This window comes from Cnephaeus nilssonii (assembly GCF_951640355.1).
Source record: "Cnephaeus nilssonii genome assembly, chromosome: 3".
In the NCBI taxonomy this organism is placed as follows: domain Eukaryota; kingdom Metazoa; phylum Chordata; class Mammalia; order Chiroptera; family Vespertilionidae; genus Cnephaeus; species Cnephaeus nilssonii.
Window position 1 is genome coordinate 77,003,632 of NC_137074.1, and position 63,308 is coordinate 77,066,939.

General features: G+C 39.3%; 2 protein-coding genes and 1 pseudogene across 3 annotated transcripts; 2 read left to right on the forward strand and 1 right to left on the reverse strand.

Moving 5' to 3' along the window:
* Window positions 1-17,866: 17,866 nt before the first annotated feature.
* On the forward strand, window positions 17,867-18,793 carry OR5K4 (olfactory receptor family 5 subfamily K member 4; the record flags this gene model as incomplete). The annotated part of the gene is made up of 1 exon (XM_079767391.1): window positions 17,867-18,793. One exon carries the CDS (start codon window positions 17,867-17,869, stop codon window positions 18,791-18,793), a length of 927 nt encoding a protein of 308 aa, XP_079623517.1.
* Window positions 18,794-25,504: 6,711 nt separating this feature from the next.
* Window positions 25,505-26,179, reverse strand: LOC307097370 (triosephosphate isomerase-like; the record flags this gene model as incomplete). Its single annotated transcript, XM_079767393.1, has 1 exon — window positions 25,505-26,179. The coding sequence occupies one exon, from the start codon at window positions 26,177-26,179 to the stop codon at window positions 25,505-25,507; it is 675 nt and encodes a 224-aa protein (XP_079623519.1).
* A 20,585-nt stretch (window positions 26,180-46,764) lies between these two features.
* On the forward strand, window positions 46,765-47,732 carry LOC307096738 (olfactory receptor 5K1-like; annotated as a pseudogene). Its single transcript has one exon. The product of its transcript is annotated as an olfactory receptor 5K1-like (transcript).
* Window positions 47,733-63,308: the final 15,576 nt, after the last annotated feature.

Genomic DNA, 63,308 nt, shown 5'->3' on the forward strand with positions numbered 1-63,308 from the left:
GAGAGATGATCAGGAGGCCAGCTCTGAGACAGTCTGACCTCTCCAACCCTGAACAGATGTTTTTCTCCTGAAGACCAGACCCGTCCTAGCAACGCAGCCACACCCAGCCTTGAGCTCCGCAGGGAAACAAAGATTCTAAATATCTCCAGGGAGCCCTGGGGACTGGGTAGAGGGGCCTTTTTGTACTGAAAACTAATACAGAAACACTTCCACCTAGAGGCTATGTCAGAAATAGATGCTTGTGGAAATACCACTGAAAGCAGGCAGAAGAACAAAGTGGGCAGGTTGATCCCGCCTGCCTGAAGCCAAGGGTATGGCATCTGACACAGAGGAGCAGTGGATAGTTGGGAACTTCAACACAGTGCTGACTCCCTAACTGAAAACTGAGATGTGGCAGGCAGAACAGTAGAGAGGGGTCTGAAACCAGCCCCCATGGGATGTTAAAACCAAGCTGAAGTAACAAACTTCACTTTTTTATTTTTTACTTAAGAAACTAATTTTTTCTCTTTTCCTTATTTTATTATTATTAATTTATTATTATTTTTATTTATTTTTTAAAATTTATTTTTTTAAATTTCTTTATTGATTAAGGTATTACATATTTGTCCTCATCACCCCATTACCTTCACAAATCTGCCCCCCCCACACTCATGCTCCCACCCCACTGTTGTCTGTGACCACTGGTTAGGCTTATATGCACGCATACAAGTCCTTTGGTTGATCTCTCCCCCTTACACCTCCCCTCCCCTCCCCTACCTTCCCTCTGAGGTTTGACAGTCTGATCGATGCTTCCCTGTCTGTGGATCTGTTTTTGTTCATCAGTTTATTTTGTTCATTATTTCCCATAGATGAGTGAGATCATGTGATATTTATCTTTCTCTGACTGACATATTTCACTTAGTATAATGCTCTCCAGTTCCATCCATGTTGTTGCAAATGGTAGGAATTCCTTCTTTTTTAGCACAGCATAGTATTCCATTGTGTAGATGTACCACAGTTTTTTAATCCACTCATCTGCTGATGGGCACCTAGGCTGTTTTCAGATCTTAGCTATGGTAAATTGTGCTGCTATGAACATAGGGGTGCATATATCCTTTCTGATTGATGTTTCAAGCTTCTTGGGATATATTCCTAGAAGTGGGACCACTGGGTCAAATGGGAGTTCCATTTTTAGTTTTTTGAGGAAACTCCATACTGTTCTCCACAGTGGCTGTACCAATCTGCATTCCCACCAGCAGTGCATGAGGGTTCCTCTTTCTCCTCATCCTCACCAGCACTTGCCGTTTGTTGATTTGTTGATGATAGCCATTCTGACAGGTGTGAAATGGTACTGCATTGTCGTTTTTTGATTTGCATCTCTTGGATGATTAATGACTGAACATGTTTTCATATGTTTCTTGGCCTTCCTTCTGTCTTCTTTGGAAAAGTTTCTATTTAGGTCCGTTGCCCATTTTTTGATTGGGTTGTTTCTCTTCCTTTTGTTAAGCTGTATGAGTTCCCTGTAAATGCTGGAGATTAAACCCTTATCGGTGATAACATTGGCAAATATGTTCTCCCATGCAGTGGCTTTCTTGTTGTTTTGTTGATGTTTACTTTTGCTGTGAAAAAGCTTTTTATTTTGATGTAGTTCCATTTGTTTATTTTCTCTTTAGTTTCCATTGCCTTAGGAGCAGTATCAGTGAAGAATTCCTTCAGCATATGTCTGAGATTTTGCTGTCTGTGGATTCCTCTAGTATTTGTATGGTTTCCCATCTTATATTTAAGTCCTTTATCCATTTTGAGTTTATTTTTGTGTATGGTGTAAGTTGGTGGTCTAGTTTCATTTTTTGGCATGTGTCTGTCCAATTTTCCCAACACCATTTATTGAAGAGACTGTCTTGACTCCATTGTATGTTTATGCCTCCTTTGTCGAATATTAATTGGGCATAGTGGTTTGGGTCGATTTCTGGGTTCTCTATTCTATTCCATTGATCTATATGTCTGTTCTTGTGCCAGTACCAGGCAGTTTTGAGAACAGTGGCTTTGTAATACAGCTTGATATCTGGTATTGAGATCCCACCTACTTTGTTCTTCTTTCTCAGGATTGCTGCAGCTATTCGGGGTCTTTTTTTTATTCCAGATGAATTTTTGGAGAGTTCGTTCTAGGTCTGTGAAATATGCTGTTGGTATTTTAATGGGGAGTGCATTGAACCTATAGATTGCTTTGGATAGTATGGACATTATGATGATGTTGATTCTACCAATCCATGAACATAGTATGTTCTTCCATCTGTTTATGTCTTCCTCTATCTCTTCTTTCAGTGTCCTGTAGTTTTTTGCATATAGGTCTTTTACCTCCTTAGTTAATTTTATTCCTAGGTATCTTAATTTTTTTGGTGCGATGGTAAATGCGATTGCTTTTTTAGTCTCTCTTTCTGTAAGTTCACTATTGGTGTATAGAAATGCCATAGATTTCTTGGCATTAATTTTGTATCCTGCTACCTTACCGAATTCATTTATTAAGTCTAATAATTTTTTGATGGAGTCTTTAGGGCTTTCTATGTACAGTATCATGTCATCTGCTAATAAGGACAATTTTATTTCTTCTTTTCCGATTTGGATGCCTTTTATTTCTTCTTCTTGTCTGATAGCAATGGCTAGTATTTCCAGCACTATGTTGAACAGGAGTCATGAGAGTGGGTATCCCTGTCTTGTTCCTGTTCTTAGGGGAAATGGTTTTAGTTTTTGCCCATTGAGTGTGATGTTGGCTGTGGGTTTGTCATATAATGGCTTTTATGATGTTGAGGTATGTTCATTCTATTCCCACCTTGCTGAGAGTTTTTATCAAGAAAGGGTGTTGGATTTTGTCAAATGCTTTTTCTGCATCAATTGATATGAGTATGTGATTTTTCTCCCTCAATTTGTTTATGTGATGTATCACGTTTATTGATTTGCAGATATTGTAACATCCTTGCATCCCTGGGATAAATCCTGCTTGGTCATGGTGTATGATCTTTCTGATGGACTGCTGGATCCGATTTGCTAGTATTTTGTTGAAGATTTTTGGATCTATGTTCATGAGGGATATTGGCCTGTAATTCTCTTTCATTGTGTTGTCTTTATCTGGTTTTTTTTTTTTTATTAGGGTGATGCTGGCTTCATAGAAGGAGCTTGGAAGTGTTCCTTCCTCTTGAATTTTTTGGAATAGTCTGAGGAGGATAGGTTTTAGTTCTTCCTTGAATGTTTGGTATAACTCTCCTGTGAAGCCGTCTGGCCCCAGGCTTTTGTTTGCTGGAAGCTTTTTGATGACTGCTTCAATTTCTTCCATAATTATTGGCCTATTGAGATTTTTAGAGTCTTCCTGATTGAGTTTTGGAAGGGTGTATTTTTCTAGGAATATGTCCATTTCCTCCAGGTTGTCTAGTTAGTTGGAATAGAGTTGTTCATAGTATTTTTTAACAATCCTTGGTATTTCTGTGGGGTCTGTTGTTATTTCGCCTCTATCATCTCTGATTTTATTTATTTGGGTCCTCTCTCTTTGCTTCTTGGTGAGCCTAGCTAGAGGTTCATCAATCTTGTTTATCCTTTCAAAGAACCAGCTCTTGGTTTCATTGATCTTTTGTATTGTTGTTGTTGTTGTTGTTTTGTCTCTATGTCATTTATTTCTGCTCTAATCTTTATTATCTCCTTCCTTCTGCTCACTCTGGGCTTTTCTTGTTACTCTCTTTCTAATTCTTTGAGTTGTAGAGTTAGATGATTTACTACCATTTTTTTTTCTTGTTTTTTTTTGAGGTAAGCCTGTAGAGCTATAAACTTCCCTCTCAGGACTATTTTCATTATGTCCCATAGGTTTTGGATTGTTGTGCTTTTATTGTCATGAGTTTTCAGGATGTTTTTAATTTCTTCTTTGATCTCACTGGTAACCCGATCAATATTTAATAACATGCTATTCAGCTTACAAGTGTTTGAGTGTTTTGGATTGTTTTTATTGTAGTTTATTTCTAATATTATGCTGTTGTGGTCTGAGAAGATGCTTGGTATGATTTCAATCTTCTTGAATTTGGGGAGACTTTGCTTGTGACCCAATATGTGGTCTATTTTTGAAAATGTCCCATGTGCACTTGAGAAGTACATATATTCCACGGCTTTGGGGTGAAATGTTCTGAAGATGTCAATTAAGTCCATCTGATCTAGTGAGTCATTTAGGATTGCTGTTTCTTTGCTGATTTTTTGTGTAGAGGATTTATCCAGTGAAGTTAGTGGTGTATTAAAGTCTCTTACTACGATTGTATTGTTGTCGTTCTCTCCCTTGATATCTTCCAGGAGTTTTTTTTATGTATTTGGGTGCTCCTGCATTGGGTGCATATATGTTTACCAGGGTTATGTCCTCTTATTGTATCGATCCCTTTAGTATTATGAAGTGGCCTTCCTTATCTCTTGTTATGCCCTTCACTTTGAGGTCTATTTTGTCTGATATAAGTATTGCTACCCCAGCTTTTTTCATTTCCATTTGCCTGGAAGATATTTTTCCATCCCTTTACTTTCAGTCTGTGTGAGTCCCTTGTTTTGAGGTGGGTCTCTTGTAGACTGCATATGTACGGGTCATGTTTTTTTATCCATTCAGCCACTTGATGTCTTTTGATTGGAGCATTTATTTAGTCCATTTACATTTAAAGTTATTATTGAAAGGTACTTGTTTGTAGCCATTTTTATTTTTTTGAGCCTGTGTTCCTTCTTACCTTTTTATTTCTTCTTTTTACAGCATTCCCTTTAGCATTTCTTGCATTGCTGGCTTGGTAGTGATAAACTTCCTTAGCCTTTTTTTTATCTTTGAATCTCCTGATTTCCCCTTCAATTTTGATTGATAGTCTTGCTGGATAGAGTAGTCTTGGATTCAGACCCTTGCTTTGCATCACTTTGTATATCTCATTCCATTCCCTTCTAGCTTGATGTATTTCTGTTGAGAAATCATTTGATAATCTGATGGGGGATCCTTTGTAGGTAACTCTCTGTCTCTCTCTTGCAGCCTTTAAGATTCTCTCTTTGTCGTGAACATTTGCCGTTGTAATTATGGTGTGTCTTGGTGTGGGTCTTTTGGGGTTCATCTTGCTTGGGACTCTCTGCACTTGTGTAACTTTTTTCTTCCCCATATAAGGGAAGTTTTCTGTCATTATTTCTTCAAATAAATTTTCTAATCCTTGCTGCTCATTTTGTCCTTCTGGCAGCCCTATTATATGTATGTTATTTCGTTTTGCATTGTTCCAAAGCTCCCTTAGGCTCTCCTCCTGCTTTTTAATTTTTTTCTCTAGTTGCTGTTCAGATTGGGCTTGTTTTTGTACTATGTCTTATAATTCAGTAATTCGGTCTTCTGCTTCTTCCAGTCTACTGTTGAAGCCTTCCATGGTGTTTTTTATTGTAGCTATATCATTTTTCATTTCTTCTTGATTTTTGTATAGGTTGTTGATTTTCTCATTCATCTGGTGTATGAACTGTATGACCATTACTCTGAATTCTTTTTCTGTATGTTGCATGCTTCTGTTTCATTTATTTCCTTTCTTGGCGATTCCTCCTTTTCTTTCCTCTGGGGATTATTTCGTTGTCTCCCCATTCTGACTATCACCAGAGGGTTCAAATGTCGAGTTGTGGGGGCCTGGGCCATGTGCAGTGGGAGTTTTGCACCCACCAAGTGTCACTGAGGAGCTCTGACACCACAACATGCGGCTTCTATGGGATGGTGGGAGCCACGCTCAACCCGGGTCAGAGTCACAGGTGCTTAGTGTGGCCTCGTGTGTGTACCTAGAATCTGGGGCCCTGTCTGCGTCACATTGAAACAGAGAACCTTCTGGGGTGTGCCAAAAATCAAAGTCCCCTAGTGAGTATCAGGAGTCAGATACTCCCTGTGTCTGCGCCAAGAATCGAGTATCAGAGACTGTTGCTTGGTGCTACCTTGCACCGAGAATCAGGGTCCCTGTGTGCATATGCAACAAGAATTGGAGTCACTGGCTCTTAGTGTGAATGTACTGGGAATCAGGGATCCCAGGTGCATGCAATGAGAAACAGAGTCTAGTCACTGGTGCTCATTGCTGCCTCTTGTGTGGAGATTCAAGGTCCCTGATCTGCTTGGGAGACCAGGTTGCACAGTCACACTGTGTTAGCAGGAGGTCCACTCTTGCCCTGTGGAAAACAGCCTCTGTGTGCGCTTCCCTGAATCAAAGTCAGGTGGCACTGCTGCTCAGTGTGGATGTGGGGTTTGGTCCCGCAAGTGTGCACTGCGGGAAACAAACTCCCTGTGTCCATGCACCCAGGCTCATATTCAGTGCTGCCCCCTTGTGTGTGCACAGGGTCTGGTCTTGGGGAACAAACTCCCCGAGTTCTCACGTTCAGGTTCAAATTCAGCGCAGCCTCCCTGCTTGGGTGCAGGGTCTGGTCTTGGGAAACAAACTCCCCGGTTCGCGCCCCCAGGCTCAAATTCAGTGCTGTCTCCCCATGTGGGCGTGGGATTTGGTCACGGAAAACAATTTCCCCAAGGTTGCGTAACTCGGCTCAAATTCAGCACATCCTCCCTGCCTGGGCATGGAGCCTGGGTGAGGGAAACAAACGCTCTGGGTTCGCATGTCCAGGTTCAAATTCAGTGCAGCCTCTCTGCTAGGGTGCAGGGTCTGATCGTGGGAAACAAACTCCCTGGGTTTGCACCCCCAGGCTCAAATTCAGTGCTGTCTCCCTGCATGGGTGCAGGATCTGGTCACAGAAAACAAATCTCCCCAAGGTCGTGCACCTATGCTCAAATTCAGCACAGCCTTCCTGCCTGGGCACGAAGCCTAGTTGCAGGAGACAAATTCCCCTATTTTGAGCATCCAGGCTCAAATTCAGCGCTGTCTCCCTGCCCTGCATGGAGCCTGCTTGCGGGAAACAAACTTCCCGTGTCTGACACCAAGGCTTAAAGTCAGGTAGAGCTGCCACTGCTGTGTGTGTGCAGAAAGCCCTATTGTGCAGCAGGGGTCTGGCAGTTCCTATCCGCTGCCGCGGGGGTGGTAGGGGAAGGGGATTGGCTTTGTGACTCACAGAAATCTGCAGCCAGGGTGCCTGGAGTCTTGGTGTCCCTGGGTCTGCAGGTGTGGTCGCAAGTCTTCTACCAGAGCGGCTGAAGGGTCCCGGTTTGCTACTGAGACCAGACTGGGTGGTGGCGAAGCTAGGATCCTAGTCCTATTTTTATTTATTATTATTATTTTTTCTTTTTTTGGATTAGTGTTCTACATTCTACTTTTATTTTAATTTTTTATCATTATTTTACTCTATGTCATTTTTTCCTCTATGCCAAACCTTTTCTCCTCACTTCTCCCTTTTTCATCCTGTTTCTGTTCTCTTGTTCCTGCTTTAGTTTTTCTCTCTCCTTTCTTTTTACTCCTTGTTAAAAATTGATCCTCTTTATATGCTTTATTGATGCATTACTATTATAGTAGTCTCGTATATATCTCATATATACTCATATATCTAATTTCCTTTCCCCTGCTTCATATATCTAATTTCCATTCCCCTGCTTCAAGTCCATGCACCCTTCTCTTTTCTCTTTCTTTGCTAGCCAATATTTTCTCTTCTTATTGTTGTTGCTTGTTTGATTGTTAGTTTGTTTTTATTTTTGTTGTTTTATGTTATGCTTTTGTTTTTCCTCTCCTTGCTTGCTCTCTTCTTCTTCTAATAGCTTAATTAGTTTCATTCACCAAACTCAGACCTATCTGCTCTCTATTCTTTTCCAAAAAATAGATGAATATATATATATATATATATATATATATATATATATATATATATATGAAAGGGGAACATTTTTATATATATAAATTTTCTTATATATATATTTTTAAATTAATTTAATTGTTATTTATTATTATTAATTTTTTTATTGATTGAATACTTTGTTTTTTACTTTTCAACTTATACATTTATTCTCTTTCTACCTCCTCTGTACTGAATCTTGGCCATTCTCCCATTCATTCAATTTCTTCGCCTTACCTTCTGGAAATAAGCTCTGCCTCTTCAGATCAGCTCACTCCTTTTTTTCTGGGTATTTGTTGTTTGCATTTTTTGGATTAATTGTTGGTTTTGTGGAGTTTTCTCCCCATATATGTATATTTCTTCCCCCTTCTTTCTTCTTCTTTTTCTTATCTCTCTTACCTTTTTTCCTTTGCTCAATATCATTTTTGCGCTCTTTTCTCTCCCCTAATTCTCTTTTCTCTGGTGGTCACATTTATTTTGGGTTATTGGTATTGTGAATACATTCATGTTTTGTGCCCTCTGTGTTGTGTCTTATTGAGTTGTCTTTTGTGTCTTTAAGTCAATGCAGTAGAGAGTGAGCCACATGAACAGACACCCCGAGAGGAGCGAAAATGGGAAGACAAAGAAACAGCCAACATATGAATAAAAGGAGGAATCACCAAAAAAGGAAGTAATTGAAATGGAGGCAAGCAACCTATCAGAGAAAGAATTCAGAGCAATGGTCATAAGGACGCTGAAAAGGATAGAAGACAAATTCAACAACTTGTGTAAGAACCAAGAGGAAATGAAGAAGAACCAAGAAGAAATGAAGAATGACATCACTGCAATAAAAAACACAATAGAAAGCATCAACAGTAGACTAGAAGAAGCTGAGGACTGCATTAGTGTGCTAGAAGACAAGGTAGAAAAAAATACCCAAGCAGAACAGCAACTGGGGAAAAAAAAGCTTAAAAAACAGGAGGAGAGCCTAAGGGAGCTTTGGGACAACACAAAACAAAACAACATCTGTATAATAGGGGTTCCAGAAGGAGAGAAAACTGAGCAAGGAATAGAAAACATGTTTGAAGAAATAATGACAGAAAACTTCCCTGATATTGGGAAGAAAAAAACTCACAAAAGTCCAAGAAACTCACAGAGTCCCAAACAAGATGACCCCCCAAAAAATGACACCAATACACATTATAATTAAATTGGCAAACACCAATAACTAAGTAAGAATCTTAAAAGCTTCCAAAGAAAGATAGAAAGTTACCTATAAGGGATCTCCTATTAGACTATCAACTGATTTCTCAACAGAAACTCATCAGGCCAGAGGGAATGCAATGAAATATACAAAGTGATGCAAAGCAAGGGACTGAATCCAAGACTACTATACCAAGCAAGACTATCATTCAAAATTGAAGGTGAAATCAGGAGCTTCACAGACAAAAAAAGGGCTAAGGGAGTTTATTACCACCAAACCAGCAATGTAAGAAATCCTAAAGAAACTGCTGTAAAAAGAAGAAATAAGAAGGGAAAAAGAAACACAGGCAATAAAGAATAAAAATGATGACAAACAAGTACCTATCAATAATAACATGTAAATGGATTAAATGCTACAATAAAAAGACATAGGGTAGCTGAATGGATAAGAAAACATGACCCATATATCTGCTGTCTACAAGAGACCCACCTCAGGACAAAGGACTCAAATAGAATGAAAGTGGAGAGATGGGAAAAAATTTTTTCAGGCAAATATAAATGAAAATTAAAAAAAAGCTGGGGTAGCAATACTAATATCTGACATATTAGACCTCAAAGTAAAGGCCATAACAAGAGATAAGGAGTGCCACTTCTTAATACTAAAGAAAGCAATTCAACAAGAAGGTATAACTCTGGTAAACATATATGCACCCAATACTGGAGCACTCAAATACATAAAAAAACTTCTGAAAGATATCAAGGGAGAGATCGACAGCAATACAGTCATAATAGGGGAATTTAATACCCCATTAACACCACTGGATAATCCTCTAAACAAAAAATCAGCAAAGAAACACCAATCTTAAATGATTCACTAGATCAGATGGAATTGACAGCTTCAGAACATTTCACCCCAAAGCTACAAAATATACATTCTTTCAAGTGCACATGGGAAATTTTCAAACATAGACCACATATTTGGACACAGGCAAAGTCTCTTCAAATTCAAGAAGATAGAAATCATATCAAGCATCTTCTCAGATCACAATGGCATAAAATTAGAAATCAACTATAATAAAAACAATAAAAAAAATCAAACACTTGGAGGCTAAATAGCATGCTATTAAACAATGATTGGATTACCAAAGAGATCAAAGAAAAAATAAAAAGCATCCTGGTAACAAACTACAATGAAAACACAACAATTCAAACTCTATGGGACACAGCGACATCAGTCTTGAGAGGGAAGTTCATAGTTCTACAGCCTAACTCAAAAAAACAAGAAAAAATGGTAATAAATTATCTAACCCTACAACTCAAAGAATAAGAAAGAGAGCAACAAGAAAAGCCCACAGTATCCAGAAGGAAGGAAATAATAAAGATCAGAGTGGAAATAAATGACATAGAGACTAAAAAAACAACAACAACCATACAAAATATCAATAAAAACAAGAGCTGGTTCTTTGAAAGGATAAACAAGATTGATGAACCTCTAGCCAGGCTCACTAAGAAGCAAAGAGAGAGGACCCAAATAAACAAAATCAGAAATGAAAGAGGTGAAGTAACAACCGACCCCACAGAATTACAAAGGATTATGAAAAAATACTCATGAACTCTATTCCAACGAACTGGACAACTGAGACAAAATGGACATATTCTTAGAAAAATACAAGCTCCCAAAACTCAATCAGGAAGAATAAAAAACCTGAATAGGCCGATAACTACCAAATAAATTGAAGCAGTAATCAAAAATCTTCCAGCAAACAAAAGCCCTGGTCTCGATGGCTTTACAGGGGAGTTCTACCAAGCATTCAAAGAAGAACTAAAACCTATCCTCCTCAGACTATTCCAAAAAATTCAGGAGGAAGGCACACTTCCAAGATCTTTCTATGAAGCCGGTATTACCCTAATTCCAAAACCAGATAAAGACACCACAAAAAAAGAGAACTACAGGCCAATATCCTTGATGAACATAGATGCTAAAATTCTCAACAAAATTCTAGCAAATCGAATCCAGCATTACATTAGAAAGATCATACACCATGACCAAGAGGGATTTATTCCAGGGATGCAAGGATGGTACAATATCCGCAAAGCAATAAGTGATATACATCACATAAACAAATTGAGAGACAAAAATAACATAATCATATCAATTGATGTAGAAAAAATCATTTGATAAAATCTAACACCCTTTCTTGATAAAAACTCTCAACAAAGTGGGAATAGAGGGATCATACCTCAACATAATAAAAGCCTTATACGACAAACCTACAGCCAACATCACACTCAATGGGCAAAAACTAAATCTATTTCCCCTAAGAACAGGAACAAGACAAGTATGCCCACTGTCACCACTCGTGTTCGATATAGTACTGGAAGTACTAGCCATTGCGATCAGAAAAGAAGAAGAAATAAAAGGCATCCAAATAGGAAAAGAGAAGTAAAACTGTCCTTATTCGCAGATGACATGATACTGTACATAGAAAACCCCAAAGACTCCATCAAAAAACTTCTAGACTTAATAAATGAATTTGGCAATGTAGCAGGATACAAAACTAACACCCAGAAATATATGGCTTTTTATACACTAATTATGAACTCACAGTAAGAGAAACTAAAAAAAACAAATCCATTTACCATTGCACAAAAAAAAAAAAGATACTTAGAAATAAACTTAACTAAGGAAGTAAAAGACCTGTACTTGGAAAACTACAGGACATTGAAAAAAGAGATAGAGGAAGACATAAACAAATGGAAGAACATACCATGTTCATGGATTGGTAGAATCAAAATCATTAAAAAGTCCATATTACCCAAAGCAATTTATAGATTCAGTGTAATACCCATTAAAATACCAACGGCATATTTCACAGACCTAGAAAAAACTCTCAAAAAATTCATCTGGAATTAAAAAAAGACCCCGAATAGCTGCAGCAATCCTGAGAAAGAAGAACAAAGTTGGAGGGATCACAATACCAGATATCAAGCTATATTCCAAAGCCACGGTTCTCAAAACTGCCTGGTACTGGCACAAGAACAGACATATAGACAAATGGAACAGAACAGAGAATCCAGAAATAGACCCAAGCCATTATGCTCAATTAATATTTGACAAAGGAGGCAAGAGCATACAATGGAGTCAAAACAGTCTCTTCAATAAATGGTGCTGGGAAATTTGGTCAGATACATGCCAAAAAATGAAACTAGATCACCAACTTATACCATACACAAAAACAAACTCAAAATAGTTAAAAGACTTAAATGAAAGATGGGAAACCAGAAAAATCTTAGAAGAAGCCATAGGCAGCAAAATAGCAGATATATGTCGTAGCAATATCTTTACCGATACAGCTCCTAGGGCAATGGTAATTAAGGAGGAAATAAGCAAATAGGGCTACATCAAAATAAAAAGCTTCTTCACAGCAAAAGAAACCTTCAACAAAACAAGAAAGCCCATTGCATGGGAGAAGATATTTGCCAATGCTATGTCAGATAAGGGTTTAATCTCTAAAATTTACAGAGAACTCATACAACTTAACAAAAGGAAGATGAACAATCCAATAAAAAAAATGGGCAAAGGACTTAAATAGACACTTTTCAAAAGAGGACACACAGAAGGCCAAGAGATATATGAAAACATGCTCAAAGTCACTAATCATCTGAGAGACGCAAATCAAAACAACAATGAGGTATCATCTCACACCTGTCAGAATGGCTATTATCAACAAATCAAAAAATGATTAGTACTGGTTAGGATGTGGAGAAAAGGAACCCTCCTGCACTGCTGGTGGGAATGCAGACTGGTGCAGCCACTGTGGAAGACAGAATGGTGTTTCCTCAAAAAGTTAGAAATGGAATTCCCATTTGACCCAGTAATACCACTTCTAGGACTATATCCCAAGAAACCAGAAACACCTATCAGAAAGGATATATGCACCCCTATGTTCATAGCAGCACAATTTACCATAGCTAAGATTTGGTAACAGCCTAAGTGCCCATGAGCAGATGAGTGGATTAGAAAACTGTAGTGCCTTGCCTTAACCGGTTTGGCTCAGTGGATAGAGCGTCGGCCTGCGGACTGAAGGGTCCCAGGTTCGATTCTGGTCAAGGGCATGTACCTTGGTTGCAGGCACATCCCCAGTAGGGGGTGTGCAGGAGGCAGCTGATTGATGTTTCTAACTCTCTGTCCCTCTCCTTTCCTCTCTGTAAAAAATCAATAAAATATATTATAAAAAAAGAAAAAAAAAGAAAACTGTAGTACCTCTACACAATGGAATACTATGCTGCTATTAAAAAAAAGAACTTTTACCATCTGCAACAGCAGAGATGGAACTGGAGAGCCTGCTAAGTGAAAAAAGCCAGTTAGAGAAAGTTAAATATCACATGATCTCAATCATATGTGGGATATAATGATCAACATAAACTGATGAATAAAAATAGATCCAGAGACAAGGTGCAGGAGAGGGGGGAAGGTTGGGAGGTTAGAGATCAACCAAAGAACTTGTATGCATGCATATTAGCATAATCAATTGACACAGACACTGGGGCAGTGAGGGAATGCCCTCAGGGATGGGAGTGGACGGGGGGGGGGGGGGTGTCAATCGGGAAAAAGGAGACATATGTGATACTTTAAACAATAATAAATAAATAAATAAATAAATAAATAAATAAATAAATAAGAAATAATATATGTGCACCCCTATGTTCATAGCAGCATTTTTTACAATAGCTAAGATCTGGAACAGCCCAATTGCCCATCAGTAGTGAATGAATAAGAAAGCGGTGGTACATTTACATAATGGAATAGTATGCAGCTATAAAAAGAAGGATCTCTCGGCCTTTGCAACAGCATGAATGGACCTGAAAATTATTATGTAAGTTAAATAAGACAGTTAGAGAAAGACAAGTATCACATAATGTCACTGATATGTGGAATCAAATGTATAGAATAAACTGGTGAACAAAATATATCCAGAGACATGGAAGCTTAGAACATAACGCCAATCTTAGAGGGAAGATGGGGGAGGGTGGGAAGTGATCAACCAAAGAACTTGTATGCATATATGCATAACCCATGGACACAGACAATAGGTGGTGAAAGCCTGGAGTGGGGGGCAGGGGCAGGCTAGAAGGGGTCAATGGGGAAAAAAGGGGACCTCCTAGATAATAAAAGCCTAATATGCAAATCGATGCAACGGTGAAACTACCGGTCAGTGGGTGGGCGGGGCTGGTGAGTGGGTGGTGCCAGGCCAGCCAAGTTGGGTGGGGTGCCAGCAGGCAGAGGGAGGGGACAGCAATTAGGGGATGGCAGTGACCAGCTGTGGCAGACAGGTGATCGGGGTGCAGGGCCGGCTGGCGCCATCCCCCCATTGGCCTGCCAGTCGCCTCCCACAGAGGGAGGCCAGACTGTAGCTTAGGCCAGCTTCCCGCACACCTCCCCCTGCAGGGAGTGGGCCTAAGCTGTCAATCGGACATTGCCTGAGGGCTCCTGGACTGTGAGAGGGCAGCAGGCCTGGCTGAGGGGACTCCCCCTTCTCCAGTGCACGAATTTCATGCACTGAGCCTCTAGTAAATAAATAAGAATCATAGGAAATGTCATTTCTTGGCAAAGTCTTATCCTGGTCTTCTAAGTTATGTCCTTCTTTGTGTTCCTATATACCCTTTATATGGTTCTTTTTTGATATTCAACGCAGTCTGAGCTGCTGTATATATAGTTGTTTAAGTAATTTACTATCCAGATTGGTAGTTTTATGACAGCAGGATTATTTCTGTTTTTGCATGTACTGTATATGCAACTTCCTGCCCAACTCCACCTCTACTGAGGGGTTCTCTCTACTCAATGTCTGACCCAGTGACTTGTCTTTTTATAATCACTCTACAGATGTTGAATTTAATTTAAATGAAATTTCTGCATCCAATTCAATTAACATTTTTTGACAGCCTACAATGAAAGGTTTTCAAGTATGGAAAGTCAAAAAGAAAATTTAGCTGAGAATAAATAAGACTTTCATACATTAAAAAAACGAAATGAATGATTATACAAGTGAAATATGATTACGAGCTCTTTGTATGATAAAGACAGTTAATTATTTTACCGGTCAGAAAGTTGAAGGTATCTTTGTGAAGGGAATCAGACCTCATATAAAAATTAAATAGGACTTGGGTAGAGGAATAAGTTAGAGAGGTCAAGGGCCTTTTAAATGAGAAGCAGATTGTAAGAAAATATTTTGAGTTAGGGTTTAAATCTAGTGCATCAAGGAATAGAGAAGTGATGGGTATGTTTTTGGAGATAGATTCTTAAAGATTAATGGTAAAAAAAGTTGTATGTGAAATAAGCCCAGTCCATGGAGGCCTTGAAATACTAAGATAAAGGACAAAGATTTGGTTTGGAGAGTAATGAGGAGGCCAAACAGTTTCAGTCCATAAGAGCATATCTATAATAGAAGGATGGATATGGAAGACTAGTTAAAATTTTCTCTTATGATACATAAGTGAAAATACAACGTCAGAGTTGTTTCAAAGGATGAATCAATGGGATGGTCATACTCATCAAAGGGATTACAGGAGAAGAATGTAACCACATTTTGCCCCTTTTCTACAAATCCAAATCTCTCTTCACATTTTGGTTTGAATTCCACTTCCTCCACTAAGTGATTAATATGATTATTTTTCTTTCCACTATAATTTTCAAGTAAAGAAGATGAGAGAAGAGAGAGAGAGAGAGAGAGAGAGAGAGAGAGAGAGAGAGAGAGAGATCTCAAGTGTGTAAAAAAAAAAAATCAGCATGATCCTTAGCTGACTTTAGTGATGGTCATTTGATTTAACCCCAGAATCTCAATGAACATTTATTGTTAGTTGCTCTTTGGTTTACTTGTGTTTTGGAAACCACCTTTCTCAGGTTAGGAGTCTCTGATGAAATACCATGATGCTAATGCCAAGGAAATCCCTTTAGAATCAATGGAAAACTTTAACTTTGCCCTGAGACTAACATAATTATTGTCACTGACCTATTCATAGAAAGAATATCCTAGGTTGACATAATTTATTCCCAAATGTTTTAAAGACCACGATCTTTATTCTTAATTTCTCTAAAAACAAACAACATCAGGTGGTCAATTAGCTACTATAAAATGTTGGTCAGTAAACTCAAAATACGAGGACTGCTTTCTAATTTATTTTATAGCATTAAAATGCAGAAATACACATTTCCCTAAAATACTTCAGCATTTTAAATTGGTTTTATATTTTATCCACTTAAATCTTTTCTTGGCCTGTCTAAACTGAAGATACTATGGAAAGCCATAAGAAACAGTAGTACATTGGATCATTCTGTCCCATTCTGAGTTAAGAAATGCCATTGTCTTATCAGTAAATATACAGGTAAGGCTGTACTTGACTCTGTAAAATAAATGTGGGATGTAAAGTAAAATTGATTTCTAATTCAGTAGAATAATTTGTATTTTACATTGGGGGAGGGAGAATGAATTTTCACTCATTATTCTGATACCTTATCTTCTACATAAAATAGTGATTATTAAAAGCTAAACCAATATGACAATTATTATCAATTGATTTACCATTATGTGTTGCTAAAATAATAATAATAAGCTGTCTTTTCATACTTTTACTAAGTTTTTCCAAAATACGATAATTCTAAAAGGTGTTTTTAAAGTGTTATGGACCTAAAATACAAAGGGAAAACTTATTTTATTCATTTTATTATAAACCTCTAGTGATAAGAGTCCAGAAGACCATACCATACTATGTAAGCAAATAGAAAAATAATATATTAAATTCAGTGTAAACAAGGATAAGAAACAGAAAAGAAAACCTAACCAAAATATGTTTGAAAAACAGCATATTTTGATTAACCATTGTAGATTTTTCTTCAAAATTGTCTATCTAAAGAATGAGGCCAAATATGTTTAGCAATTTCAGGAAGAAAAGAAAAATGATTTTGGCATTCTTAAAAACCCATGTTTCTTGCAATATATGGTTTCTAAACTATAACAAATTTATAAGAAACTTGGGTGATCATTGAGTTCCAATGAACATATGGTGGGTTAGGAATAAATGAGTTTATAAATGTAAATAATCATAAAATAAATGCAGAACTTCCATGGAATTCACCAAAAGTGAAGACATTAGTTATTATATAAGAAGTTTGAGAGAGTACAAGATAGGAATATGAACTCTGTAATTGGAGACTTAGTTGTCAAATCTCATAACCATAGATATGCATGTACCATACTTAAAACAGAGACACAAAGTATTAGAATAAACAGATAATTATTAAAAATAATTTCTTGAGGAATGTGTTATATTAATATAGGATTCAGAATGTTGAAATGAATAGAAAATGGTATAAATAGTAACTTATATTCTTATCCTGTATTAAAGATGAGTAGGTCTTTCTTTAAAATATTCCCTGATAAAACTAGCTGTGAAGAGATACTAAGCTAGAAAACTACTTAAAAAGCCCACGGTGATTCTGTGGAATTTTTAATATTAGACATTTTAAATGTCTAAAGAACAATTTATTTTCAAACACCACATCAGTCCCATAGGAAAGTATTTTAAATTTATTTATTTATTTCCTGGAGAAAGAAACATCATAAGAAAATGTTTAGTAATTTTGTAAATGCCAAATTATATAGACTGACCAGGAATTTTCACATCAGTATTGGATAATTCATGCAGAAAAGCTATTCTGTCTTGGGAATCCATGCAGGCATTTCTAGAATATCTGTCATATTTTTCTTCTCACAGACTTGACCTACTGTGCGTGTGCTAGTTTTCAGGAGACAGCATAGGAGGAGTGAAGAGAGTTTTTCCTTTTTGCATACGGAAATATTAGAGGGGAGAATTAGACCCCTCTACTTCAGAATCTAATTTCTCTAAGATTTCTATCTCAGCCAAGAAGCCAAGAATGGCTAAGGAAAATCACTCCTTGACAACTGAGTTTATCCTTATAGGATTTACAGATCATCTAGTGCTGAAGAGTCTTCTGTTTTTAGTGTTCTTTGCCATCTATCTGATCACCATGGTGGGCAATCTTGGCCTGGTGGCATTGATATTTATGGAGCATCGTCTTCACACACCAATGTACATCTTTCTGGGCAACCTGGCTCTGATGGATTCCTGTTGTTCCTGTGCCATTACCCCCAAGATGTTAGAGAACTTCTTTTCTGAGGGCAGAATGATTTCCCTCAATGAATGCGTGGCACAATTTTATTTTCTCTGCCTTGCTGAAACTGCAGATTGCTTTCTCTTGGCGGCAATGGCTTATGATCGCTATGTGGCCATATGTAGCCCACTGCAGTACCACTCCAGGATGTCAAAGAAACTCTGCATTCAGATGACTATAGGGACCTTCATAGCTAGTAACCTGCATTCCATGATCCATGCAGGGCTTCTTTTAAGGTTAACTTTCTGCAGGTCTAATAAAATTGACCATTTTTTTTGTGATATCCTTCCACTCTATAGACTCTCCTGCACTGACCCTTACATTAACGAGTTAATGATATATATTTTTTCAATGCCAATTCAAATCTTCACCATTGCCACTGTCTTAATTTCTTATATTTGCATCCTTTTTACTGTTTTCAAAATGAAATCCAAAGAAGGGAGAGGTAAAGCATTTTCTACTTGTGCATCCCACTTTTTCTCTGTCTTGATATTCTATACTTGTCTTCTCATGTATATTCGACCATTTGAAAAAGGGGATAAAGATATACCAGTGGCAATTTTTTACACAATAGTAATTCCTTTATTAAACCCTTTTATTTATAGCCTGAGAAATAAGGAGGTGATAAATGTTCTGAAAAAAATTATGAGGAATCATATTCATAAATGAGCATCCTCAATGGAAAAAAATTTAATTTATTAAAATAGTTTTCTAGATAAGGGACATAGAAAAAGGAAAATAGGTTTTTATATAAAATAATAATCTCTAAATCATTAGATTATTTTTCCTAAAAAGATTTATGATTGGAATTTCAAAATCATCTGGCAAATCTTAATCCAAATTCCACCTTTACCAAGTAAAGCAGGAGGAAACCCAAGAAACTTTCATTATCAACCCTCATTACTCTCATGGAATTGTTTCAGACTATTGTTCCAAACCTCAATAAATCAACACAGCATCAAATTAAACGTTTAAATGTATAGAAGAATTTGCCTGGATTAACTTTGTCTAATTAATGGAAGACATTATATCTAATCCTACGTAGAGTATTTGAAACATTTAAAATTTCCTGGCAGGAGTCTGATCATTTTCATTCAGAAAAATGATCTGGCAGACACTCGTAGATTAGTTTGGGGGGAGAGAGACAAGAAGCAAACTGCTAATTGCAGTAATCTATTTTTAAAGCAATGAAGTTTAATCTAGATAAGACCCACAAATGTGGAGAAACACACACACACACACACAATCATATATACATTTTGTAGAATAATTAACAATGAATTATAACAAGTTGGCTATAGTAGATTAAGATCTACTTTAGCCTAAAGTATGATTAAGGTCCTTTACCTTTTTACAAGCATCAATCATGTTATGTATTATGGAACATAGAATAGCTACTTACATAGTAAACACTCAATAAGCATTTAAAAACATTAATAAGGTCATTGTTTATTTTTTATATTTTAAGTAATAGTGAAATTAATTTTTTAAAATATTTTTTAATTTATTTCAGAAAAGAAGGAAGAGGGAGAGAGAAATAGAAACATCAATGATGAGAGAGAATCATTGATCGGCTGCCTCCTGCACCGATCTGGGGGTTGAGCCTGCAACCCGGGCATGTGCCCTTGGCCGGAATCAAACCTGGGACCCTTCAGTTCGCTGGCTAATGCTCTATCCACTGAGCCAACTAGCCAGGGCTAAAATTAATTTTTTGTGTGTTTATTGGCCATTTTTACTTCTATGAATTATCTGTTCATTTGTTCTTTGAGTCTTCCAGTTATTTCCTGATTTATTTGTATAATTATTTATAGAAAAAATATTAAAGTGTTGAAACTATTTGTGGAAAATTATTTCTTTGTATTAATATTTGTTATTTAGAATTGATAAAAATTTGATATAGTCATATATGTTGATTTTTGTATTATATGATTTTTATGCTTTTTGTTTAAAATTTCTTAATCTAAGATCTACTATTAATCAATATTTATTTTCCTCTTTTTCTTCTCTCCTCCTCGTTTTTTTTTTTTTTAATATATATTTTAAATTTTTTGCACTTCACTTCGGATTCGGCCTGGAATTTATTAACATATGGCATGAATTGAGGATGTAACTTTATTTGGCTTGTTTCTACAAATATTATCCACAGATTAATTTAACTCAAATAAATATTCAAGCAGGACTTTTTTGAGAACCTGGCAAAATAATTCTATTTTTTCTAGAAAAATAATAACCAATAAAACAAACAGACTTGATGTATATAGTTTAAAATATATGACAAAGTTTCAACAATTAAAGCAATTCGATTTTAAGTCAAAAATCAGTAGATAGATCAATTAAAAATATCAGATTATCCACATTTTATTACCCCCATATAAAATAAGAAGAGCCTCACTAATCAATGAGGAAAGAAAAGGTTGATAAGTGAATGGTCCTAGATAAATTGGTTAGCTGTTTATCTCTTCTCTTTGAGTTAAAATTATGTTTCACCATTCAGAGATATTTGATAAACATAATTTGTATTTTTTGTTTCTCATATCTTAAAGTTTTATGCACAACACTCTTACTCAACTGGAATTCATTTTAGAATGTTCTTAAGTGAGCCCAGTTGGCATGGCTCAGTGGTTGAGCATTGACCTATGAACCAGGAGGTCACGATTTGATTCTCTGTCAGGGCATATGCCAGGGTTGCAGGCTCGATCCCCATTGTGGGGTGACAGGAGGCAGCCGATCTATGATTCTCTCTCATTATTGATGTTTCTATCTCTCCCTCACCCTTCTCTGAAATCAATAAAAATATATTTAAAAAAATAGAATGCTGTTAAGTGAGAATTAAAATTTGATTTTTTTTTTTTATGGCTCACCATTAGTTAAAAAACATTTATTAACTCTTCCTTTACTCACTGATTTCTTATGACTTCTTTTTGCTCATACATAGCCATACACTCACAGGCCTTGCATATGCAGAGAGGTCTATTTCTAGTCAATTAGTCTGCTCAACAACAACAACAACAAAAAATAGAAAAAAAAATAGAGAGTCCCAATATCTATACTTACATTTTACTAGGGAAGAGAGACATTTTAAGAAGTAATTAAACTAAGCAGCAATGACTTTTATGATTGGAAGAGTCTTCTGCCTCTCACCTTAGTCTGAATGTTAAGATTCTGTAAGTTTTAGATATAAAATTCTCTAGTCTATCCTTTTTATTCTTTCCTTTCATGTGACTCCATATATTTTTTATGGCTTTTAATATCATCAACATGAAGATGACTCATAATGTACATTTCCAGTTCTGACATGTTCTCTAATCTCCTGACTCATGTATCCAACTGCCAAGCAGGACATAGTTATTCAAATGTCTCAAAGACATCTGAAGTTTAGCATGATCAAAAAGCAATTCTTGAATTCTCCCCAAAGCCTGGTTCTTCCTGTCTTCTCTGTCTTGATGGTGGCAGCCTCTAATCAGTTGATCAAGGAAGAAATTAGGAATAATTTTCCATCTCTCTTTGCTATCACATTCAAACTTTCACAAGATCTGTCAACTCTGTCTCTAAAATCTATCTGGACTGTGTCCAGCTCTCTCCATTTACATTACCTTCACACAATTCCATGCTGCCATCCCCCCTCACCTGCATATTACCAAATGATTCAGACTAGTCTCCCTCTCTGTTGCTCCTTTTATTTTATTTTTACTTTAAAATTGTTAGTCAGAGACCAATTTTTAAAGTAGTACTAAAAGGTGCATCCTAAAATGGCTAGTCTTCTGCTTACCAAGACCTCTGCATTTTAGCTACAGCCACTTTGTAATTGTTTTAGCTATTTCTCTAAAAATTTGTCTTTATATTTCTTAGTTATGGTAAATTAATATTTATTTATTTATTAATCCCTCCCTATTTCTCTGATCCTTGATGGTATATCACAATTTTCAATAATTAAATAATCAATTTTTATTAGGGACATGCAAATATTTTCCACCAAGTTGTGCTACTTTTGAGAAATTGCATGTCCTTCTGTTACCTCTCTGGGAACCTTTAGAAATTTCTTTATATCTGGCTTTATCAAATCTCAGGATACTTATCTTTGGCATTTTTTTTTCATTCATTATTCTACATAGTGTTGGAAACTTTATTTCTTTTATCTTTGCCTTCTTGGCTCTGCTTTTTTCTTCCCTTCCCTTCCCTTCCCTTCCCTTCCCTTCCCTTCCCTTCCCTTCCCTTCCCTTCCCTTCCCTTCCCTTCCCTTTCCTTTCTTTTCTTTTTCCTTTCTTTTTCCATCCCTCCCCTTTTCCATTTGTTCTCTTCCCCTTTTCCATCTCTATCCTTCCCTCTCCTTTCCTCCTGTCTACTTCACTTTCCTCTACTCTTTTTCTCTCCCAACCTCACTCCCCTGCCTTACTCTTTCCTTCACTCTTCCTCTCTTTCTCTTTCACTGTATAGATTCAAAGCTTTATTTCCTCAATGAAGACAAAACCAAGAGTACAACAAAATAGATTCAATTCCCACAGAAAAAGCAGAATTAACAAATCTAAGTACCAGTTTTCAAAATGAGTTCTTTTTCTAATATCCTATGGGGATAATTAATATTTTAAATATTATCATTATGAACCCATTGATTATATATGTTTTATCAGCCTAAATCCATTATAATTGTTATTCCTTATCTCAAATTTGGCATGTAAAAAAACTCAAAAACTTTAAGATGGTTTCTGAGACCTTCTGATATGACTGCAGTAGTCTCTGATTTCTTGTTCTCTGGTACAACACATCTAAGCTAAACTTGTACATTTTCCTGCCTCAGAACGGGAATTAGATATTTTTCTGAATAGTCCCTATAAGCAATAATATTCACTAGTTTCTGATCCATACTTCCTGTGTTATTTTTTAAAAACCAGAAAACACACAAACATACATGCATGTCTACAAAATTTTATTTCCCCTTCTTTCTCACTCAAATGATAGCACACATGCACAGACACACAAACACATACACATTTTGTGCCTTAAAAGTTTTTCTTTTACTTTACTACATGATTTGAAAATCATTCCATATTATATGTACTGATATTTCTCCTTTTTTATATGGTTACAAAGTACTCCATTGTGAATTCATTCAACTGGTCTCTTGTGAATTTTTAGATTGTTTCCTATACTTTATCTGACACATCTCTAGTTATACATTTATTTGGAGCTTTTAAAAATCACTTTTAGTTTTTTATATAAAATAAAGAGCTGAGTTTCCTTTTTGCTAAAATCTTCAAATCTTTTTATTGTAATAGTTGAAGTTATCCCATTCACATTAATTTCCATGACTGATGTGTTTGGTCTAAATGCTCATATTTAACTGGTATTTACCAATGGTATTATGTTATATTTATTGTTTACTTTTAAGGCTTGCTTTATTTACTTTTTATATATTTTTTTGTATTTCAGATGGTTTGAATTATTGTTACCTTTATACATTTATTGCATATCCAATAAGCTAATAATTTGGTTTGTTAGCTTTAAATAATATCATTTGATTATGAATAGTATTTATGTGGTAATCAATGAACTTATTCTATTCTTCTACTGCTTATTTTGAATTTTTTATTAATTTTTTTTACTTCTGGAGTGGGGACTGGTTGGAGGTGTGGGAAATGTAGGAAAAATAGGGGGTATCTGTAATTTTATCAATAATCCTATATAATAAAAGCCTAATATGCAAATCGACTGAACAGCAGAACGACTGGATGCTATGATGCGCACTGACCATCAGGCTGCCTCCAGTCTGCAGGCCCCAAGCCATCCAAGGCGAGTGCCAGTGGGGGTCCCTGATCACACCACCAGTTGTCCCACAGATCGGCCCTGATTGCCAGCCAGGCCTAGGGACTCTACCCGTGCACAAATTTTGTGCACCGGGCCTCTAGTAAATAAAATAAAATAAAATAAATAAAATAAAATAAAATCCTATCTAGAAAAGAGAAACATGCAAATTGACCATACCTCCACTATGCCCACAAGCCACGCCCACAAGCCAATCAGGAGTGAGTATGCAAATTAACCCAACCAAGATGGCGGTTAATTTGCATATCCAGGCGCAGAGCGAAGACTGAAGACAGCGTAGAAGGAAGCCAAGCACTTCAGAAGGGAGCGAACCTTCAGAGAAGCAAGCAAGTGGGGCGGCGGAGAAGGGAGGAAAGCAGGTGGGGCTGCAGAGAAGGGAGGGAAGCAGGGGAGAAGGGCGGGAAGCAGACCGCCACAGGAAGCCCTATTGCAGGAATCTTCCTGCAATGGCCCTTTAATAAAATAAATAAAATAAAATAAAATAAAATAAAGCAACAAATATATCTTTTTCTCCTTAAAGTTTTTCTCACTAGTGGATCTTGCTCACAGCAATTATTACTGTGGTGTTTCCTTATAAATATAAGAAAGCTTCAGTCACCCTAGTTTACTATCCTTTTTAAATTTTTTATTATTAGATTTTGTTCTTCCAAACTTCCAAGCTATTATCATGCACTTCTCCAAGGCTTCTTTTCCTTACATATTTTTGCTGCTTATTATTCTACTTACCTTGCAAGGTTTATCCAAGATGACACTTCCATTTGGGAAATATTTCTTCCTCCATTCACTTCTTTCACTACTAAAAGCACAGCGCAATTAAAATCGTGCGAGAAGGCGCCCCGCCTCCCACCTCCCACTGCTGTGAGGAGGCATCCTGCCTCCCACCTTCCATTGCACGAGGAGGCGCCCTGTGGGGCGCCGTCCAAGAGGTGCCCCATGTACCTCATGGTGACCAGTCGTTTGGTTGTTTTGGTCGTGACGCCTCTTGGCCTTTTATTATTATGATGCTTTTTGTGTGTGGGTGCCAGGTGTTTATCTCCCCCCACACCCTCACACCCCAAATGGGACTGCTCACATGCACAACACACACAGGCATTAGCACCAGTGGGGAGAGCAGCACCCCTGACCTCTGAGGAGAGGACAGGGCTCTCTCTCAGTCCTTGGCTCCATGGTGGGAGATGGGAGAGGAGGATGGCTTCTCTTTCCTGCCTTCAGTGGGGACTGAGGGGACCCATAAGCAAACTCCACCTCTTCTAGCTGTCAGCCAAAGAGAAACCACTTTGGTGACATGTTTCATTCTAATTACTAAAGTAAGTGGAGAAGGGATTGGCCTGGTCCTGACCAACACAGGGGAAGGTGTGAATGGGTAAAGAAAGAGGTATAGTTTGGACTAGGCCATGAAAGGGGACAGGTGACACCATTAGATGTACGTGCAGGGATGGGAGGGCAGTTATTAGGCTTCTGAACTTTGTAATCCCTTGCGGAGCATGAAAGGTAGGGAAGATGAATGAGGCTTATTGTTTCACATTGATGATGTCCACGAATTTGGGTTTGAGGAATGCCTCACCCACTAGGAAGCATCCACACAGACTGGCTTGGCAGCTCCTTGCAGGTTGCCCCGTCCACATAAATGATGCAGGTGGTCTGAGTCACTGCATCAGAGACATTGGACTTAAGCCATCCCCAGAGCTTTCTGTCTACTTCCTGGGCCTGTTGGGGTGTTGCAGTCTTGCCTGTACCAATGGCCCACATAGGCTCATAGGCCAGAAGAACCTTGTTCCAGTTCTTCATGTTATCTGCAATGACCTGTTTGTTCAAAATCGACCTTCTCATGATGCCAGCTTTCCTCTCATATAGCTTCTCCCCAGTGTAGGTGATCACTCCAAGTCCCTCAGCCAGGGCATGGGCCACTTTCTGCCCAATTAGCTCATCTGATTCCCCAAACACAAGCCTTCTTTCCAAGTGTCTTAAGACCACCCACGTAGCTCCACAGTCTTGGATCATGCCAGGACTGGTCTCTCCAGTAAAGGCCCCATTAGTTACTTTGTAGCAGTTCTGAGCAGTCATAGCAATCTTGGCATCTAGCTTCTGCCTGGTGAAATCAATGTAGGTGGTGGCTGGTGCACAAACCACCTCGGTGTCGGCCACCTTCAGAGTGCTGATAAGCTCCCCCAAACTCATCTTCCATCCAGTCATCTTCCAATTGCCCCTCATGAAAAACTTCCTGGAGGGTGCCATGGCACAGGAGCCAACACACTGAAGATCAGGATTCTCCTTTACCATGTTTTTTTTCATATAACATGTTTGCACTTTTAATATCACAGCCTACATTGCACATTATTTAGCAATGTAAGTTCTTTCTCTCCACTAGATTATGAGCTTGTTGTCAGGAGCCAAAAGTAAAAACTAAGAACTTTCTATCTCCACCATGTTCACATTCTGTGTCCACTCTACCTGTTGTCTTTTCCAATATCCTGTGTATTGTGAGTACTTGATTGTAACAACCAACTGTGTTACCATCGGATCATGGATCTGCAGGAGGGTGGGGCAGCGAACTACAAGTGAGTGCGGAGACCTACAGGAGCGGGCAGGGCAGCAAACTATGGGGGGAGGGGGAAAGGGGGATCTACAGGAGGGCGGCAGCGACCTACTGATGGACGGATTTGTGCGCAGGGCTATGAGTGTATTATAAAAGCCAGTAAGTATCATGTAGTTCAGGGGATGGAAAAATCAATTCAATTTAAAGAACCTAGAAAAGTCCTCATGGAGGAGATCAGATTTGAGTTCAAGGATGAGTAAGCATTGGATGGGAAGAGAGGGAGAAAGTGTTTTAGGTGAGGGAAATATTATGAGCAAATTAATTAAAGCAAGGGCACAGAGGAAGAGTGAAGGGGTGTACGTTGCCAAGTACCCTGAGGTGAAAGGAAGAAACAAGGTGATAGATAAGATACAGGCAGATGGGAGCATCTGGAACACCGTAATAAGGAAAATCAATCTGGTTTGGAAACCATTGAGGGCAATTACAAATTCTTTTAAAAAAATATATATATTTTATTGATTTTTTACAGAGAGGAAGGGAGAGAGATAGAGAGTTAGAAACATCAATGAGAGAAACATCAATTAGCTGCCTCCTGCACACCTCCCACTGGGGATGTGCCTGCAACCAAGGTACATGCCCTTGACTGGAATCAAACCCAGGACCTTTCAGTCCGCAGGCTGACGCTCTATCCACTGAGCCAAACCGGTTTCGGCCAATTACAAATTCTTGAGCAGGGGAATGTCATTTTTTTTTTTTTTTCATTCATTCAACAAATATTTTTTGAGCACTACAAAGGGCCAGACACTGTTCAAGTGATGGAAATAAAGGAATGAACATAACAGAGAAATCCCTTCAGTTTTATATCTATAACTAGTGGTGGGGTTGGGGAGGAAGTGACTCATTACAGACTAACAGAGAATAATGAAGAGTGATTAGTGAAAAGAAGGGGAGGAAACAGGGTAAGAAAAATAAAGGCAGCTGGGGTAAACTAAAAAGGAAGGAGAACTCATTAATTCATATGTAAGACTAAATAATGATATCAAATATTCCAATGAGGGTTTCTTTTTTATTCCCTCTCTTTCACCCCTGCCAAGATGTAGGGATCAATTCAAATCAGAATTAAGAAGTCGATGATCCTGGCTAAACCTACCACACGTTTTAGTCTCCTTTCAAAATGCTAATTATTTTTCAAGAACCATGTTAATTCCTCCAGTAACAGGTCAAACCAACCTGATACTCTTTTCTGCTGGTTTTAATTTTATGCACAAAATAATGAATAGAACTGTAAAAATACTGTCAGTTACATAAGGATCAGCTATCATCAAATGACCTTAGTGACTTTTTTAAAGGTCATTTTCTCTTTTAAAAATTATTTTTATTGATTTCAGAGAGGAAGGGAGAGGGAGAGAGAGATAGAACTATCAATGATGAGAGAGAATCATTGATTGGCTGCCTCCTGCACACCCCACACTGGGGACTGAGCCCACAACCCAGGCATGTGCCCTGACTGGGAATTGAACCGTGACCTCCTGGTTCATAGGTCAATGCTCAACCATTGAGCCATGTGGGCCAGGCAGATTTTCATTCTTTTGACCCCAAGTGTTTTAGAGAATAAAATTTATATCTGAAATTCTATGAGAACTAAACATCATAAAGAAAACAATGAAGTGTTACAAGAAACTCTCCTTAGTGAAATCTAGGTAAGGGAAGTATTCTAAATTATTTTTACTTTTAATATTAGCATTCACAAATATTTATTTATTTGAATTATCTAGCATTTAAATTTTTTTCCTTAGATTTCAACTTCTTATTTTCTAGTTCTTCTCAAAATTGAAGGCCATGGGAAACTAAGATGAAAATCAAATAGCAATTCATCCTCACCTTTCCTGATTACAAGGTAAAATTTCAAAATACTGTATATAGAGGTAAGAATACAGACAAACTCTATTAAATAATTCAGGAACATAAATTGAAAGTTATTTTCAAAGTAGCTAAATAATTGACTTCTATATAATACTTTTAAACAAACAAATAAATAAAATTTCATCCTAGGCTAAACATTTGAATACACTAACAGGTATATGTATATCGGCTGAAATCTATAATAAAAGGGTAATATGGTAATTAGACCAGACAGCCGAACGACCTTCCGGACGTTCTTCCGGACAAAGCCGGGTTGGCAGCTGCGGTGGCAGTGGCGGTGGGGGACTGAGGCAAACGGGGCTGTGAGTGGGACCCTCCGGCCTCCGTGAGCCCACGGCCCCTTCCCCGGGCCAGCCGCCAACCCCGCTCCGTTCCCGGGTCCCACAGCGCAGCTCCTGCCTCTGCCATCCTGTCCCGCTGCCACCCTAACACCCCGGCCTGGAGTCCTTCATGGGACCACGCACCCACGGGAGCCAGCGGCCACGGCGGAGCAGCCTGCCCCGCTCCTGCGGCAGCTCTCCCGATGTCCAGGAGGAGAGCCAGGAGGACTCCGCGCTGGCGATGATAATGGCTCCTGTTTGTCAACCGCTCACACTGTGCCAGGCTCTGTGTTGAACCCTTTGCGTGCTTTCATCCTCGCGTCAGCCCTGTGAAGTCGCCACGATTGTTATCCTTACTTTTCAGAGGCAGCATTTGAGATTCAGAAAGGTCAAGCGACTTGCAGTCAGAAGGTGGTGCAGTCAAAAGGGAACCAGAATTTTCTTGACACCCTACCTGCTGCTGAACATAAAGCTGTGACACCCACAGGGCCTCACCCATGTCAATAAATCGCTCCCCAGTAGAAATAAAACTGTGGTAAAGGAGAAGGGGAGAGGGTGGGTGAGAAGTGTGCAGGAAGCACTCGTGGGCACAGTGTTTACTGCAGACTCCCTAGATAGCGGGGCAGTTGCTGGTGGTCAGTCAGATCAGAGCCCCAGAGGCCATCGAGGATCATGACAGGGAAGGTTACCATCCAGAAACCCTCTCATAGCTCATTGTTTAAGGCAGAGATTTTAATTTATTGTAGCTGCTAACTATTGCACAGCTGACTGGAGATGCCCTCAAGTAATTGAAATCAAAACTTATTCTTTCATCCCCGTTATTGACCTTCGAAGAACTTCCACTGGGGTGAAAAAACCCTCTCCAAGCTAGCCCATGCACATGTGCATTTGAGTCTGGAATCAGCTCCACTCCATCCACCCAGTGAACCACACCACCTTCTACTGGTTTGCTGCAGCCAGAAACCGCAAGATCATCTTTGACTACACTTTCGCTTGACTTTAGGTGAATATAAATGTTTTCACTTTTTACGATGGAAAATTTAAAAATATAGATGAAAGGAGAAAGAACAGTGTAATGAACTCTACTCATATACCCATCACTCAGTTTCTAACAATTATCAACTCCTGGCCAAGAGTTTATTATTATTTGACAAATATCTATGATATCTGAATCATGTACCAAGTTCCAAACTAGGCCCCAGGGATCCAAAGATGTATCAGATTTGACTGTAACCCAACATGGAGGATATAACTTCTGGCTTCGGTTATTGATAGGTGAAAAAGAGTTACCCAGAAAAAGAAAGTTGTCCTTATTCATTCATTCTCTTTCAACAAATAATTATTATGTGTGAGGCACTGTCCTTGGTGCTAGGAACACATAAAGAAACAAGATTGCATTTCTACCTTCTTGAAGCTTGAATAATGGGAAAGAGACATTAAACATGTGATTAGAAATGTGATGAGTATCTTTTTTAAAATATATTTTTATTGTTGATAGTATTACAGATATCTCCCGTTTCCCCCTCTTACTTCCCTTCCCCTAGCCCATACCTACCCACCTCCAGTCTTCACTACTCTATTGCCCATGTCCATGGGCTATGCATATCCTATATAATAAAGGGATAATATGCAAATGGAATGAACGGTGGAACAACTGGTCACTATGACACACACTGACCACCAGGGGGCTGACATTCAATGCAAGAGCTGCCCTCAGCCTGCAGGCCCTGATTGCCTGATCGGGGCCTGCCAACAAACTTTGCAGGCTCTGATTGCCTGATTGGGGCCTGCTGATGAACTTCTAGATCCTTCTCTCCCCCCCCCCCCCCTCACCCCAAGCTGGCAGGTTCCGATTGCCCGATGGGAAATGGGGACCTGGGGGTGGGTGGCGGTGGGTGGCGGGGCCGGCTGCCGGCAGCTGGGGAAGATGGCCCTGATCTCAGGTCAGGCCTAGGGACTGTAGCTGCACATGAATTTCATGCGCCGGGCCTCTAGTTTTCATATAACAACAAAATGGCTGTTATTAAGGAGACAAGAGATAAGGGTTAGCAAGGATGTGGAGAAAAGGGAATGCTAGAGCACTGTTGGTGGGCATATTGGTACAGCCCTATAGAAAACAGTATGAAGGTCTCTCAAAAATTAGAAATAGAACTATTATATGATCAAGCAATCCCACTTCTGGATATCTATTCAAAGAAAATAAAACTATGATTTTGAATAAATCTGCACTCTCATGTTCTTTGCAACATTATTCACTATAAACAAGACAACGAAACAACCTAGGTGTCCATCAAAAGATGAAGGGATAAAGAAAATGTGATATATAAATATAAGTATATTTTTCTCACATTTTGTAAATGTGATATATAAATACTAGAGGCCCGGTGCACGAAATTTGTGCACGGAGGGGGGTTGTCCCTCAGCCCAGCCTGTACCCTCTCCAATCTGGGACCCCTCGAGGGATGTCCGACTGCCGGTTTAGGCCCGCTGGGATCGGGCCTAAACGGGCAGTCGGACATCCCTCTCACAATCCAGGACTGCTGGCTCCCAACTGCTTGCCTGCTTGCCTTCCTGATTGCCCCTAACCGCTTCTGCCTGCCAGCCTGATCACCCCCTAACCACTCCGCTGCCAGCCTGTTTGCCCCCAACTTCCCTCCTCTGCTGGCCTGGTCACTCCTAACTGCCCTCTCCTGCAGGGTTGATCATCTCCAACTGCCCTCCCTTGCAGGCCGGGTGCCTCCCAACTGCCCTCCCCTGTTGGACATCTTGTGTCCACATGGGGACAGGATCTTTGACCACATGGGGGCAGCTATATTGTGTGTTGCAGTGATGATCAATCTGCATATTACTCTTTTATTAGATAGGATAGAGGCCTGGTACAGGGGTGGGGGCCAGCTGGTTTGCCCTGAAGGGTGTCCCTGAATACTGTTCCCTTTCTTCTTCCCCTGTTATCTGGTTAACTCTTTGGTGCCTCCAGAACTCAGTGTATGTATTGTTTTCTCAGGGATGCTGTTTCTGACCAATCTCTTTCACATGGTATGACAGCCGAGGGGAGTGAGGAGGAAAAGCTCCTTCACGTTACAAGGTGATTTCCCTTTCAAGTATGGCTAGTTTGAGGCGATGGTTAGATACTAGCCCCACAGACCTCATTTATGTGGAGTGACTAGGGCTGCAAATGAAGACTTGGGAGCCAGTCTCATCCAGTTGTGAGTTACCAATGTTCTAAGAGAGAAGAAATGATTAGAGATGGCCAACAAAAGATGCCTGTATTGAGATGGAAAGAAGCAGTTTTAAGAATGAGAAAATGTTTAAACTTTCAAATATTTTAGATAGGTCAAGGAGAACAGATGTCCTGGAAAGATAATTGGACTTGAAGGACGAAACACTGGGGAGTGCAGCTTTTACAAAATGATGAGACTGAATGTAGGTTGCAGACAATTAAAGAGAGTTAATGAAAATAGCAGATATAGAATGCCTTTTAATAAGTTTGATGTTAAAAATTGGGAAAAATAGGAACTAAAGAGTGTAAGGTCAATTAAGGTTTTCCAAAATAGAACAGAACTTCACCCCCTTTTTCAATGTCGAAGTCTGAAGTCAGTTGAATCTTTTGACCACTAACTGTTTTTTGCTTTGTTTTTTAGAAATACTATCTCTTTAGCTTTTACTACATTACCCTATCTCTCTTCCTCTCCCTTTGCTCCCTCTCTGCTCTTTTTTCCCCTCCCTAGCCCTAGACTTGTGCTGTCCAGTAGGTAGCCACTAAGCACATGGCTTCTGAATACTTAAACTATATATAGTCTGAGTTACACGCACTATAAGTATTAAAAAATCACAACAGATTTTGAGGACTTGGTATGAAATAATAATGTAAAATATTTTATTAATAATTTTATATTGACTATCTGTTGAAATGATATTTTAGATGTATTTTACTAAATAAAATATACATTATTAAAATTAGCTCATATGTTTCTTTTAACTATCTTTTAACCCTTTGCACTCGCTTGCTTTTTTCTCGATTCCTTTATTCTACTCGGGATTTAATTTTTTAAATACCCCAGACTTTACAAAGCGCGGCAGTAGAATAAAAAACTGGAGTTTCTTTTCATACAAACTTATTTATTTGGATTTTTTTATATTTCAAATTATTGATACATTCAAAGAGTAATTTTAATCTCGACATCCGAGTGCAAAAGGTTAATGTGGTTACTGGAAAATTATCTATTACATATGTGGCTTACATTATATTTCTCTTGGCAGCCTTGCTCTAGACTCTATTGCCTGGGTCATCTCTCAGCTTCAGAAACCACCTCTAGGTAATTGACACACAAATATATATCTTTACATAAATGTATGTTCAGACCTCTCCTCTGAGTCCTAAACCCTAATATTCAGTTGCCAATTAACATCTTCTTTTAGAAGTCTCAAAGGCACCTCAAACGTAGCACATGTGAAATCAGACTTATCTTCTGTACCCCTTTCCCCAAACTTGATCTTCGTCCAGTATTTCCAGACTCAATGATTACCATCATCACCCTACTGCATAAGCCAGAATTTTAGATAATTCGTCTTTGAATCCTACATCCACTCTTTCATGAAGTCCTGCTCATTTTATATCCTAAAGATTTCTCCAATTTGTTCAATTCACTCATTCCACCACCTAGGACAGGCCCCCATAATCACTTTCCTGGGAAATTTCAATAGTTTGCCCATATCCAATTTTGCCAGCTTCCAATCTATTCTTCATGCTTCTAGCAAGAATTAAGTTATAAAATGTGAATCTGATCATGTCAGCCTTCTTTATAAAAACTTCCCAAGGATTCTTGTTGCTGTTAGAATGAAAACCAAAATTTGTAATACTGTTTACAATAACTCCACATAATTTGTCCCCTGCCCTCCTTGCCACCCTCCCTTGTACCATTTCCCCCCTAATTTGTTTTGTCTCACTGACCCTCTTTTAGTACCTTGAATTGGTCATATTCCCTCCAGAAATAGGGGCTTTGTATATGGTCTCACAGCTCACCCACTTCTTCCCCTGGTAAATGCTGTTCAGCCTCCAATTTCAGCTCACTCATCACTTCTTGAAGGAAAGTTCTCTTTCACCTCCCCCACTCCGCTACCCACCACAAGTAACAATAACAGTGGCAGTGGCAGTGATGATAGCATTTATTGAGCATTTATGTAGGCCCTCTTCTAGTGCTTTACGCACAATTTATTAAGCCTTAAAACTACCTTTTAGCCAAAACCGGTTTGGCTCAGTGGATAGAGCGTTGGCCTGTGGACTGAAGGATCCCGGGTTCAATTCCGGTCAAGGGCATGTACCTTGGTTGCAGGTACATCCCCAGTAGGGGGTGTGCAGGAGGCAGCTGATCAATGTTTCTCTCTCATCGATGTTTCTAACTCTCTATCCCTCTCCCTTCCTCTCTGTAAAAAATCAATAAAATATATTTTTAAAAAACAAACAAACAAACAAAACCCCTACCTTTTAGTTTCTATTTTCAGGGTATAATCCATTATAATATCCATTTTTATGAGGAAATTGATGCACAGATAGATTACATAATTTTCTCATGATCACCTAAAGAAAGTAGTATAGCCAACATTCAAAATTAAGCATCCTGGTTCTAGAGTCCACAGGGTTAACTACTACATTATATTGCCTTTTAAGACAAGGCTAAACCTCCCTATTATAAGTTTCATATATCCAATAACTTTGCCTTGATAATAGTAAAGTTGTAATTTTAAATTCATTTGGATGACTAATTGGTTAATGTCTGTCTCCCATAACTGCCCCCCATTTTTTATTTTACAAATGTCTAAGGTAGGAAAACAAGGCTGCCCAGTTCATTGCAGCCCTGACAATTATTCTAAAGCGTTGATCCTGGCTTCCAGCCCTAGCTGAGGAGAAAGAAACTCCATGCAGCCCCATGGGAGAGAGGCCCTCCCCCCACTTTTTTAAGGGGAGAAAAGGCAGATACCATATCTGCTTTTGTTTATTGCTTAACCATAGTGCCTAGTATTGTAGCTGGCATAAATTAGAGACTTTATGTGAGGAAGGGAGGGAGGGAGGGAGGGAGAGAGGGAAGGAGGGAGGGAGGGAGGGAGAGAGGGAGGGAGGAAGGGGAAGAGAAGAAGAAAGCAAGTTCCATGTCTCACGTTATGATTTCTCTAAAGAGTATAGCTTAGCCAACTACTTTCTATCTCTTAATTCCTACATCTCTCTTAGGAATTCTGACTTTTACTCTAACAACAAATTCAAAGATCCAGTCTGATATGTACCAAATGATTTTAGAACATCTCCTGAGCAATTACTTGATTAAGAATAGCTGATTCATTCCATATTTATTTTAGGCAGAGGATGTCAAAATTGGATCAACTGTTGAGTAAAGTATCTATAACATAATTATGAGTGCCAAGTTCTCTAAACACACCCTACGCTGCAGCCATACTGGAGACTACTTTCTTACTCAACATTTCATGAGCTTTCATGCCTCTGATACTTTGCTTATCATTCCCTTTCAAATCCTTCTGAGAAAATGTCTACATATTTTTTAGGTCAGGGTCAAATGTCTTCTCCTGGGTAATCTGTAATAAAACAACCACTATTGTCTTTTTTGTTTCATGTGTGTGCACATGCATGTTTCTTATATACATGCTGGGCCTAACTATAGAACATTTTGATATGATTTCTCTTTTGAGGGTATGGCTATATCCTTGTAGTTAAGTGTGGAAGCTCCCCTGAAGGAGTGGGCATTCCTAGTGTGAAACCAGTCTTCTGTCTCTCACACTCTTGGAAATGGATCTCCCTGGGCTGGGCCATGCCTGAATTTCCCCATGACTGGGAAGACAGCATCTGATTTTCAGAGATAGACTTGGAGATAGGTAAGGAGGCCTTGCAATCGGGAACCATAAAGGCAAGATGAGCAATTCATTCATATAAACCAGATTGTCAAGATCAGCAGCCTTCAGACTATTTCAACACCCTGAACTGTCACAATCAGTTATGAGATGCATGGTAATTAATGCATTCCTAAGGATAAAGCACCATCGTTTAATGTGACTTATATAACTAGGGTGGATTACAGATTATCTTAATAATACCTTCCTCACTCCTTTACATTATGATATGCTATCTTGAATGGGAGAAAAATGAGGAGGAATAATAGTTAAGCCAGTAGACAATTGCTCATTCATTACATGAAGAAGTCCATGGAAGTGTGTCACAGTCAACATCATCTGCCAACTTGCTTTCTCAGTGGAGAGAAAGGGTTGACAACTACTCTTCTAGTTGTATGTTACTGCATTTTGTTTCCCTGACTAGTAAATTCATGTATAGATGTTCCTTCTTAATCTTCTCTGTGTTTCAGGGAATCACTTGAGCCAGAGTGAATGGGAGAGCAATGCTTTCTTGCAGTCACCATGGCTTGGGCAGCAGTGTTGACTACTTCCCCAGGGGAAAAATGAGTATCTGGGAACAGGTACATGGGCTGTGAAGATTTGTTTTTCCCACAAGATTTGCTCTCCACTGCCAAACTAAAGTGTTATTTTATTATGGAAAAGGCATTTTTATTACAGGAAGCTTTTAACACTTCCTAGGCAAATTAAGTCATTCCCATCTGTTCTCCCGTAGTTCTGAATGTATGTTTATACTATAGGTCCTATCACTTTGCATTCAAATTATTTGTTTACATGACTGCCTCCCAGTATATTGAGAAGTCACAGCAAACATTGATGGAGACTTATACTGTTTTGATTTACTATTGCTTAATCAGCATATGATTGGCATTGTAATAATCACTATCAACTCTTGATCAGTGAGTCAAATGTGACCAGAAAAACAGACAAGCATTCATCATATTAAATTTGGAGTCTCTTTTGTTTTTTTATAACAACCTTAGTTTAAAATGTTATTCTTTATTCCACATCTTTAATCATCCATGGATAAGGGGCATTCAAACATTTGTTAATTAATTTATCATCTATGCCATACCAACATATAAAATGTAACATAGGGAATAAAGCTATGAGTCACACTCAGAGTTGTTTTTCTGAAACATATTTGATAGCATCAGCCCTTGACAAATTTATTCAAGCTCTTTGATTTGGCATTCGGACCTCATTTTTTTTTTAGGATACTTCCTGTAATTTCTACACTACTGCATTCTGCTCCCACCAGGTATTTTTTATGCTAGATACTTTGGCTTAATATAACCAGAGAGTCCCAGAGGTTTCTCTCCCAGTACTCTTCTCTTTCCTGTCTTCCTACTATTCCTAGATTATTTTATTCATTCCCAAGCCTCTCCTCTCCTCTCCTCTCCTCTTTTTCACTCTCTCTCTCTCTCTTATATGTAATGACTCCTAATCTTTAGCTATGTCTTTTATATTCAATTGCCTGTTCAACATCTCCACTTAGATAACTGATAAGCATCTCAAACACAGCATGGATAAAATAACACATATTTCTAAATCCGGAACTTCCTCCCCCACATCCCCCAAGAAAGCATTCCTCCTCTAGCCTCCTTCAACTCAATAAATGCTAACATCTTCCTTTCAGATGCTCAAAGCAAAAAATTTAGGCATTTTCCTTGCTAACTCTTTTTATCCCCACACATCTGCCTCTCAAATGTAAATCATCAGCAAATTCTATTGGCTCATCCTCCAAAAAATAACCCAATTCCATCTACATTTCTCCATATCCACTACTAATTCTGAACTACTGCAATACCCTCCTAGCTGGTTTCCCCACTTCCACCCTTACCATTCATGGTCTATTTTCTGAAGTTGATGGAGTGTTCCTTTTTAAAATGTTAATAAAATAATGCCATTTCCTTTTAAAAAAACTTTGTTTTGGTTGGCAGAATAATGGTTCCCCCAAATATGTTCTTATCCTAAATCTTTGGAAGTCATCATATGCTATGTTACATGGCAAGAGGGAATTAAATAATCCTGGATTACCCAGTGGGCCCAAAGTAATTTTTTAAATGTTGAGAACAGAAGCAGAAGAGTCAGAATCAAAGTGATATAATGTGAAAAATAGTTAACTGGCCATTTTAGTCTGGAGCTGGAAGAGGGGCATAAGCCAAGAAATATGGACAGACTCTAGAAGCTGGAAAAGGCAAGGACATTTTCCCCTACAGCCTCCAGAAGGGATGTTGACACCTTAATTTTAGCCCAGAGAAACTTATTTCAGACTTTTAACTTCAGAACTGTGAGAAAATAAATTTATGTTGTTTTAAACAACTGAGTTTGTGGCAATTTGTTACAGTAGCAATAAGAAACTAATACCCCCTCCTAAGGCTTATCACACTGAAAATAAAATGCAAACTCCATACTCTGTGTTACAAATCCTACAAGATCAATTTTTCAATCTCATCACCAACCATTTTCCCCTGCCTTTTATGGGTTCCTCAAACAAGCAATGCTTATTTCTGCCTTAAGAAATTTTCACTACCTCCACTCTGTCTTTATTTATTTTTAAATTTATCTTTATTGTTAAAAGTATTACAAATCAACTAAACACCTTGTATGTATATATGCATAACCCATGGACACAAACAATAGGGTGCTGAAGTCCTGGGGCGGGGGCAGGGATGGGCTGGAGGGGGTCAATAGAGAAAAATTCTTTCAACAATAAAAAATTATTTAAAAAAAGAGAAAGTATTACAGATGTCTCCTTTGTTTTGCTGTTGTTTTTCTTTCCCATTTACCCCCTCCTTCCCCCCCCTCTCCCAAGCCTTCACCACACTATTATCTGTGTCCATGGGCTATGCATATATGCATACAAGTTCCTGGGTTAATCTCTCCTCCCCCCCCAACCCCCATCCTCCCTCTGAAATTCATCAGTCTGTTCACTCTGGATCTATTTTGTTCATCAATTTATTTTGTTATTTAGATTCCACATATGAGTGAGATCATGTGATACTTATTTTCCTCTGACTGGCTTATTTCAAGTAGCATAATACTCATGCTCTTTGCCAAATGTCCATGACTGGCTTCTTGCTACTCACATATCAGCTTGACTGCTCACCTTTTCCTATAGACCTTTTCCAACCATCTGATCTAAAGTAATAGTCATTCCTTATCACACTCCTCTATTTTATCCTCGGTTTCCCACTTACTAGTTTTCACTATTTTCCTTATATGTATCTATTTCCATCTGCTTCCCCAGTCTCCTCTATAAGAACACAAACTCCATAAAAACAGAATCTATAATTGTGATGACACATAGTTGTTGGTTCTCAAACAGGCTCCCATACACGAAGGACAAGGAGAGACCAAAGGAGGCAGACTGCTCCAGACTGGCAGGTGTCAGTTTAATAAGCAAGGGAACTTACTTACAGGCTTGTCTTAGGCATCCACAGGCGAGCAGATCTCCACACCTGCTGCCAGAATATTCAAAGTTTGTATAGAGGCCTTAACTCAGGTCAGCCATGTATTCATCTGCTCTCACCAACACTTAGGGTCTCAAGTCTTCATGCTTGAAAAGAGTTCTCACTGTGAGAACAGTGGGAAGAACATACATTCCAAGGACAGGGGAAGCAGTGAGGACCTGGGTCCAGCTCATGGACCAACTGAGGGTGATGTCATTCTAGATGACCTCCTCCAACAACAGTAAGCACTATAAAGTATTTATTGTATGAAAATGAATAAGTGGTATAATAAATGGCAGCTGTTTTGCAGCACTGAACATAAGGACTTCCTTAATGTTAAGAAAACATAAAAGTCTTCATAAATTTGTAAGTAACTTTGAATTACAAGAAATGAGCTTCCTGATTTTTTTATTTATTTATTTATTTATTTATTTATTTATTTATTTATTTATTTTTACCGAGTCCATAAATTTTCACTGACCCCACATTGTTTCATAGATAAGAGGTGAGCTAGGAGCAAAATGCACCATTCTTCCACCCTTCCTTTGGTAGACCCTTTTCCCCAACAATTCTTAACAAGCTCTCATTATAGGAAAAAGTATCCCCATGATACCATATCAGCACAGATGTGGTCCTGCATTATCATAGAAATGTGTTCCTCACCTGAAATAATCATATTGGTCTAGAATTTAATTGTGAGGGAAGCGATTATTGTTCTTGCTTTGTTCTTTGCTATATCCTCAGAATGCATCTCAGAAATGTGCATAATCCCGATATTAATGAGTTGTAATCAAATTGAGAAGAATAAGACATCCATGAAATGCCAGAGGACCATACAAAGGAAATATTGGTACTTGAGAGGTGTTATATGGAAAACAAGAGCTTGTGAGGTGGGAAGAAGACATGATGGGTTTGTTCTAGGGAAGTTGGATAGACCTTGGTGAGAGCTTTAAAGAAGGGGTAGGATTTGGTAAACAGAGGGACACGGTGCAGGTAATATAAAAGACACCAAACAAAGAAAGAAAGTGACTTATTCAGAGAACCATGAAGAGAAGGGCTGGGCTTCGGGGTGTTTGTTACATGGTGAGTGTACCGCATAATGAGATAAAGTGAATCAAATGATGCAGTTAGAAAAATCAAGATAATTAACCAAACAAATTGAAAGTTGAGATTGTTGGGCAATATGAATTCATAATACTATAAATTATAGAGAAGTCCTAAATAAGAAAGTATTTTGAGAAAATAAAAAGTCTTTTAAGAAGCAAGAACTATGTGAAGGTATCTAACGTATCAATCAAAGGCATTATAAATATAATTTCAAAGGAAGATTCTAGGAATTATATAATGACTTTTAAAAGAGGTGGGAGCTCTTGCTTAATACCTCAGTGGATTGGAGCATTGGCCCCGTACACTAAAAGGTTGCGGAATTGATCCTGGTCAGGGCACATACCTAGGTTGCAGGTTTGATACCCGGTCAGGTTGCACATGGGAGGCAACTGATTGATATTTTTCTCTCTCTCACTCTCTCTCTCTCCTCCCCACCCCTCTCTATCTCCTTTACTCTCTAAAAATAAAAATAAAACATATCCTCAGGTGGGGATTTAAACAAACAAACAAAAAAAAGAGGTGGGAAAGGTACTACTTTACCACCTCTGCTCACATCACAACTCTCCTCTAAAACAACAAATCCTAGCTCAGTGCCCACTTTCTCTACAAAGTCTTTGCTGACCAATTTAATGGGAATTTTTTCTTCCCACTTAAGACTTTATATTTAGGTTGTTGAAGATAAATGGTATTAACTCAAATAAATTAAAATAAAAACATGGCCCTTAACATTTGCTTAGAAATGGGCATTTGCTTTATTCTTTACGTCTCAAAGGATACATTTAATTATTCCAGTTTAATACATTTGTAATGTGTAGATGATTAGGTCTCTCAAGCTATAGTCTGATGTCAATGCCAAATAAATCCCCTTAGAATTATTTAAAATATTTGAACCATTCCCTACCAATGACATAAATATCATCAATGACCTGTTAATAGAAATAGTCTCTAAAACTATCAAGAAGGTAGGGTTTTATTTCTGGATCTATTAAAAAACAAACAAACATCAGACAACCAACCAGGCTTCCTAAAACTCTTATCAGAGAAATTCAGGTGAGAAAGCACATATTTAAAGTTTTTTTTTAAAAATATTTTATTGATTTTTTTACAGAGAGGAAGGGAGAAGGATAGAGAGTTAGAAACATTGATGAGAGAGAAACATCAATCAGCTGCCTCCTGCACACTCCCTACTGGGGATGTACCTGCAACCAAGGTACATGCCCTTGACCGGAATCGAACCTGGGACCCTTCAGTCCGCAGGCCGACACTCTATCCACTGAGCCAAACCAGTTTCGGCAGAACATTTATTTCTCTAAGTTCTTTAAAGTTTTTTTCTTTTTACAATTCTTATTTTTCAAGTTCTTAAGTTCTTTAAAATCTTTCCTTTAACCTAAAGTCTATTGTTCTAGTCAAATTATTCTAACGCATTTGTATCACTTCTGAATTCAAGTAAATTTAATTTACTAAAAATAAATAAACATTAGTGAAGTTTTGGAAACCTCATATAATTTACAATGAACAGATTCAATAGGTTATTAACCTCTACAATGAGATAGTGTTTAAAATTTATGGGTTGGACATTCTCTATGTATTAGATTATATGAGGAAGGAATATAATTTCAAAACATTGTTTTAAATTCCTGAAGTAATTTTAGGGAGCTTTCTAGTTTCTCTTTTGATTTTTAGAGAAATTAAATATCAATTTAAAACATAACTGTTTGATTAATTATAATCAATTAGGAAAACTAAAGGGAATAATACTATGTAATATTACTTCAAGCTGGTAAGTGTAAGGCATTCTATGAAAAAATTATTCAAATTATACTTCTATAGATTTCAAATGTTCATTTAAAAATATTGTTTCTAAAAGGATCAGTATCAAGTAGTCTGAGATTTAAAAGTTAGTAATATTTTCAGGAAGCCAAAAGGAAAGAAATCTTTCTATAGCTCTCTAAAATGCTTTTCCTCTGTTCCTGGAACACAAAGAAGTTATAGTCAATGAATATCCAGAAAATTCAAAAAATAAATGATTATTGAATTAACTAAAATCAACAAAGGTAGGCTGAAATATAGCATTCCCCAATACATTAGAATTCCATCTTTAAGGAAAAATCTGAGATAGATAATTCAAGGTTTAATAGACTGAAAGTTTAATAAATGTGAGCATCATAGCATCTTAGAATAGCATCGATAAACATAACATTCAAAAGAGTAAAATGACACCAAAGAGTTATTGCTTTCCACAGAGGTAAGTGGCCTTAAGAATGCATTGCCACAGATGTGAATATATTCCTGAATGGTTTGAGATATATGTAAGATTGTCAGTCAACTATTATGATTTATAACTGTGAGTAAATACCATTATCACAGGGATGACACATCCTTGATACATCCAATGCGATGTTATTTACTATCTATATATATAAAAAGCCAGTGACTGGAATGCTGTAACGACTGGAACTACCAGTCACTATGACGTCCACTGAGGCCAGCAAACTGGCCCAATAGGTGGGGGGTGGGTGAGGGGGCCAGCCGGCCAACCTCCCGCAGCCCCTCCCCCCAGCTGCCCCACCCTGATCAGCCTCTTCCACTCCGATTGGGGGCAGGGTGGCCAACTGCCCCCGCCCCCGTAGCCCTTCCCCCTGGCCAGCCCCGCCCCACTTGGCCCACTCCACCCCAATAGGGGGTGGGCTGGCTGGCCAACTTCCTGCGGCCCCTCTCCCCAGCTGGCCCAGCCCTGATCACCCAATTGGAGCAGGCCAGCCGGCCAACCACCTGCCATCTCCTCCTCCTGTTCTTCCTCCAACAGGCCTGGCCCTGATCCGCTGATTGGGGCCAGGCCAGCTGGACCCCACCTGTGCACGAATTCATGCACTGGGCCTCTAGTAGAATTATAAAGTGCAGAAAATATTAGTTGGATCCCCAATAGTTATTGTGGACTTACCAAGTTATAAAACATAGTAGACCTAAGAGCATGTCATTTTTATCTATTTAATTTTTTTTTCTGATTATAAAAATAATACTCATTGTAGAGAATTTGAAATAGAGAAAAATACAAAAAAATGATCTATAATTTCCATTGCACAGAGAAAGTTAGTATTAAGATTTTGATGTGTTTCTGTGCTTCCTTTCCTTTACATTTATATATGAATATTTATTTAGAAAATTAGGGTTATTCTAAATATAAAACATTATATTTTTAATATATTTATATAATGTTTTATTTTCTTATTTTTATATAGTGTTTTATTATGTCTAGTTTACCATTACATTAAATATTCCAAGTAAACACCATTTTTAATGATTTCACAATTTACTGACCAAATGTTTACCTATTAGGTGTTTTGAATTTTTCACTATTATAAATGAAATTACAATGAACATTATTATATGTAAATCTTTGTTTGAGGTTCTTATTATTTCTTTCTTCTGGATTCATGGTTACTAGTCATAGGGTATGAACATGCAAAAATTTCCTTAATCTATTGCCAAATTTATTTTTCAATGATTGCACCAACTTATATTTCTGCTGGGATGCAATTAGGTTCCCATTTTAGTGTTTTAGAGAAGACTGTATATTATCATTTCTTTGCTATTATGATGGGCAAAATAAAAAAGCCCTCATAACTGTTTCAAATGATGTCTCTCTATTTAGTAAAGTCAAACATTTTTAATTTGTTAAAAATTGTATTTTTAATATTTTGCTATTCCTGTCCTTTACCTATTTTTCTAACTTGTATAAGCTCTTTATATAATAAAACTATAGATATAACATATTTATTGCAATAATTCCCCATTTTATGTTTGAAATTTGATTTTATTCATGTTTTTGACATGTAATTGAATTGACCAATTTTTATTCCTTTTGATTTTTCCAAATTCTTTTGATAGCATTTAAATTTCTTAACATTTCTTTATGCACATGCACACATGAATAACTTATTGCATGCATAGATGGTATTATAAGTAACCTGGAAGGTTGTTAATATAGCTTTTTAATTTTTTCCCCTCCTTTCTCTCTCTGTTTCTTACTTCCATCCCCATCACTCCTCCTCTCTCTAACGTCACCCCTTGATATAAATACTTTGTAAATAGCCATCCTTTGCCCCAAACAATTTTATTTTTAAATATATACTTAGCTAGCACAGGAGATAGTAAATTTCTAAGAATATGCAAATGAAAGTAACCTTTAAATTTTTTTTTCTTGTGGTAAAATATACATAACATAAAATTTACCATTTTAACCATATTTAAATATATAGTTCAGTAGCATTAAGTACATTTATATTGTGCAACCATCATCACCATACATCTCCAGAAATTTTCAACTTCCCAAACTGAAACTCAGTTCTCATCCTATCCTAATATATAAAAACCCTGAGTCCGTCACATCCACAATGACTGAAGGCTCAACCAACCAGAAGAAGTCAGTCCTGCAGTCAGGGCTGGGTTGCCGTAGTGACCCAGCACTGACTGCTATGGCTGCAGGCACAGTGACCCAACACTGACTGCTGAGGGAGCTGCGAATCAGGCCTGGATAGAAGCCTGAAGAGAGAAGCAGGGTCTGATCCGTAGCCTCTGTGGCAGCTGTTGATCAGCACTTGTCTCTCTCTTTCTCTCTAGGCCTGGCCAGTAGCCGCACATCCATTTCTCTCCAGGCCTCCACCGGGGCTGCTGATCAGCCCTACCTTTCTGATCAGGCCCCAATGATAGGCCCAGAGATGCTGACTGGCATAGAAACTGACCAATCAGAACCAAATCTGGGTGAACTGTGAGGAGCCAAAGGCTGCCTAGGAGGTGGAGCTTTTGATGCTGACTGGCATAGAAACCGACTAATCAGAACCAAATTGGCTGGCAGAGGAGGGTAGTTAGGGGCGAGATCAGGCCTCCAGAGGAGGGCAGTTGGGGGCAAGATCAGCCGGCAGGGGAGGGCAGTTGGGGGTGATCAGGCCAATAAGGGAGAGCAGTTGGGGGCAAGATCAGGCCGGCATGAGAGGGCAGTTGGGGGTGACCAGGCCAGCAGGGGAGGGCAGTTGGGGTGGTCATGCCAGCAGGGGAGGGCAGTTGGGGGCCATCAGGCCTGCAGGGGAGGGCAGTTGGGGGTGAGATCAGGCCGGCAGGGGAGCACTTAGGTGTTAATCAGGCCAGCAGGGGAGTGGTTAGGGGGTGATCAGGCTGGCAGCAGAAGTGGTTAGGGGCAATCAGGCAGGCAGGCAGGAGCCAGCAGTCCTGAATTGTGAAAGGGATGTCTGACTGCCGGTTTAGGCCCTATCCCTGTGGAATTGGGCCTAAACCGGCAGTCAGACATCCTCCAAGGGGGTCCCAGATTGGAGAGGGTGCAGGCTGGGCTGAGAGATACCCCCCCCCCCCGCACGAATTTTATGCACTGGGCCTCTAGTACTAGTATAATAAAAGCCTAATATGCTAAGTGTCCGGCCATTTGTTCGACCATTCAACCAGTCGCTATGATGAAAACTGACCACCAGGGGTCAGATGCTCTGACTGGTAGGTTAGCTTGCTGCTGGGGTCCAGCAATCGGGACTGGGCGAGACAGGCTGGACATGCCCTGGAGCCCTCCTGCAGAGACCAGCCGGCTAACCTCCCGTGGTTTCTCCCTGGCTGGCCGGCCCCAATTGGGACTGGGCGACATGGTTCGGACACGCCCTGGAGCCCTCCCACAGTCCCTCCCCAGCCCCTATCATGCACAGTAGGGTCCCTTGGCCTAACCTGCACCCTCTCACAATCCAGGACCCCTCAGGGGATGTCGGAGAGCCGGTTTCAGCCAGATCCCAAAGGCCAGGCTGAGGGACCCCACCGGTGCACGAATCCATGCACTGGACCAATAGTTAAACAATAACACCCCATCCCCTCTCTCCCTGACAACTACCATTCTACTTTCTGTCTCTATGAATTTGACTACTTTAATTCATGTAAGTGAAATCATACAATATTTATCCTTTTGTGTCTAGTTTATTTCACTTAGTGTAATGTCATCAAAGTTCATCTATCTTTTAACATGTGTCAGAATTTCATTCCTTTTTATGGCTGAATAATATTCCTTTGCATGTATATATCATTTTGTTCAACCATTCATCCATCAATGGACATTTCAATTGGCTATTGTGAATAATGCTGCTGTATATGAAAATAGCATTTTAGACAACAGTGTTAATCAGGATATGTACAATCATTGAAATTATGTGGCAACACTAATACCAATTGCTGATACTTAAATTATGAATCAGCTTTACCTAAACTATATAGAAGAAACCATATAGAAAAACATTTCTTCCAAGACCTCAAACATTATCTTTGTGCATCTAATCTGGTGTTTTTCTTGAAAATGTGCTGGAAAAAAATGTTAAAGTAGCTAAAAAGGTAATAGCTTCAGGAAATTAAAACTTCCCCAGAACTGGTTATGCACCAAAATCCATGTGACATGTGAAAGCAATATAGAAGATGCTCCTCATCCTTCCGGGCTAGAAAGAGATAAATGATTGAACTGGGCATATTATGAGTTAGTGTCTCATTTCTCCACAATATTTTTTCTCAACAGAGAGGTCAGGAATGGCTGGAGAAAAAAATCATAACATGAACAATGAGTTTATCCTCACAGGATTTACAGATCACCCAGAGCTAAGACCCTTCTCTCTGTAGTGTTTTTTTTGCCATCTGATCATCATGGTAAGAAATCTTAGCCTGATGATATTAATTTCAAAAGAGCATAGCCTTCACACACCAATGTACTTCTTTCTGGGCAACCTCGCTCTTGTGGATTCTTGCTGTGCCTGTGCCATTACTCCTAAGATGTTAGGGAACTTATTTTCTGAGAACAGAATGGTTACCCTTTATGAATGTATTTCATTTTCTTTGCACTGTTGAAACAGCAAACTGCTTTCTTCTGGCGGCAATGGCCTATGATCGCTATGTGGACATACGCAGCCCACTGCAGTACCACAACATGATGTCAAAGAAACTCGGCATTCAGATGATCACAGGGGCCTACGTAGCTGGACACATGCATTCCATGATTCATAAAGGCATTCTATTCAGGTTAGCTTTCTGTGGATCTAACCACATCAACCACTTTTATTGTGATATTCTTCCTTTATACAGACTCTCCTGTGTTGACCCTTATGTCAATGAACTGGTGCTATTTGTCTTTTCAGGCTCAATTCAAGTCTTCACCATAGGTAGTGTCGTAATATCTTACCTCTACATTCTCTTTACTATTGTCAAAATGAAATCCAAAGAGGGAAGGGTTAAAGCCTTTTCTACCTGTGCATCCCACTTTCTGTCTGCTTCGTTATTCTACAGATCTCTTCTTTTTTTTCATGTACATTAGACCAAATTTGCTTGAAGAAGGAGAAAAAGATATACCAGCTGCTATTTTGTTTACAATAGTAGTTCCATTACTAAATCCTTTTATTTATAGCCTGAGAAATAAGAAAATAACAAGTGTCTTGAGAAAAATTTTGAAGAAAAAAGAATCTCAAGAAAGTTTGAAAAAAAAAATGGCATCTACTGTAGCATAATGACAAGTGCAGAAAAAAACTTCCAGGTGGAATTGCACAGAGAAAATGCACAAATTGTATATAAAATATTTTAAAGTATCATAATAAAATTAACAAAGCAGCAATGCATAAAGGAAAAAAAATATGTGCTAAGGAGTAACTGTGCTAAATCTTAACTAAAAAATAACAAAAAATAAGAATCAAACTGAATTCATTCAAGAAACAACTTAGTATGTTGCCAAGCTCATAGAATGTGTCAGCATCAGGGACTTATCAGAATCCAGAAGAACAATAAAATGGAGAGAAAAAGTAAAAAAATTGTCAGACTAAAACAAAAGAAATAAAAGCAACAAAACTAGTGATTGAAAATATAAAAAAGAATTCTAGCAAACATTTGTAGCCAACCCACATTAATATCTTGGAGCATGAACACTCCAAAATCGAGGGTTTACTGTACTTGTAATTTTAACCCCAGGCAAACGACAAAACCTATACTCTGAATTATCACATGAAAATTCACAAAAGGTCATCCAGGATTGCAGAGAAGTGTTTAGTTTAGCTCATGCAGTGCAGAACAGCAAAGTAGTTTTTTTAAATTAATTTTTTTAAATATATTTTATTGATTTTTTACAGAGAGGAAGAGAGAGGGATAGAGAGTTAGAAACATCGATGAGAGAGAAACATCGATCAGCTGCCTCTTGCACACCCCCTACTGGGGATGTGCCCGCAACCAAGGTACATGCCCTTGACCGGAATCGAACCTGGGATCCTTCAGTCCGCAGGCCAACGCTCTATCCACTGAGCCAAACCGGTTTCGGCTTAAATTAATTTTTTAAATTTATCTTTATTGTTGAAAGTATTACAGATGTCCCGCATTGACCCCCTCCTCCCTAGGCCTTCACTGAACTATTGTCTGTGTCCATTGGTTATGCATATCTATACTAATAAAAGGGTAATATGCTAATTAGACCTGGTCGACCGACCATCTTCCGGATGTCTGATTTCCTTCCGGACAAAGCCATGGTGGTGGGGGCCGAGGCAGAGGCAGTTAGGGTTGATCAGGCTGGAAAGGGAGAGCAGTTAGGGGTGAGATCAGGCTGGCAGGGGGTTAGAGATGATCAGGTCGTCGAACTGGCCCACAGGGGCAGTTGGGGGCGACCAGGCCTGCAGGGGAGGGCAGTTGGGGCAGGGGCGACCGGGCTGGCAGGGGAGGGCTTGGGGGGTGACCGGGCTGATAGGCGAGGCAACTGGGCCAGCAGGGGAAGGCAGTTGGGGGCATTAGGCAGGCAGGCAAGTGAGTGGTTAGGAGCCAGTGGTCCTGGATTGCAAGAGGGGTGTCTGACTGCCAATTTAATCCATGACCAAGAGGGTGCAGGTCGGGCTGAGGGACACCACCCCCCTGCCTCCCCCGCACCCTGTGCACAAATTTTGTGTACTGGGCCTCTAGTCTATACTAATAAAAGGGTAATATGCTAATTGGACTGGACATCTTCTGGATGTCCTTCCAGACAAAGCCACGGGGGCGGGGCCCAGGCAGAGGCTGTTAGAGTGATCAGGCTTGCAGGGAGGGCAGTTAGGGGCAATGAGGTCGGCAGGGGAGGGCAGTTAGGGGCCGCAGGGATTGGGCCTAAACCAGCAGTTGGACATCCACTGAGAGGTCTCGGATTGAAGAGGATACAGTCTGGGATGTGGGACCCCTCCCCATGCACGAATTTTGTGCACCCGGCCTCTAGTATGCATATAAATTCTTTGGTTAATTTTTCCGTTTGCCACCCCCCACCCCCTGCTTCCCTCTGAGAATGGTCAATCTGTTGCTTGTTTCCATGTCTCAGGGTCTATTTTGTTTTTCAGTTTATTTGTTCATTAGATACCACATATAAATGAGATCATGTGATATTTATCTTTCTCTGACCAGCTTATTTCACTTAGCATAATCCTCTCTAAGTTCCTCCATGTTGTCTCAAAGGTAGGAGATCCTTTTTTACTGCTGCATAGTATTCATTGTGTAAATGTACCAGATCTTTTTTATCCACTCATCTACTAATGGGCACTTGGACAGCATAGTACTTTTAAAAAATTAATTTCCAAGATTTAAAAATCAGGAGAATATTTATAAAAGCAAGTTTTAAGTTCTCTTAAAAAGTAGGAAGATCTGGCAACAATTAGGTGTTTGTTTGTTTTTTTAATGCCACCTGCCTGGCCCCTCTGATCATTTAAATATCTAAACTTATGTGACAGAATACTGCCTCTCATCATTCTTCATTATTTCAATACTCAGTTGCAGTGAAAACATTTACTAAGTTGCTATTATAAACTAAAAAATATGCCGATTTAAAAAATGTCTTACTGTCTCAGCTCTAAGCAATGTCTCAATACTAAGCAATGAAAGAAATGATCAAAATAGCCCAGAAGGAGGTAAATACATTAACTTTTTAAAAGGAAAATCTTATACAGTAGACAGTTGAATACTGAATGTCAGTTTTTTTTTAAAAAAAAAAAAAACAGAATTAAAAAGCTATTTCAGTTTTTCTGGGCAGGAGGTTTAGGTATGAACTTCATAGAAATATGGTGGGACAATAGTTAATATAATTTATCTTAAACAAATATTATCATTTTATTAACTATGAACTTACTAGTACTATTTTACCCAGTTTAAATTATCTTCATCTCTTTGTATTATAATTTTATGTTTTGTTTTTCTTGGTGAATTAATTCAATCCCAGGAGACAGAGAACAAAACTAGTCAGTCCTATTTACAGTATTAACAAAAAAGGCAATGCTTTTTCCATACAGAAACAAAAGCCAAATCCTAATGTGAGAAAGAGTGTATTATCAAATTAATGTGTTAGTTTTGAAGAAATGCTACTATTATATAATGATATTACTTACATATATTTTTCCTTTAATACTTCCTTTAGAAGATAAGGATAAAAGAAGATGTATGAAATAAAGGAAAATTGAACAAGATAAAAATCCAAAACATCCTATAAAGAGAAAAAACCTTCTGGGAATTTTTTTTTAAAAACAACAGGATACCATGCAGATATATGTACCTGTGTTGAACTAGTTCCTCATAAAATCAGAGAGGGAACATGAGAAAAGAAACCCCTTTGGTTATGACATCCTGATAGGGCAGGTTAGGACCTCTAAGTACAGGTACCTGCGTTTACTGGTATGGCATCTACATGTAGGGGTAGGGGAGAGATGTTGGGCATGTTTACAATAAATCTGGAACATAAATGAGTTACTTGAGATTACAACAGGATAAAAAATAAAAATTAAAAAAAACAGGGCAAAATTGATCTATTCATCCCTGGAAGACAATTATATTTAGACTAGCTCTATGAGTAGACAAAGTATTGTAATTTGAGGGGCCCCATACTATTCTCCTGGTCAAAATATTTCTTCATCTCTATAGCAACGACATATTCCATCATTAGAATGTTGAAACAAACATGTTGAATAGATTTTATTTTTTTTGCCAAATTAGCAAGAGCATGATTGATGACTAAGTGTATTATTCATGGACTAAAAAAATGAAATGTGTTACTCTTCCATATTAAAGAAAATGATTTGTGTTGCTGTGTTTTGAGTGGCAGCCCATGTTCCACATGACTCTCGTGAGGGCAGGGGTCCGATGTGCATACCCAGGGCCTATTGCAATTCCTGACACCAGCTGAGATGCTCAAACCGTATGCTGAGAAAGAAAGAAGGGAGAAGAGCAAGAAAAAAAAAAAAAGATTAAGGACTTAAAAGTCCAGGTGTTAAAACAAAAACAACTTACTTGGAAGGTATGACTCCTTATCTCAGTAGCACAAATCAATTCAATAGCTGTTTTGCCAGCTATTCACAGGAAGTAGCCCAGAGGAATGAGGCACAAATCTAGGAAGCCATTACTTTCACACACACCAAAGGCCAGATAATGCCCTTAATGTGAATCTAGAAATCTAGGGGCAGACTGAGAATCTTGAGCTGTACAGGAAGAAGCAGAACTAAAAGTGGGAGGGCCCTAACACAAGTTATCTGCTCAGTTTTATGTTGACTAAACTAGGAGTGTGACTCTCCAAAGAATGCATCACCTTAGCACTCTCTTAGTCTTACACGGGGACAAGAAACAAATGTGAAGACTGAAATTTCTCATGACAAGAACTCTTGCAGAAGCAAGCTCTGAGCACCAAAGAGATGAAATCTTTGGCATAATTTCCTCATTCACCTGAGGGTTGTCCTCCTTTGTACTCTCCCCTGTGTACTCCTCATCCCCTCCTGCAAAGCGAGTCAACTTTTTTCCTGTCATCCCAGGAAAGTATGTACTGAGTTTTGTTCCTCTTAGTGTAAGAAATGACATGGGGTAACACAGTAAAAAGAATTGCATAAGCTTCTTAGAAATTCATTTAATATAAGATATCAAAAAGAAAAGAAAATTGTATAGGATATTTATAGTGCGTGCAATATAATTGGCAGTGAACTAACTGGAGCTTCATTCGCCACAGTGTTCCTCACTCTCATAATTGTTGTTTATTTAACTTTATATTTAAACATGAAGTCCCTGTATATAGGAAAATACTAATTTTTGAGCTAGATTACTCTCCTCCTGAGGAAATATACATCAAGAAAATAATATTTCTTTGAAGCTCAAAATATATTAGAGATGTGTATATGCATGTATTTGCATCTGAAAAATAAGTATTGTGGGTAATAAGACTTAAAAGATTAGCTCATACAGCCAACAAAATTCTCAATGGGCAAATCTAAAACCATTTTCTCTAAGAACAGGAACAAGACAGGGATGTCTTCTTTCACCACTCTTGTTCAGCATAGTTCTGGAAGTCCTAGGGATCAGACAAGAAGAAGAAATAGAAGGCATCCAAACTGGAAAGGAGGAAGTAGAACTCTCATTATTCGCAGATGACATGATATTGTACATAGGAAACCCTAAAGACTCCATAAGAAAACTACTACATTTAATAAATGAATTCGGGAAAATAGCAGGATACAAAATTAAGACCCCAAAATCCACAGCATTTTTATACACCAATAGTGAACTCTCAGAAAGAGAAACTCAAAAAACAATTTCATTTACCATTGCAACAAAAAAAAAAAATTAAGATACTTAGAAATAAACTTAACCAAGGAGGTAAAAGACCTGTACTCAGAAAACTATAGGATGTTGAAAAAAGAGATAGAGGAGGATATAAACAAGTGGAAAAATATACCATATTCATGGATTGGTAGAATCAACATCATTAAAATGTCCATACTACCCAAAGCAATCTATAGATTCGATGCAATCGCTATTAAAATAGCAATGGCATATTTCACAGACCTACAACAAACACTCCAAAAATTTATATGGAACCAAAAAAGACCCTGAATAGCTGCAGCAATCTTAAGAAAGAAGAACAAAGTTGGAGGAATCACAATATCAGATATCATGTTATACTATAAAGCCACTGTACTAAAAAGAGCCTGGTATGCCACAAGAACAGGCATATAGATAAATGGAACAGAACAGAGAACCCAGAAATCGACCCAAGCCACTATGCTCAATTAATACTTGACATAGGAGGCAAAAGCATACATTGGAGCAGAGACAGTCTCTTCAATAAATTGGGTTGGAAAAATTGGACAGGTACATGGAAAAAATAAAACTAGACACCAATTTACACCATTCATAAGAATAAACTCAAAATGGATAAAAGACTTAAATGTAATATGTGAGACCATAAAGGTCTTAGAAAAACCATAGGCACCAAAATTTCAGACATCTCTTGTAGCAATATGTTTATTAATACATTTCCTAGGACAATGAAACTAAGGAGAAAATAAACAACTGGGAATATATCAAAATAAAAAGCTTCTTCACTGCAAAAGAAACTATCATCAAAATAACAAGAGAGCCCACTACATGGGAGAAAATATTTGCCAATGATACAGCTGATAAAGGGTTAATATCCAAAGTATATAGGGAACTCATACAACTTAACAAAAGGAAGACAAACAATCCAATTAAAAAATGGGCAAAGGACCTAAATATACACCTCTCCAAAGTGGACATACAGAAAGCCAAAAGAAATATTGAAAACATGCTCAAAGTCACTAATCATCTGAGAGATGCAAATCAAAACAACAATGAGATATCACCTCACACCTGTCAGAATGGCTATCATCAACAAATCAACCAACAAGTGTTGGCGAGGTGGTGGAGAAAGGGGAACACTAGTACATTGCAGGTGGGAATGCAGATTGGTGCAGCCACTAAGGAAAACAGTATGGGTTTCCTAAAAAAATTAAAAATGGAACTCCCATTTGACCCAGTGATGCCACTTCTAGGAATATATCCTAAAAAACCTGAACCACTCATCAGAAAGAATATCTGCATCCCTATGATCATAGCAGCTCAATTTACAATAACTAAAACTTGGAAACAGCCTAAGTGCCCATCAGCAGATGAGTGGATAAAAGAACTATGGAACATTTACACAATGCGATAAAAAAAAAATCCCAAGAAACTAGAAACACCAATCAGAAAGGATATATGCACCCCTATGTTCATAGCACCACAATTCACCATAGCTAAGATTTGGAAACAGCCTAAGTGCCCATCAGCAGATGAGTGGATTAAAAAACTGTAGTACATCTACACAATGGAATACTACGCTATGGTAAAAAAAGAAGGAGTTCTTACCATTTGCAACAGCATAGATGGAACTGGAGAGCATTATACTAAGTGAAATAAGCCAGTCAGAGAAAGATAAATATCACATGATTTCACTCATTTATGGAATATAATGAACAACATAAACTGATGAACAAAAACAGATCCAGAAACAGAGAAACATTGATCAGAACGTCAAACCTCAGAGGGAAGGTAGGGGAGGGTGGGGGTAAGGGAGAGAGATCAACCAAAGGACTTGTATGCATGCATATAAGCCTAACCAATGGACACAGACAACAGGGGGGTGAGGACATGAGTGGGGGGATTGGTGGAGTAATGGGGGGATAAGGACACATATGTAATACCTTAATCAATAAAGAAATTAAAAAAAAAGAAGGGTTACAACAAATATTTGCAACAGCATGGATGGACCTGGAGAGTATTATAATGAGTGAAATAAGCCAGTCAGAGAAAGATAAGTATCACATATGTGTTGGAGTGGAATCTAATGAACCAAATAAACTGATGATCAATAATAGACCTAGAGCAGTGATGGTGAACCTATGACACGCGTGTCAGCACTAATACACGTAGCCATTTCTGATGACGCGTGGCCGCTGAGGCGGCCGCATGCCGAGGATGAAACATTTGCTGCTCCTGAGGATGAAACATTTGCGAAATAATGTTTTTTCCTCAAAGTGACACACTACCCGAGTTATGCTCAGTTTTTTGGCGAAGTTTGACACACCAAGCTCAAAAGGTTGCCCATCACTGACCTAGAGTCATAGAAGCATGAACAGACTGTTAAACATCAGAGGGAAAGCAGGGGAGGGTGGGTGGGAAGAGATCAACCAATGAACTTGTATGCATATATGCATGACCCATGGACACAGATAATGGGGTGGTGAGGGCCTTGGCGGGGAGGGAAAGATGGGAGCAGGCTGCAAGAGGTTAATGGGGAAAAAGAGGACTTATCTAATACTTTCAACAATAAAGATTAAAAAAATCAGAGAGGACAAAAAGTCAGTTACATAATCTAAATATATTTATCATGAACCATTCAATTAATACTTACTGAGCATTTTATTATATACAAAGCACTGGTTAAGCACTGTGTACTATGATCAAAGCCAGATTTCTGCTCTCAGGAGTATTAAGTAGCCCAGTGGAAGAAGATATTAAACAAAAATCATCCTATCTAAGAAAAGAGTAATATGCAAATTGACCGTCACTCCAACACACAAGATGGCTGCCCCCATGTGGTCAAAGATGGCTGCCCCCATGTGGACACAAGATGGCCGCCTCAAGATGGCCAGCAGGGGAAGGCAGTTGTGGGCGATCAGGCCAGCAGAGGAGGGCAGTTAGGGATGACCGAACCAGCAGAGGAGGGCAGTTGGGGAAGACCAGACCTGCAGGGGAGGACAGTTCAGGGGGAACCCAGGCCTGCAGGTGAGGGCAGTTGGGGGGACCCAGGACTGCAGGAGAGGGCAGTTGGGAGAGACCGGGCCGGCAGAGGAGGGCAGTTAGGGGTGACCAGGCCAGCAGAGGAGGGCAGTTGAGGGTGACCAGGCCTGCAGGGGAGGGCAGTTGGGAGAGACCGGGCCGGCAGGGGAGGGCAGTTGGGGGCCATCAGGCCAGCAGGGGAGGGCAGCTGGGGGCAAGATCAGGCTGGCAGGGGAGGGCAATTGGGAGTGAGATCAGGCCGGCAGGGGAGGGCAGTTGGGGGCGAGATCAGGCCGGCAGGGGAGGGCCGTTGGGGGGAACCAGGCTTGCAGGGGAGGGCAGTTGGGGACAATCGGGCTGGCAGGGGAGCAGTTAGGTGTTAATCAGGCCAGCAGGGGAGCGGTTCAGGGGTAATCAGGCTGGCAGGCAGAAGTGGTTAGGGGCAATCAGGCAGGCGAGTGGTTAGGAGCCAGCAGACTTGGATTGTGGGATCGGGCCTAAACTGGCTGCTGGACATCCCCTGAGGGGTCCCAGATTGGAGAGGGTGCAGGCTGGACTGAGGGACGCCCCCCCCCCCCCCCCCCCACCAGTGCACGAATTTCATGCTCCGGGCCTCTAGTTGAATATATAAGGCAAAGGGCCAGGAGGAGTCAAAGATGATGTCACCATTGAAAGTCTAGCTGATGGGAGAAACAAAGAAAATGGGGATTGGAGAAATTATGAGAAGATGTGGCCATATCATGTTTTGGGTATCATGAGAATATTCAAAAGGAGCTGTTTTTAAGGCAGTTAGAAACATAGGTATTAAGTTAGAAGAGAAGGGAGGGATGGGGATTTGAAATCATCTGCAGATTAATAACAGCATTTATTGAAAGCTTAAGTTGTACTGGACACGGTGCTAAGTACTTTACATGCATTATCTTATTTAAGCCTCACAGCAAACAAGTGAACATTATATCCCACTGAAACCTAAAGAAGAGATGTAACTTGCCCAAAGTTTCTAAACCAGTAAAAGGAAGAGCTGGGGTTGCAAACAGGGTATGTCTAAATCTAGAGCAGATCTGTTGATGTGAAAATCATTGATTAGAGAGTAGCTCTGCTTTTTCACCTAGAATGCTATCTAGTCCATGGATGGTGCCCATACCTCCCTTCAGTGATGGAGGAGAGGGAGAGGTCACAGCACCCTCCACTCAAAGATTCAGTTTTCTCCTTCCTTCCCTTCCTCCAGTCATCTTATTTCAAACTAGAGGCCCGGTGCATGAAATTCGTGAACTCAGGAGGGGTCCCTCAATCCGGCCTGCGCCCTCTCACAGTCCAGGAGCTCTTTGGGGATATCTGATTGCTGGCTTAGGCCCACTCCCCGTGGCTCCCACCACTGCTGCTGCGCTCGCCAGCTGTGAGCCTGGCTTCTGGCTGAGTGGCACTCCCATGTGGGAGTGCACTGACCACCAGGGGGCAGCTCCTGCGTTGAGCGTCTGCCCCCTGGTGGTCAGTGCATGTCATGGCGATCGGTCGTTCGCAGTTCGGTTGATTTGCATATTAGCTTTTTATTATATAGGAAGGATGGGGAGGGAAGGGAAGCACTGTCTGGGGTGATGGTTGGGTAGTTAGAATAAAATTGGATTTGGCTGCCTCCAATTGAGTCCTGAAAGGGGTTTTAGTCCCATGTGTTAGAATTCACTCTAGAATTTTTAAAGATAACTTTTTACCTTTCATATCTTTGAACCCTCCAGAGCAACAAAAGTGCCACTGTACAACTTATAGCTCATGAATAATACCCAATGGTTGAACTTATGGTGTGCATCCCTGAAATCTGCTGCCACAGACTCACAGATACAGAGAACAAACTGATGGTTGCCCAGGGGGGTGGGATGGCTGCGTGAAAAAGGTGAAGGGGAATGAAAAGTACAAATTTCCAGTTATAAAATAAATAAGTCATGGTGATATAATGGACAGCACAGGGAATATAGTCAATAATATTGTAATAACTAGAGGCCTGGTGCAGGAAAATTCGTGTGTGTGTGTGGGGGGGTCCCTCAGCCCGGCCTGTGCCATCTCGCAGTCCAGGACCCCTTGGAGGATGTCTGACGGCTTAGGCTCGCTCCCCAGGGGATCGGGCCTAAGCTGGCAGTCAGACATCCCTCTGGCAGCCCGAGAGTCCTCAGGGGATGTCCAATTAACAGCTTAGTCGGACATCCTTAGCGCTGCTGCGGAGGCAGGATAGGCTCCCGCCACCGCCGCTATGCTGGCCAGCCATAAGCCAGCTTCTGGCTGAGTGGCGCTCCCCCTATGGAAGCTCACTGACCACCAGGGCGAAGCTCCTGTGTTGAGCGTCTGCGTTGAGCGTCTGCTTCCTGGTGGTCAGTGCATGTCATAGCGACCAGTTGTTCCCAGTCATTCAGCCATTAGGGTCAATTTGCATATTACCCTTTTATTATATAGGATTGTATATGGTGACAGATGGTTACTAGACTTATCACAGTGATCACATCATAAGTTATATATAAACTAGAAGCCCGGTGCACGAAATTCATGCACGGGGTGTGTGTGTGTGTGTGTGTGTGTGTGTGTGTGTTCCTCAGCTCAGCCTGCACCCTCTCCAACCCTGGACCCCTTGAGGGATGTCCGACTGCCCATTTAAGACTGATTGCTGGCTCCCAACTGCTTGCCTGCCTGCCTGCCTGATTGCCCCTAACCGCCCTCCCCTGCAGGCCTGGTCACCCCTAACTGCCCTCCGCTGCTGGACTGGTCGCCCCTAACTGCCCTCCCCTGCCGGCCTGGTCCCTCCCAACTGCCCTCCCCTGCAGGCCCAGTCTCCCCACAACTGCCCTCCCCTGCAGGCCTGGTTGCTCCCAACTGCTCTCTCCTTCAGGTTTGGTCCCCCCCCAACTATCCTCCCCTTCAGGCCTGGTTGTCCCCAACTGCCCTCCTTTGCCAGCCCGGTCACCCCTAACTGCCCTCTCTTGCAGGCCTGGTCCCTCCCAACTGCCCTCCCCTGCTGGCCTGATTGCCCACAACTGGCCTCCCTTGCCAGCCATCTTGTTTCCACATGGGGGCAGCCATCTTTGACCACATGGGGGTGGCCATCTTGTCATCATGTGTTGGAGTGACGGTCAATTTGCATATTACTCTTTTATTAGATATGATGTTGAATCACTATGTTGTACACCTGAAACTACTATTTTATGTCAACTATAATTTCTAAAAAATTAACCATCCAAATCAAATTGCATGTGGAAGTAGTTGATTTCAGGTACCTGAGAATAAGCCACAGGAATCCAGGTTCCTCCCATCCCCTCAATGGAGCTGAATCCAATTAAAAAGGATAAAGACAGATTTTTGATGCAGCTCATCTTGAATAATCAACTGATACTTAGCAAAACTATCAAAAGACCCAAAATCCCACACTTGTACGGTTCTGTTTGAGAAAAAGGATAAAAACACAAGCTTTAAAAAAGATAAAAGCACAACCTTTAGCAAGTTTGACTAAAAATCCCTGTAATTAAGCTGTCTGTTTTGAAATGAACCTTAAGTAGAAACTAGACTAGCACCAGCCCCGGCTCTAATCCCTGTGGGTGTGTAGCCACATGACAAGCCACCACAGCTCCAATCCCTGCATTTACTAGAGCCTGACCACACAGGCCAGGCAAAGGCCAGCTCCTCCCTGTGTGCGGTCTCAGCCTCTGCATTATAAAACCCAACATTTATTGAGCTCTTCCGTTTCAGGATCTGTGTACCTTCTTATTTAACCCTCACAATATCCTATCAAGGCAGATACTGTTTATCTCATTTTCTATGTCCACTCTCAGGAAATTTCTGGCTTGTGCAGAGGTTTATGTCAATCACTTATGCTTCTGTCCTTACTGGTTCTAACCAAAAGAGTAGGAATGCAATGAACCGATAAGCAATCAGGGATCAACGTTTTCATGTATTTTATGGAGGCTAATCACACCAGCTAAAGGGTCCCTGCAAGTGCTGGATTAGAGAAAGTAATTTGGAATTGAAGCCAAAACAAACAAGGCTTCCTATTCCCTTCTGCCAAATCTGAACCTTCAGACCAGCCACTGGAGTGTACGGGGTCTGCAGGTAGACTCTTCAACACACCTCCAGCCAGCAGGGTGTGATGGATGGGGCCGACTCACACAACCAGTCATCAGCAGGGAAGCACAGGAGAGACATGGCTCCTAGAAAGCAGGCACTGTGCTGGGTCTATCTACTTGACAGAGCCTACTGTCTCCCTCTAACAATCTGCCTGGGAGAGAAACTATAAAGCAATTCTGATTTTAAACATAGCTTTCATGCATATTTCCCAAACATAACTATCCCACTGGCATCATTTAGATAGGTTTAAAAAATTGCAGTGATCTGGCCACACCCCAGACCAACAAGATCAGAATCTCTAGAGCACAAGTATTTTTAAACATTCTCCAGGCAATTGCAATGTGTGGCCTAGGCTGAGAACCACAGCTTCCTAGGCTTGGTAACCTATTCCCTCTTTATGCCTCCAGTCATAAGTAGCATTTTTTGAGTGGCTACCTTTAGCTGAGCTATTGACAAAATCCTCACCGTAACTCAAGAGGCAGATAGCATTTCACAGATGGGAAGAGTGGGGCTCAGAAAAGCTAAGTGACAGACCTGGGATTGCAAATTTAGTATTGTCTCCTGAGCTGGATACTTAACCACTACACACTATTTTGTCGCTTTTTGTGGATGCCCTGGTCCCAGCAATCTCTCCAATCAGATCATATAATTTCTCCTTTTGTAGGGAGGAGCAAGTGAGATATGGAGAAACTGGAACAGTTCATTCCAATACTCCCTCATTACAGAATACACTCTTTTTGTGGAAGTTAAGGAAGAATTCTAGATTCTACTAGAAATTTTGGAAAATGTGTGGTAGGGAGTAATAATCAATATAGTCAGAGATGGTTACAATTGTCAAGCAGCTAACATGAAACAGCACAATCTTTTAACAAAATTGCTTTATAGTTTTCAACAGCCATTCTTGATATTTTGAGACTGAAAATAAGAAAACTGGATAGCACATATGAAGATAAGGCTAAAAATCCTGAAGAAAGAGGCCAAGGGAGATTATGGGGATAAAAGAATCAAAGTCCCTTGTGAACTACCAATGACCTTACAAGCTGAGTTGAGAAAACCAAGAACAGAAGCCTAGAAGACTGGGAGGGGCTGAAAGGCTGCGAAGAGGTAAGGTAAAGTTCACATTCTGGGGCACAGAGTCAGAAGAGGAAAGGTCATGCATTATCCAATAACTCAGATATTTTAAAAGGCAGAGACAAAACAAGATCTTTCTCTCCTTATTTCACATTTTTAAACTCAGCAAAAATAAACATATAAATTGGATCTCGCTTTATACAGTAACTTCTATATTGCAAACAATCATTCTAATTTATTCTTTTTGCAAGTTAGAATTTTCACATAGTGAATTTGCAGGACATTGGCATGTCAAATGATCCAAGGGAAAAATGTGTGGTAGGGACAACAGTGTATTCGAACAGTTGATGAACAACAGACAACAGAATTCCTGTCCATAGATGTGCCTCCTTGTTTTAATTCTATCTTTCCAAGCTATGAATCCTTATTCCCGAATGAGTAGAAAGCTTAAAGGAGGACAAGACTCCACCCATCTGTGCCAGGACAAAGCCGCATCCAGTTTGGGAAATCATCTGCATCTGCAGAACTGCACCCATTACCTACCTGCTCCTTTCGCTGCTAGGAAACGCTGGGAAGTGTTGCAACTGTAAAATCAGGTTAATTCAACAGGCTGTTTTCATTTCTGATGAAAGGCAACACAGGGTTACATTTTAAAATGCCCTCACATTATGTATTTTGTAGTCAATTGAAGATGACTGGATCTATATATTTTAAGTTTTAACTGCCAGTCTACAATTTGATGTCATCTTTGGGATAGGAAAACAAACTCTAAATTGATTTGTTGTATGATCATATCATTCTTCTCATTTGTGTGACTAAATCAGGTCACCTATAAATGACTTATCAAGTCTATCCTTCCCCCAACAAACACACACACCAGACATACACTAATATTTAGAGCAGGTAAAACTTTAACACATTACTATTAAATTCTTGAGACTCTGGTGTATCATGACATGGATAGCAAGCACAGAGTTAATTGAACAAATAAATTCTTCTAAAATAATGCCATTTTGTTGTTTTAACTTTTACTATTTTTATGGCTATCCCTAAGACATTTTGAAATGAGTCTTTTGCTAAAAAGCATATAGAACATATTCACATCATTTAGTTAGAATCCATAAAATTAAGATTTTAAAACAGGTTTCTTAAGTTGCCATAAAGCTCATGTTCTGAAAAATCTGAAAATTATTTTTTTACTTTGGGGGTTACTTTCCAAGATTAGATGAAAAGAGATTAATAGGACTTTATTTGCCACTCACTTTATGTATTAGTTTAACTTTAAAAGTAGCCAAATATCAGTAATTCATATGATTCTACCTCTTTAGAATCATGGGGCAGCTGAAAAACTGTAGTTCTCATATCAAATGAAACAACATGGCACGGTGTATTCCACAGAAAAAAGTCCTCACAGGAGAGGATGGCCTCAGCTACTCTGCAATGTGCTTCAAGTATCAACTACAACACACATTTAGCACTAGGGCTTATGGGCTAGCTTTCCATTTTACAGGATGCTACTGGTGAGGCTGTGACACAGAAGGCCAGTTCTGACTGAGTTTCCAGACTACAATGACAGTCACAGATAACTTTGGGGTGACAAGAAGCAGGGACCACTGTTTGAAGTTATGAAAAACTAGCCACATTAAGTATGATAGAGATCACAATACAACTTTGAAAACATGTTTTAAAGCTGTGAAACACAAACCAAGAGCTGGTTCTTTTGAAAGGATAAACAAGAATGATGAACCTCTAGCCAGGCTCACCAAGAAGCAAAGAGAGAGGACACAAATAAACAAAATCAGAAACAAAAAGAGGTGAAATAACAACAGACCCCACAGAAATACGAAGAATCGTAAAAAAAATACTATGAGCAACTCTACTCCAACAAACTGGTCAACCTAGATAAAATGGACATATACCTAAAAAAATATGATCTTCCAAAACTCAACCAGGAGGAATAAAAAAATCTGATAGGCCAATAACTATGGAGGAAATTGAAGCAGTAATAAAAAAACCTCCAACAAACAAAAGCCTGGACCAGAAGAAATAAAACCTATCTTCCTCAGACTATTCCAAAAAATTCAAGAGGAAGGAGCACTTCCAAGCTCGTTCTACGAAGCCAGCATTACCCTAATCCCATAACCAGAACAAGACAATACAAAGAAAATTACAGGCCAATATCCCTCATGAACACAGACGCCAAAATCCTCAACAAAATTATAACAAATCGATTCCAGCATTACATTAAAAAGATCATACACCAATAAGTGGGATTTATTCTGGGGATGCAAAGATCGTACAATATCCACAAATCAATAAATATGATA